Consider the following 72,089-nt stretch of genomic DNA (forward strand, 5'->3'; position numbering starts at 1 on the left):
ATATAAAGACAGAGCTAGTCCTCATATTATCAGACTTCCTTGCTTTTAACATCATTTTCGCAATAAGGAGCAATATAGAAACCCAAAGCCTCAAGCCTCACCAATGAGAATAATCATCATAGGTTTGGTTTTGTTTCTACATGTCCTTAACAAAACATTTGACCACTTTTATTGAATTGAAAAACGTGATTACATCTATATCAACAGGAATGTAAATTGCAACTGAATTGAAATTGCAAATGAAATCACAAGAAATTTGAAATGTTAATCAACAAAATGCAATGGAAAAAGCTAGTAACAAAAGTTCAAGAGAATCTTCCTACTCCAGTGCGTAAGTATCTTCTGCCTCAGTTATGATAACGTTGATGGTATTCTCTTCGAATAAACCTGGCAGAATAGATTCTTCCTCTGCATGTAAGTCTTCTTTTTGAAGTAGATTGGAAGGTCCAGGAAAAGTTTTCTTGATGTGAATCTGATGATAAGGAAGCTCTTTAGCTTTACCCTTCCACATGGATGGATTAATGATGCGATCACCTCGGCTTCTACAGCCTCCAAGGTTCTTTCGACCTCGGCCTTGGCCTCCATGGTGATCATTGGAGTTATCTGGAATATAACCTACTCCATGTTTCATTCTTGTAACAAGCGGAGTGATAAGTTCTTTGATTCCTTAGGATTTCGATCCAAGACCATTATCGGGAGTAAATCCATACTGGCATAACACCCTTCCTGACATAATGGATGATGTTGAGAACTCCGGGGATTTTATGATGCAACCGGCAGGAATTTGCACCATTGAGATCATTTCGAAGGAATGATAACTTGGTTCTTCTTTCACTTCGGGTTCGACATACGGTATTGCACTTTCTTTGTAAGTTGTGAAATCTGTCTCCCCGTGTACGATGATCATCTTACCATTAATGATGAACCTGACTTTCTGATGGAGACTTGAAGGAATAACACCAGCCATATGAATCCAAGGTCTTCCGAGTAACAAGTTGAAAGTCCTCGGAATATCCACTACTTGGAAGTCAATCAGGAAAGGCACAGAGCCTATGTTCACCTCGAGTTCGATATCGCCAATAACATCTTTCTTCATTCCATCAAACGAATGCACAGTTACTTTAGAAGGTTTAATGAGCTCTTCCCTAATCCCCAAGCGATGCAGTGTGCTTAGCAGACACAAATTAAGTGCGGAACCATTATCGATCAGCACTCGTAACACCTCCTTGCCTCGGCATCTGACGGCAATATACGTAGCCTTTTTATGGGAACACCCGTCAATTGGGAAATCTTCATCGGAGAAAGCAATTTGGTCTTTCAAAAGAATAATGCCAACAAAGTCTTCCAATTGTACTTCATTAATTGTCTCCGGGATGTGCACTTCATTGAGAAGCTTCATAAGCACCATTTTGTGGTTTTCTGAAGTATTGAATAGATCTAGCAGAGAAATCTGTGCTGGCATCTTTCTTAGCTGTTCAATTACCTCAAATTTGCTCGTCTTCATGATCAAAAGCAACTGTTTGACATCTTCTTCGGTTATTTCTTTCTTTTCGTGCTCACCTTCCTTCGGGACATTGCATCTCCCTGATTGGGTTATGGTATTGACTTCTTTGGGAGAGTAATCCCAAGGTACACACTTAGTATCAAACTTTTCTTTTGGAGGGAGAATGATAATTACAGTCTGTGTTTCTTCTCCTTCAATCCTTAGTTGATCAATGAGAAGTTAGATAGTGATTGGTTTGACAAGACCTTCCTTCTCCTTATATTTATCTACCTCATCAAGCTTGATTAGAAATGGTATAATCATAGATACCATGCTTCTATTGGCTTCGTTAGCATCCATTCCACCCTAGCCATCAGGTGTGATCATCTCCTCCTTAAATGCCCATGGAGGGGGTATATATTTGACACGGTAATTATACCGGCCACTATCTTGACCCAGAAAATCGACAACTTCACCTTGTTTTCGTGCTTTTCGAGCAAACCGCCTATCACCTCGGCGAATCTTTTTCTTCTTTTTCTCTTCTCGATTTTCATTCTCTTCGACATTTAGTTGGCAGATCGGGACCTCATCCATGCCACCCCATTCGTCTGGTATAATGTCTTCATTTTTGAATGCCCATGGTGGTGGAGTATATTTGACACGGTAATTGTATTTATCGCTATCTTGACCGAGTAAGTCTACGGTTTCGCCTTCCCTGGATGATTTGTGAGTGAAACGCCTTTCACCCTGTCGGACTTCTTCTTTCTCCTTTTCATACATATCTGTTTCATCTTGGAGCATTTCCTTCTTAGGCAAGGCTTTCTCCTCAGGACTGATTTCATTATCCATACCACCCCAGCCATCAGGTACAATTACTTCATCTTTGAATGCCTATGGCGGTGGGGTATATTTCACTTGGAAGTTATATTTTTCGGAGTCTTCTCCCAAGTTGTGTACAATCTCGCCTTTTAGGAGTGCTTCTTGATGAAAGCAGGCATCTCCTAAACGATAAGCTTTAATCTTGACCTCATATTCATCTTCATCTTCATCGTCAGACTTGATCACTGTTTCTTCCTCTTTGATCATGTTTACTGTATTGTGCTCAGGAAGAGGATTCTGATGTACATTTGGCTCGGGCTCTTGGAAGTTCAATATCTTCTTGTCGATGAGCTGTTGAATCTTGTACTTCAGAGTGGGACAATTATCTACATCATGTTCCCTTTCTCCCATGTGATATGTGCAAGTTTTTGATTCATCGTACCAAGAAAATCTTGCAGGATTGTCTCTCGGTACTTCTTTGGCCACCAAATGCCTTTCTAGAAGCATTGGTAGTAGTTTTGACAGGGGTCGGGGCAACGGTGTGTATTGCCTCACGAGTCTTTTCTTTGGCTCGAATTGCCTTGGGTTTTTCCAAGCGACATTTGATTGTTTTGGAAATGATGCTTGATGAGTATTTGGGCTAGACACCATAGCCATTTCTCAGATAGGCTCTTTGTCTTTTCACCTGGGGTAAGGTCTTCGTGCTGCTGTTTCCTGAGCCTTCTTTTCTTTCAATCCCCATTTAATTTTTTCACCCATTTTTACCAACATGGTGAATGTTTGACAGCATGATACATGAAGCTTGTCATAATACTCAATCGACAATGATTTTAGAAAGAGCTCAATGAGCTCATCTTCACTTATGGCGGGCTTTACTTGTGAGGCAACAGCTTTCCATCTCCGAGCATAGGCTCTGAACCCTTCATTTTTCCGTTTCTCGGTTTTGACAAGATCCTCTCTAGTTGGGAGTACTTCAACATTAAACTTGTACTGGCGAAGAAATTCTCCCGACAAATGATCCCATTCAGTGAAGTCTTCTATGTCGAGGGCGGTGTACCATGCGAGGGCCGCTCCTCTCAAACTATCTTGAAATGTACTAATAAGAAGTGGCGTGTTATCTGAATATCTTGCCATCTTACGGAGATAATACTTCAAATGGCTTTTGGGACAACCGGTGCCATCATACTTGCTCACGAACTCTAGTTCCTTATAGTTTTCTGGAACAACCACCTTTGCGTACGGCGAGAACTTGTCAAACCTTTAAAGCTCATAGCCTTGACTTGCTAAACATTCTTTAATTTTGGCCAATCTCTTGGCCTCTTCTTCATCCTTTGTTTTGGATGTCTTCTTGATTTGATCATCCTCTTCCAAATTTATCACCTCAGGCGTAGTCTTTGGAGGATTTTCTTGAACCGGTTCTTTGTTTCTGACTGGGTCTTCAATCGGTGTTTCGGTTGCATTTGAAGTTCCCACATTTGGAATAGTAGGATAAAATCCTCGAGATGCGAGAATAAAAGCCTTCATTTTTGCCATCATTGCAACCATTTGGGTCATTTGATTCTCGACTTCAACTAGTCGAGCACGGGTTTCTTCTTCCGCCATTCTAACTTGTAAGCGAGTTCGAGGTCTTTTACCTTCCGTTGCTAAACAACCTGCTTTGTAAAAAAAACCTGATATTAGCATAGCAAAACGATCACGAAACCCTACATTCTTTTAATTGTATGGTTTTATGAGATTGCCAAAGATAAAAAATTTTCATACAAGCCTTAGCCTTGTATAAAATTTTTCATCAATCATACAATTCAAAGAATTGCAATCCATGATGATTCCTTTATGTTTTGAAATCATGTTCTGAAATTATCCATGCATGTTTAGAAAGTAATCAACCCATCATTGCATATAAAATTTGAAATTATTTGACATTATGATTTTAAACTCAAATGGGAATCTAAATCATCCAATCCTAGGCTTCTTGCTAGCTAAGACAGCTTTCGCCTTTTGGTATTCTTCCCATTCCTTGGCTCGAGATTCCCATTCTTCTACATAGATCACGACCTCTTCAGGGACATAGGGTTCCACTCCAGGCATGCTTGGAACAATGTATTCAGGGACATATTCATCTACAGGATCCGGTACAATGCTCAATGGGACATATGGCTCGACATCAATTGGACGCTTATTTTCTATCCATTTGATGTATTCTTTGGAGGCCATGCAAATCTTTATATCTTCTTCCAAGCTTTTTGGCTACTCGATTATTTGTTCAAATGGGTTATCCAAGGATAGGATGATCTTGTGAATTTTGGCTTGAAGGCTATTCTTCTCCTCTTTGGGTATAGTTTCACTTGGGATGTTAAAGGTGAACTCTTCGGGATTCCATACCAGTGGTACTTGCTGAAGTATCCCGAATTGTCTAATAACCCTTAGAGGGCAATAAGCTGCTCCTCTACTCAAACCAAGCAATGGTACTGCATTCCTCTCGGCTTGTGATCTTTGCCTTGTTAATCTTTGGCCAATTGATCCGCCATTGGATTTGATCAGGAGTTAGGGCTCTAATGAAATTGGCTCAATCTAAGAAAGATTGTTTGGGCAATTTGCTTTGGAGACGAATATATCGTTCAATTGGATTTATGGCCGAACAAATTTCGCGAATGTTCATGAAACGACACCATGGTCGAATGTGTGAGATGAACCATAATGACAAAAGACCAGTAGAAGTTTGAAAGATACCCCTTCCACGATTTTGGTATGTGTTTAAGAAATGACGGTTTAGGCAAGAAGCATATTAGAGAAGTCCCACTTAAGACATGCTTGTCTTGCGATCACAACGACTAAAGGGTCTAATCCCGTTCTGGACACGAAGAATAGAATAAAGCCGAAAAAAGCTAGAATGAATACCTGGACTGAAGTGTTTCCCATTTCCCTAGGAAGTTTTGAAAAATTGTCTACTAGGAAGGATAGTGAAAATTTACCCGTGTTTGATTTGATTAACATTTCGATTTTGGAAGTTTTGAGGTTAAGGAATTCAGTTAAAAGGCTTACAGGATTAAGTCCGACGGGTGGCTCTACGACCCTAGGTTTAGAATTAATTCCAATGGCGGCTTGATATTCTTCTAATGTTGGTACCAATTCATGTTCTCCAAGTTGGAATGTGGCGGTGGAAACTTCCCAAAAATGCGCCAAAGCTTAGACTAAGCTGACTTGATGTTCTACATGCATAAGCTCGAGAAGATATCCAAGCCTTTCTTGGACATAAGTTTGGTTGTCCTTCGACATGCCTTTCCACCAAGCAACGAGTTCCTTTTGAGGAATGGGAATTACTTGAATGTCTAGTTTTCCCATTGAGCCTAATCATGCAAAAAGATTTGTTATTAATTACCATGGATTACGAATCAATTTTAATGCCGCCATTTTAATCATATGTCCTTTTGAGGTAAACGGAGGTAAAGTACACTTGCATGCCTCGAAAGTAATGCAAATGTCATTTTGAGTCCGTTTAAACCTTAAAAGAGCATATAGTTGAGATTATGGACAAATTCAATGTGTGATGTAAATGCCCATTCTGTCATACTCCATTTAGACCATAAAGTCATAAACTATAGTTTACAACTTCGAATACATTGAAATGAATGAATAAGTACTTGAATTACACGAAAAATCCGCTATGGACCTATACATTTCATCTAAAAATGAAAGAATGGTCAAATGGAGTATGACGCCCTAATCATGCATTCTAAAATGAAATGGCATTTAGACTAAGCATTCAATGTCATTTAGGCATTTTTTTGAAAATGTGCCAACTAATATGCATAATTGTATCACCCGCCTGGGTGGCGTCGCTGGAGCGGGCGCTCTTCCTCTAGCAAAAGATTGAGCGTTCGAATCCCGGGCGCCGCAGGGTGACTTAACCGGTGGCACGTGTGTGGTGGCCAGCACGTGTCGCCCCCAGGGTTTACCTCCCGGCTGTCAGCCGTGCGGGGGTTCCCTGGGTTACCAAAAAAAAAACATGCATAATTGTAAAAGAATGTAATGGAACGATACTTGCTTACCATGATATTTTTGTTTGGTTTTAGGTATACCAACCACAAAGACAAACGAATGCAACCAGTGAAACTTTGATGCCTAAAAGGGTAGGATATGCTAAAGGCTCAAGGTCATTACCTTAATGGACAAGGGATTCCATTCCAATAGGCAATCGGCCCAAAGTAATGAAATATTATTCCACCTCGGTGATCGGTATTGCATTTAAACGATCCCATGAGCAATTGGCTCATAGTTTCACCTAAACACATACCTCCTAAGGGGTAATCCTAAATGTAGCTGGGGTTGAACCACGGGTGATGTGTGCTAATGGTGTAGTGCTAAAGCAATTTAAAGGCATGCATAGCAATTAATAACCAAGCATCACTTCTAAAATTCATTCAAAACACATTCAATTCCAACACCATCCTGCAAAACAAGGGTTAGCAAAGACTACACCCCTTACACTACCTGCCTGCAAAACCATTTAACACTATCGTTAGCGGGACGTACCTGGGATCCTTGCAAGCACAAAATACAAGCATATCGTTCTATCTAGGCCTAAGTCCACTTAGAAAAGGTAAATCCCCAATGGAGTCACCAAGCTTGTCGCGCCGCGCTTTTTTGGGGCTTTCGGGATTTGCGCGCTAAGGAGGTATTTCCGTGTAAAGGTCTCTCCCAGAACATACCTTACGTGATAGCGGATGGTAATTTCCTATTTAATCTAAGTTTGTAATTTTGGAGTTGCCATTAGTCATTAATGGTAGGTAGACTAGAAACCTAATCGAGGTACGGGAGAAATACCACGATTCTACGAACTAGAGATTCTGAGTATGGGGACTTGGTTACGTTATTGATCCCATATCGAGATCCCTAACACCTTTTCGGTACCTAAGAACGATACGATGTCTAACGTGTCATGTAAATTTCTGAGGCTTACCTACTAATTCTATCCATTTTTATCGCGGGAAAAACCCATCAAGTATTAAATGCACAATCGATGTCAATCAAATCAATCAATCCTAAATGGTCTTTAAAAAATGAAAATCAATCAAAACATCCAAACTCTAATGAAGCTCTAAAAGCTTATTTATTTCATGATTTACATCTTTTAGGGTTTTAGGGTTATTCAGGGGTTATAACCCCTGAATTTGAGATTTTCTAAAAATGCCACTTGGGCACTTTCAAAAATTCAAATTTCACTTTCTAAGGTTGGCCACAGTATTTTTGGACCATTCTGTGAATTTTTAAAATTTTTGAATTTTTTATTTTTATTATTATTATATTTTTTTTGGAAATTTCATTAACCGAGAATTAATTTTTATGATTTTCTGAAGATTTTTATGAATATTCCAATTTTTCAATTTTTTTAAATTTTTCTAAATTTCTCACATTTTTTATTTGTATTTTCTGAATTTTTATGAATTTTCTGAAAATTTTTGAATTTTTATGAATTTTCTAATTTTTCTTGTTTTTTTCTGTGAATTTCATATTTTTCTAAAATTTTCTGATTTTCCAAAAAAAATTGAATTTTTTATTTTTATGAATTTTTTAATTTTTATGAATTTTTTAATTTTTATGAATTTTTTTTTTTAAAATTTCCCGCCGGGAAACGAACCGGACCAGCCCGGTTCAACCTGGTTCGGCCTGACTGAACCGGACGTCGCCGGCGCCGGTCGCCGGTCGTCTTCTCTGGCGAGCCCAAAGCAAAAAAGGCGCCGTTTTGACCATTTTTCTCTTAGGCATTTTGTCAAACACTTGGTATGCACAATTTCCAGTTTAATGTTTTCGAGGCCGTGACTTCGGATCGGGATCCGACGACCTTCCGGTGTGATTCTGGCCATGATTTTGGATTCTACATTGAGACTATATCATCTACTATCAAACTAAACCAACTGCTTGGCCGTCGGACTGTCACCGACCTGCGAAAACCTTGCCGGAAAATGCTAATTTGTTGCCAGCCTAAATCATCCTCATGAAGACTCAAAATCCTTATTCTACTCGCCTTAACCGTCTAGTTCGGTTCAAATCAAGGACAAAAACATCAAACAAGGTCAAGGAAGCTAACTTGAATGGCCCTACGGCCACGGCAATGCTCCAACGAGGGTATCCAAGTTCCGGCGAGGAGGTTTCAATGGTTGACCGACTCGGTTTATGTGTTTTTAATGTCTGAAATGCAATCAAATAATACCAAAAATGATTAGAAACTAGTTCTGAACATAAAAATGCCAAAATTAATCGACGAAATCACATAAACATTCATATTGGGATTGGAACTGAATTCTGGAAAATTTTAAAAAAAATGACTATGAGCCAACTTTACCTTCTTCATTCGATGATCAAGAGGAATTGCCGAACTGATCCGTGCCTCTAGAGTTGTTCATTGACACTTGATCTTCACCCTAGTAGCTTCAGATTCGCGGGAGTATCTCTCAACACGCCGGATGAAGCTCGTTTTCAGGGCTTCGCGATCAGTTTGTCTGACTGAAACGACCAGGGGAGAGTCGCGGCCTATCCACGATTCACCGGTGCTCTGCCGTCCATGGTGGCGCCGAACACTCGTGAAGGGACTCTCGACCCTCTCTCTCTAGATCCTTCTCTTTGATTTCGCTCCTTTTTTCTCTCTCTCTCTCTCTCTCTCTCTTTCTGGCATTTCACCGAACACCTCCCCCCCTCAATCTTCAATTTTTTTTTTCAGCTTTTTGTTGATAAAAAATCCCACCCAAATTCGGTTAGAACCGACCTTGAATCGGTTAGACCGAATAACCGATGACAGCTGGTGATTATCTAGCTATTAAATCGGTATTTCGCACGTTTTTGTGATGGGATTAAGGCTGGTGAAGTCGCGGGCTTGACATGGAATTTTCTGGGTTTTGAACGTTCTGGGGCGAACCGGGCGAAGAAGACGGGTCACTGGGTCGGGTCGGGTTGACCCAGTCAACCCGGCAGGTTCGATTTTGATTAAAAACTCAAATTGAGCTCAATTTCGATCGATTTTTTCAAATTAAACCCCAAAATTGAACTCCCCATCACATTTTGAATCCAAATATGTGTTTTTCCCCAATTTTTGTGATAATCATGTCCAAGATTTTCACATTTTTGTGTTCGAGTTAATAGGGTTTTATTCAATTTGATGTCCTAATGACCTGATTAGGAAAATTGATGCCAAAATTGAATTACCCACATCTGATTAACCCTAGAAATGATGGTCTCATGATTCGACAATTTCATATTGGGCACAATTCCCAATTTGGGTTCAAAATTCTTCATTTTCAATTGAATTTTGGGGTTTTCTTATTTCTTTGACAAATTGTATAATTGGACCGACCATTATGTAATTCAAGGTCCCAGAATAATTTATTGTGAAGACACTATGACTTAAAAATGACTAGAAAAGATTTAATTGCATTTTTTGTTCAATTCGCGTTTGATTTTGCCCAATTTTGAGAAAAAAACATGTACCCGATTGAGATTTTTCAAAATTGTTGATGAATGAATGAAATTGGATTTAAAAGAAGACTAATGACTATTTTTTATGGAATTTTATGATTCCATTTGCTATTTTTCTTGATTTTCTCACTTATTTTGACTAAAAGAAATTAAGAAAAAATGTAGAAAAATGCCAAAAAATTATTTTCTGGTTTAGAAATAGGTTTCTAGGCTTGGCCAAGATTCCTAGTCCTAATTTTGATATTTTTGAAAATATGAAAAAAAGGCTAAAGATTAGGTGTCAATAGCGACCTGTAATTTTTTACCAACAGTTTTGGTCATTTACTTTTGTTTCAAAAATTTACCTACATGGAAAAAATTGATTTTATTAATAGATTATCAAAATTGTCCTGTATCATCTAAATGAAGCATAGGAAGTATGTTGCGTGAAAATTGCTCTAGATCGGGTTCCTGCACAAGTTAAAAGTTTAGATCATGGCTTGTGAGGTGTCTAATGAGCCATTAGGTAGCCAAGTCTCCACCTACAAGCCCCAAGATCAAAGAAAACAAAAAGAAAGTGTGTGCCATATATCATTGATTGTATCTTATATTTATTTACTTCCCAAAGCTATGGCTCTACAATCTGCCAAATCATTCTTAGTGACTTTTTCAAGTTATTTTTTTTAAATTGTATTCATTGCTAAAAAATATACATTAGAAGTACATAGACTTTATAAAAAGCGAATCGAAACAAAGCAAAGCCCAGAATACTGCAATACAAACCCATATTCAGAAAGCAAAGAGAATTATCAGAGCACTGACAAGGTCAAGTGCAAGATCATTCCTAATGAATATGCTAAGCAAAATAATTGGCGGCCGATCATTAGATCTCATATCTTTGTTAGTGATGAGCACACGTTGGAAATTCATCCTCCAGTAACTACGACATTGCCAGTTGGCACTGCGTGCCTAGGTTTGGCTTCCTCTACACCATCGCCATACGAAGACAATCAAAATAGATTGAATGAATACAAATCCAACATTTGGAAGAGCAAATCTTCATAGTTCAACAAAACACTAGAGCTCTTACGATCACCATTGAAATTGTAAGTAGATGATTTGTACACGGATAGAGTATGAGAGCATCGAACCCTCAAAGCATATTTATTATATTGCTAGATCTAGATCGGGAGAGAATAGCTCTCAGTATTAGGAGATTTCAACTCTCAGATCTAGATCGGAAAGGATGAAGAAACAAGAAAAGAATAAACAGAAACAATGGAAAAAAATCAACAAGAGTGGGATGGGTAACCCTTTCTGTGTAGATGAAGGTTGAAAAGGAGGAGGGAGAGAATAGGGAGGAAGAGAATGGAAAGGTCAGAGAGACGTCATTGACTTTTCCAAGTTAAGGAGGCAGAAAAAAAAAGGTTATTGTTTTTGCTTGTTCTTCTTAGGGTCTGCATAGCAACGTTTCTGTTCCCAGAAACAATTTTTGATCAGAAATAGTTTTTTCTATTTCTATTTCTATTTCTTGGAACAGTTTCTGAGCAAAAAATAGCGTTTAGTAACTGCACAAAATTTCTATTCCTGGAATAGAAAAAGAATAGAAACGCGTTTAGGGCGCGAATGATCCATTTCTATTCCATGGACGAGTTTCTCCCTTCAGGGCTACCGACGGAGGACGGCGGGTGGCGGTGGGGGGCGGAGGACGGTGGTCGGCGGCGGTAGAGGATGGCGGCCGGCGGTGGGAGGCAGTGGAGCACGGCGGTCAGCGGCGGAGCACGGTGGCGTCGGGCGGCGGTGACGGCAGCGGGGGGCGGCGGCGGGAGGTGGCTGGCGGTGGAGGGTAGCCATCGTCGATCGATGGAGCACGGTGGCTGGTGGCGAAGGATGGCGGCCGATGGTGGGTGACCGCTAGCGTCGGGTGGCCAGAGGCAGGAGGTGGTCGGCGGCCGAGGGCAGCCAGCACCGGGTGGTGGCCGGCGTCGGGTGGTTGAGCACAATGGCCGGCGGTGGAGGATGGCGGCCGGTGGTGGGTGGCCGGCGGCGGCGGAGGACGGCGACCCGGTGGTGGGTGATCGCCGGCGTCGGGTGGTTGGCGGGGGAGCGGCCAGGCGGGTGGCGGCCGGCGTTGGGCGATGGAGCACGGAGGGCCGCGGTGGAGGAGGCTGCGGCCGGTGGCGGGTGGCGACAAGCGTCGAGCGGTGGAGAACAAAGTGGTCGACGATAAGAGGCGGCCAGCGGGCGAGAGGCGGCCGGCGAGCGTTGGCCGGCGGGCGTCGGCGGCGGAAGGCGGGCGGTAGGTGGTGGCGAAGGACGGCGAGAGGCGGCGGTGGGCGGGTTGCGGCCGATGGATTGTTTCTTATTTTTGGAGAATTCTAGAAAAAAAATCGTTTCTTTTTGTCTTGTTCCAGAAACAAGAAGCAGATTTTTTTTGCTTCTTGTTTCTGTTCCAAATCTATTTCTGGAGCACTTTTTTGTTCCTGAAATAAAAAAAATAGATTTTTTTACTAAACGGATTTCTGTTCTTTTTCTGTTCCGGGGAACAAAAGAACAGAAAAACAAAGAAACAGAAACGTTGCTAAACAGACCCTTACTGTTCTGAAAACGAAACCCAACTTTATCAACCACGGTACAATCTCTAAAGCATGTGAAATCAAAATAGTTTTAATACTCTAGAGAAAGAAGCATTGCATCTATTCACCGTCCGTAATTCTCTGGACCAAACTATCATATGGCTCCTCTCAACTTTACACTTGTAGCTTTTCCGAACCAGGGCCACATAAAAAAGGCCCTCTGATTCGCTAAGAGTCTTCCACACAACCGTGCGCATGTTGCCTTCGCCACGCCATGTCGGCTCGGCTTTGCCCCCGCATGATTAAGTCCGACGAGCCTCCCGAAGGTTTATCCTATGTAACCTTCTCCGTGGCTCCGAGATGGGCTCAATCCGGCCGTCGACTTCGAATGCTACATGCTCAAGATAAAGCGAGGTTCAGTATATATGACGGTTGTTCCTTGGTGGCTTATGCGGCCTATTCTCTTCACATTCCCACCATCAATAAGCCATCAATAACAATTCTTTTGCCGGGATTGGCTCGCTAATCCCTTCGATAAGCTAGAATCATCAAAGAAGAGAAGAATCCGAAAGTGCTCGTGAACCCATTCAATGAACTAGATCCTGGGTCCTTGAAAGCCATAGGTCATAACACCAAGCCGGAGGGCTACTTGATTTCGTGTCGTTCAGGAGCATCTCCATGCTATCGAGCCTACAAATGGAAGAGATGGCACAAAGGGCGCTTGGCCCTGGCCAGCTATTCTCGTGGTTGCTCCACAGGGACAAAGAAGAGGAAGGAGAGGAAATGGTAGTCCCATGGTGCTCCCAAGTGGAGGTTCCATCACACCCTTCAATAGGGTGTTTTGTGACTCACTGTGGTTGGAACTCAACCTCTGAGAGCTTGGCTCGTGGGTTCCGAATGGAGGCATTCCCACAATGGACTGACCAACAAACCAATGCCATGCTTATTGAGAATGAATGGAAGGTTGGGGTGAGAGTGAAAAGGGATGGTGAGAGAGGCATAGTGGAAGGAGATGAGATCAAGAGGGGCTTGGAATTGGTGGTGGGTTATGGAGAGGAGAGAGAGGAAATTTAGGAGGAATGCCAAGAAGTGGAAGGGATTGGCAAGAGAAGCTGCCAAAGAAGGTGGGTCATCAATAGGGGTGAGCATCGGTCCAAGATTGACCCTGGACTAACCTTGGACCAGCCCAACCTGGCCGGTCCTGAGACCCCTGGACCTTGCACTATGCGGATTGATCCTCAGTCCTAAGACTTTAGGGTTGGTCCAACCCGGACCAACCCTATATATATTATATATCATATAATATATAATATATTTTTGTTTATTTTAAACCCTACCTTAGCAATTGTGCCTCTATTATTTATGTTTCTTATGCGGTTATGTTGTGTAGAATTGTAAATTAGAAAGTAGAAACCCACTTTTTTTTCGGTCAAAAGAAACCCACTTAACTGGTTAACCCAGCCCTAATTTGATCAAAAAAATAGAAACCCTCCTCTTCCTCGCCTGTCGCCTCGCTTTGTTCACTTGCCCGGGAAACCCTATTCCTCACCTCATGCCGTTCACCTAGCTCTCAGCTCTGTTCACTTGCGTTGATCACCGCTCGCCTCTTCGCTTGCCTTGGCCTCACTTTCACGTGTTTATTTTTTATGATTTGTTGCTTTTAGCAAATGGAGATTTTTATTGTTATCTTATCTTAGATTTATGTTTGATATGTACCGGTATTCATAGTTTGGTTGCTCAATGTTGCCTTGTTGATAGATATGAAATTTGAAAAATATATTTGTACTTTCAAGGAATACAAAAAATTAAACAAAAAAATAATCGATTGGTCCTAAGTTAACCCTAGAACCGGACCAAACCTATAGGGTTGGTCTAGTCCACGGTCCTAGGCTCAACAGGGTCAGTCACCGGTCCCAAAAATTGGGGACCAACACCATGCGGGTTGGTCCTAGGGTTAGGTGCAAGATTGGCCCAACCCGGACCATACTCACCCCTAGTCATCGGATGGGAACCTTAAGGAATTCTTGGAGGAGATCCAAATGGAAGCATATGTGGTCATTAGACTTGATCATCAATCTTCAAAATTCTAGGTACATAAGCACGAGATAGTGCTTGTAGGTAAATAAATTTGGATGCCTAACTCTGTATGGTATATGAAAAGTTTCCATCATGATTTAGGTGCCTAATTTCCGGAATATGAACTCTCTTAGTTCCATATGTCACAGAAATTTTATAATTTTAGGCTCCATTCGTTTCGCGGAAAATGTGACGTCTTTGGAAAATATTTTTCAAGAAGCCATTTTCCAAGAAAATGACAACATTTTCTGGTGTTTGGCTGAAACCTGAAAATGAACAAAAAAATACTTTTCGCCGTTTGGTATCTGATTTGATTTTCTGAGGAAAATTACCGAAAAAATTAAAAAAATTTAATTCTTTTTTCTTTTCTTTCTTTTTTTTTTGCTTCTTCCTTGGCTTAAAAATAATTTGAAAATAAAAATTAAAAATAATTAAAAACATGAGTTTTTTTAAAAAATAAAAGAAAACTAAAAGGAAAAGGTGTTTGGTGGAAGAAAGTGCTTGGTCTAAAGGTGAAACAAAGACGAGGGAAAATCTTTTTCACTTTTTGAAAAACGGAAAACATTTTCCCCACTTTTGAAGATGTTTTTTTTCATTAGTGGAAAATGTTTTTCTTGATTGGTTTATTTTTCGAGAACCAAATGCCAGAAATTCTAGAAAAAATTTTCTCGAAAATTGTTTTCCGTGAAATGAATGGAGCCCTCTGTTTGTTTTGCGGAAAATGAATAATTTGAAAAATATTTTCTTAAAAATAATAACTTATATTGCTTGAAATAATTAGTCAATGAAATTTTTTTCATTATCAACAGAAATTTATGTCTAAACATTTTCGTGAGTGATTAAAGCATAGTAATTTCATTTGTTTTTATAAGCAATAGAAGCGATTTTTTTTATGAAAACGTTTTCCAAATTGTTCATTTTCCATGAAACAAATAAAACCTGAGAATAATTTTTTTTTCCACTTATTATCGGTAGCATAGTGACGAATCTAGAAGTGTTGTAAGTTTGATATTTTATCAAGAAATTTTTTCGAATTATGAACCATTATTCAACTCTTGTTATTTCAAGTTCACTATAATATAGGCATATATATAAATAAATAAAAAGAAAACTGTGAATAGCAAGTTAACAAGAACTTGTTTAAGTAAACAAGCTGGACAAATTTATTTTTGTAGGATTTCATCTGATGAAAAAGTTCTTCTAGAAACTCTCACCATCTAGAAAAATGACTAATAAACAAGAAAATAGAAGCGTGAGCAACAACTTGTGCTATCTTAGGAAAAGAACGTACGATGGATCCAGCCTATGGAAGAACTACCATCCATTTCAACCGCAAAGTTCGAATCCAGACTCCATATAAAAACGCATCACGCCAAGCACAACAAGAAGAAGTTAAAACACTTCTCAACTTGAACAAGCTATGGCAAACCCCAACTTCCTCATAGTGGCTTTTCCCAGCCAAAGCCACATAAATCCCGCCCTCCAACTTGCGAGGCGTCTCCTCCGAACCGGCGCTTCCGTCACGTTCACCATCACAACGTCCGCCCACCGCCGCATGCGTGGGTTCCAAGCCTCTGACCGTCTTACATTCGCCACCTACTCCGATGGCGTCAAAGAAGGATCGAAACCGAGTAGCAATAGCCTGGAGCACCAAATGGCTGAGATGGCCCGAGGGTGTTCGGAAGCCCTTAGACAACTCATTGAGGCGAGCCGTGATAAGTGTTGGTTTTCTACGGAACATGCATAGTTAAAAAAATAAAAGTAGCGGAAAGATATAACCGCACATGTATCTCCAAAGGCGTTGTTCGTGCGTTTCAATCAAAAATCGAAAGACCATAAGGGGTTAAAACGGATTACTTCTCGTAGCGTGCCCAAAACAATTTTGGTTCGGATTTTCTTCAATTCGAGCCCCGCAACCGTCGGACCTCTAGTTCAGACACACCACCAATCGCACGACGAACAGAAGGAAGAACTTGCGGATAATCACTAATAGAATTGTGCTAGCAATCTTGTGGTGACAATTCTTCGCACTCTCGATATTTCAGTCACAGAGAGAAAACGTATTTTCTTTACTCTAATGAACCCATGATAATTCCCTTATTTGTACTCTATCTTCGTCACCCTCCAGCAACCGTTGCTGATCTCCACCCTTCACACGATCAGCAACCGTTGCTGATCGTGTGTGCATAGAGCACACGACCAAAAACGGTTGCTGGTCGTGGATGATGCCCACGGTCAGCAACAGTTGCTGACCGTGGGTGAAGAAACACGGTCAACTGCTGACCGTGTGCATGCACCACCATCATCATCATTTTCATTTTTTTCAATTTTAAATTAAAACACACACGATCAGCAAGGAGCTGATCGTGTGCTGCACACGGTCAACATTTGTTGACCGCGTACACTTTTAATTAATTTAATTTTATAAAATTAAGAGTGCAAGATCATATGGCACATTAACATGTGTCCACTTTAGGTTTGCGTGTGCATCATATGCACGCACGCTCATGACTGAAATAAAATAAAATAAAATCATATTTAATTTAATCTCAATCTGACTAATCGATTGCTATAATTGTAAACATATTTGCAATATTGCATCTTCCGTACAACCTCATCTTAAATTGGTTATGGTGTGTGACATTCCTAGGTTCATCACTGAGTTGGTAGTAGGACTTGCACTAACACGTTAGTACACCCAAGAGAATTGATTGTCCCGATCAACCTCTAGGTCCTGCAAGCCATGATTGACATCTAGCAATATGTTATGGCTACCCAGACAGTGTGAATATTTTAAGAATATATTGAACCTGTCAGCTTTGGCTACAGTGTAATTCAATCCCTCTGCCTTATTATGTCCCGATCGAACAAAGACCATGAAATATTTGTCAAGTCACCAATTCGATCATATGCACAAATCTAATTGACATACATTTTATATGAGACATGAACAGTTCATTCTCGGTTACAACCCCGGCCGAGGATTTCAATGCAGTGTCAAGATTAGATTGCATAGGACATCATTATTTTACCTTGCATATAACAAGGAGACAGATTCCATTTTGCGCACACGTGTAACTTCGTATGTGAACGAACTATGGCCATCAAGTACAGAGACGAATCAACGAAGCGGCAATATGCGCACCTATGAACCATAGCCATCCAACATACAAGTCAACACTGTACCTCAGGTCTAAGGATTATTTACACAAGACCAGAGCACGAACGATTAGACATTGACCACGTTAAAAGCTTCCATGTTGCTAATCATTCTATGCATGTCACGTTTAGTGAACTTGTCTGATACAAGCACCTGTGTTCTAACTCGGATATCGCAATATCCAATGACTCGTGACTCATCATTCCCTTAAGTATCCAATACTTATTAGTGAAGTTACAAACACACCGGTCTCAACAGGATCATTAATATCCACTCAATGATCCATCGACCGAGAACGATTTAAAGATTCAGTCTAACTGTGAACCTATCACACATATTCTTAACGTCTCAAAAATAGGTCCAGTCACAACTGATCTTATGGAATCATTCATGTATTTAAATAATTGGACAAATGAATGAATGCGTCCTTGCCATTAAATAAATAATGTAATTGAAAGTACAACTTAAATCCCTAACATGTAACTATTACATGGTAACTTTAGGGCATACATCTAATAATCTCCCACTTGCACTAAAGCCAATTTGTTTGGTACCTCAAACCCATCTTGTCAATGTGTCTTCCAAAAGAAGACTGAGGTAAGGCCTTCGTGAAGGGATTTGCCACGTTTTCCGCTGAGGCAATTTTCTGCAAGGCGATATCACCTCTCCCAACAATTTCTCTAATAAGATGGAAGCGTCTCTCAATGTGCTTGGACTTCTGGTGAGACCTTGGTTCCTTCGCTTGAGCTATTGCCCCATTGTTATCACAAAACAATGTTATTGGTTGTTCAATGGAAGGAACGACTCCAAGTTCAGAAATGAACTTCTTCATCCAAGTGGCTTCCTTTGCTGCTTCTGAAGCTGCTACATACTCTGCCTCAGTGGTGGAATCAGCAGTTATGCTCTGTTTGGAACTCTTCCAACTAACTGCACCACCATTAAGTGTAAAGACAAACCCAGATGTAGACTTATAATCATTAGGATCCGATTGAAAATCGAAATCAGTATAAGCTTCAACTTTAAACTCTCTTTCTCCATAAACCAAGAATAAATCCTTAGTCCTTCGCAAGTACTTAAGGATATTCTTGACTGCCATCTAGTGCTCTTCTCCTGGATCAGACTGATATCTACTAGTAATACTTATAGCATGTGCAATATCAGGTCTCGTATATAGCATATCATACATTATGCTTCCAATAGCAGATGCGTAAGGTATCTTTGCCATCCGCTCTCTTTCTTCAGGAGTGTTGGGACACATCTCCTTGGAAAGATGGATTCCATGCCTAAAAGGCAATAATCCTCTTTTAGAACATTGCATGTTAAAACGTGTTAACACTTTGTCTATGTACGTAGACTATGAGAGGCCAATCAATCGTCTCGATCTATCTCTATAGATCTTGATATCTAAAATATAGGTTGCCTCTCCTAAATCTTTCATGGAGAATTTCTGTGACAAGAATAGTTTGATCGATGATATCATCGGTACATCATTCCCGATCAAAAGTATATCATCGACGTACAAAACTAGAAATGCAATTGCACTTCCACTGACCTTCTTGTATACACAAGGTTCATCCGGGTTTTTGATGAAACCAAACGATTTGACTACTTCATCAAAACGGATGTTCCAACTTTTGGAGGCTTGTTTGAGTCCATAAATGGATCTCTTAAGCCTACACACCTTCCGACGTTCGCCATTGGATTCAAAACCCCGTGGTTGTTCCATATAGATGTCCTCCTCAAGAAACCCATTTAGAAAAGTCGTTTTGACATCCATTTGGAATATCTCATAATCTAGGTGTGCAGCTATAGCCAACATAATCCGAATGGATTTTAGCATGGCTACAGGTGAGAAAGTTTCGTCATAATCGATTCCTTCTTTTTGACGATATCCTTTCGCCACCAGTCGTGCTTTGTAAGTTCCAACTTGACCCTCAGCATTCATCTTCCTCTTGAAAATCCATTTACAGCCAATTTGTACAATACCATCAGGTAGGTCAACTAAGGTCCAAACTTCGTTGGAATACATTGAATCCATTTCGGATTTCACGGCTTCTAGCCATTTACCAGAATCGATGTCTAACATCGCCTCCTCATAGGTGTTTGGATCACCAGGTTGATCACCATCATTCACAATGAATAATGGTTCAATATGCTCAACCAAGTGTCTATAACGAGCAGGTGGACGAGACGTTCTCGCACTCCTCTTAAGAGGTTGTGTATCAGAAGCTCCCACTGAATCAGAGATCGGTGTTTGAACTTGGTTAATTGGTACTTCATTGTTCTCTTCTTGTAAGACTATTTTCCACCCAGCACCACCTTCCTAGACGAACTGATTCTCCAGAAAAGAAGCATGCCTGCTGACCGAAATTCTTAGGTCAGAGTGAAAATAGAAATAGTATCCAAGAGACTCCTTTGGATATCCAATGAAGCGACCTTGTTCAGACCTAGCCTCTAATTTTTCCATTTTCAGCTTCTTGACGAAAGCTGGACAACCCAAAATCGTAATATGATTAAGACTTGGTTTCCTACTATGCCATATCTCATAAGGCGTAGTTGGAACAGATTTGGATGGCACTCTGTTCAGTACATATGCGGCTGTCTCGAGGGCATATCCCCAAAGGGATATAGGCAAATCAGTGTAACTCATCATAGATCGCACCATATCTAATAAAGTGCGATTTCTTCTTTCAGATACACCATTGTGTTCTGGAGTTCCAGGAGGTGTCCACTGTGAAACAATGCCATTATCCTTAAGATAGTCCAGGAATTCAGTACTAAGATATTCACCTCCTCGATCAGATCGAAGAGCCTTAATACATTTTCCTGTTTGTTTCTCAACTTCAGCCCTGAATTCCTTGAACTTTTCAAAAGATTCGGATTTATACTTTATTAAGTACAAATAACCATACCGTGACTGATCATTGATGAATGTAATGAAGTAAGAATAACCACCTCTAGCATTTTCATTTATTGGTCCACATACATCTGTATGTATCAATCCCAGTATGTCAGCAGCTCACCCACTATGTCCCACAAAGGGCGCTTTGGTTATTTTTCCTAGAAGACATGCCTCACACGCCGAGTATGGCTCAAACATTGATGAATCAATATGCCCATCATTACTCAACTTGTTGATTCTGTCTTCTCCAATATGACCTAACCGAAGATGCCAAACATACTTTGGGTTTGGACTATCTTTAGGGCGTTTATTAGTTATGGCATTTATATCATTATTGTATTGCTTATTGGCATTGGTAATCGCATTACCGGACATTGTAATGGTATAAAGATTATTGGTTAATAAGCCAGAACCAACACATCTCCCATTATGATAAATAGAACATACATCATCAGCAAAAGAAAATTCATAATTCTCTTTACTCAAACGAGGTATAGAGATGACATTCTCATAATGCAAGCAATTTTTCAATACCAATACATGTCCAGAAGGCAAACATAAACGAAAAGTCCCTACAACTAACGCAGCAACTCTTGCTCCATTTGCAAATGTTAGGACAATTTCATTTCGCCCCAGCATCCTGCTTATTTCCAGATTCTGCAAAGACATACAAATATGTGAGGTTGCAGCAGAATCTAGAACCCATAAGTTGGATTCAGCACTAACCATAAGATTAGTTTCAATAAGCATAGACACCATACCTTCGCAAGGTTGGTCCTTAGGCTTGACCTTCAAGCTGGCGAGGTACTTCTTGCAGTTCCTCCTTCAGTGCCCTTTGACACCACAGTAGTGACAATTCCCTTTTTCAACCTTGGGCTTTGATTGCACAGCATGTTTCATAGGCCTCTTCCATTTCTTTTTCTTCAAAACAGTCTTACTCTTTGAAGAAGAAGCCTTAGCCATAGCCACCACATTGGGCCCCGTGTTGTGCATTTCCTTCTCATAAACTACCAGCATGCTACGTAACTCAGCAAGAGTTTTCTCCATCTTATGCATGTGGAAGTTTTGGACAAAATCAGAGAAGGAATCGGGCAAAGATTGGAGAATCAAATCCACAACTAACTCATTATCCATAACAAGATTAAGCCTAACCAACTCTTCTATGTGCCAGATCATCTTCAAAGCATGATCATTAACCGATGATCCTTCAGCCATTCTCATACTGTACAATACCTTAGATATCTCATATCTAGAGGTTCGACCATTCTTATCAAAATATTCTTTTAAGTGCAAGATGATCGATCTAGCATCTTCCATAGTTTCATACTTCTTCTGCAATTTATTGTTCTTTGAAGCAAGCATGTATGACCTAACTTTTAAGTCATCATCATGCCACTCATCATAAGTAACGCGCTCCTCTTGGGTCCCACCCTCAGGAAAGGAGTTTGGCATCTTTTGATCAAGCACATACCCGATTTTCTCCGAATTGAGAACAATTCTCAAATTCCTCACCCAGTCAGTGAAATTGGGTCCAGTCAAACAATTCTTGTCAAGTATAGAAGCGAGTGGGTTTGTAGTCACCATTTTCAGAGTAATAATATATATGTGCAGAAAATAAATTGTTAGCCGTTGTCTTTCAAAATAACCATTTCATTTTAGCCTTTAAATGAAATAGTGCCTCCCACTAAATTTTTCGAATCCCATACTTCTTAAAATGGGAAAACGGTAATTTTTGTTGGGTAAAGATTACTAGTGGGGATTGGAGTCCCACTAGCCCATAGCCCGCCTCACCTGACAGTTATTGGTGTTCTATGAACTTAGTGAGTGAACCAACTTGTTCAACGCATCATATGCGAGTCCCAATCATAACTTCGGCCTCTAGACCATGAAAGTCTCATCTGACAATTATTGACATCATGATCATAGTTAAGTCTAGCCCATCATCTCATGCAAGTATTGAAAGCACAAATGATCCCCTCACCTGACAGTTATTGGAAATCGTTCAGCTCCAACCCCACAACATCATATGCATAATGGAATGATCCAATATTATAAATGGCAATTGACCCCTATGTATCCATAGCCGGTCAATCAACTACTATAATGTTGGACCAAACCACGATGATGGCAGGCCACGAGTCCGAAACCCGTTTCGACTTAATATAATTAATAAGGAGGTTTGGGTCATTATTAATGGTCTCACTTTGCACATTAACCGGTTTAACATGCATAACAATTGAATAAATAAATAGATATCAAATGCATAAAAATCTATCCTACGTGGTGATCACGGAATTATGGCTCAATGGGTCTCGAGCCAATGAGCCCCATTTAGCCATTTTAATGTTTTAATAATAGAGACCTGCTCTTCACTTCTTCTTGGATCCTTGAACTCTTCATGGACTGGGCTCATAGAGCTCTCCGGCTTAATGGCTCCTCTCTTGCAACGTTTACATCAACAATTGATTATACTAAACTATACTAAAAATACATTACAAGAAAAATAAAAAAAAAGAAGGACGCAGCCTCCATTTAATAATTACAACCCCAAAAATACCTGTAATCATCATACATTCATCCATACATCAATCATATTGATTAGGGGTTTTTCCATGATCACCACCCTTCCTCGCGAGCTATAAATTCTAAATTTAAAACTTTGGAAGGCACAAATAAAATTCTGCACCGAATCAAATTCTTGGTCGAGCAACGTAAGCCGCGTCAAGAAATCAAGCTGGTGAAACAAATTTCACCAGCGTGATTCCAAGCAACGGTAGCGTTGTCGCCTCTAGATTCATAATCGTGAATCATTTTGCAGAAGACAAACGTAAAAGAAAACAAGCCACAGATTCTTGATTCAAAATTGATTTCGTTCCAATTTTTGCTCAGTTGATCAAATTTATCATATAAATTAATCAACTTCTATAGGCCACTTAAGAGCAAGCAATTCTCTCAACAAACGTAAATTGGCTATTGGATCGCAAAAATATATATGAACCAAAATCAATTAAACGCACGAGAACGCCTAAGGATTGGCTCTGATGCCACTGTTGGTTTTCTACGGAACATGCATAGTTAAAAATATAAACGCAGCGGAAAGATATAACCACACATGTATCTCCAAAGACGTTGTTCGTGCGTTTCAATCAAAAATCGAAAGACCATAGGGGGTTAAAACGGATTACCTCTCGTAGCGTGCCCAAAACAATTTTGGTTCGGATTTTCTTCAGTTCGAGCCCCGCAACCGTCGGACCTCTAGTTCAGACACACCACCAATCGCACGACGAACGGAAGGAAGAACTTGCGGATAATCACCAATAGAATTGTGCTAGTAATCTTGTGGTGACAATTCTTCGCACTCTCGATATTTCAGTCACGGCGTCGGAAGAGAGAAAACGTATTTTCTTTACTCTAATGAACCCATGGTAATTCCCTTATTTGCACTCTATCTTCGTCACCCTCCAGCAACCGTTGCTGATCTCCACCCTTCACACGGTCAGCAACCGTTGCTGACCGTGGGTGAAGAAACACGGTCAACTGCTGACCGTGTGCATGCACCACCATCATCATCATTTTCATTTTTTTCAATTTTAAATTAAAACACACACGATCAGCAAGGAGCTGATCGTGTGCTGCACACGGTCAACATTTGTTGACCGCGTACACTTTTAATTAATTTAATTTTATAAAATTAAGAATGCAAGATCATATGGCACATTAACATGTGTCCACTTTAGGTTTGCGTGTGCATCATATTCACGCACGCTCATGACTGAAATAAAATAAAATTAAATCATATTTAATTTAATCTCAATCTGACTAATCGATTGCTATAATTGCAAACATATTTGCAATATTGCATCTTCCGTACAACCTCATCTTAAATTTGTTATGGTGTGTGGCATTCCTAGGTTCATCACTGAGCTGGTAGTAGGACTTGCACTAACACATTAGTACTCCCAAGAGAATTGATTGTCCCGGTCAACCTCTAGGTCCTGCAAGCCATGATTGACATCTAGCAATATGTCATGGCTACCCAGACAGTGTGAATATTTTAAGAACATATTGAACCTGTCAGCTTTGGCTACAGTGTAATTCAATCCCTCTACCTTACTATGTCCCGATCGAACAAAGACCATGGAATATTTGTCAAGTCACCAATTCGATCATATGCACAAATCTAATTGACATACATTTTATATGAGACATGAACAATTCATTCTCGGTTACAACCCCGGCCGAGGATTTCAATGCAGTGTCAAGATTAGATTGCATAGGACATCATTATTGTACCTTGCATATAACAAGGAGACAGATTCCATTTTGCGCACACGTGTAACTTCGTATGTGAACGAACTATGGCCATCAAGTACAGAGACGAATCAACGAAGCGGCAATATGTGCACCTATGAACCATAGCCATCCAACATACAAGTCAACACTGTACCTCAGGTTTAAGGATTATTTACACAAGACCAGAGCACGAACGATTAGACATTGACCACGCTAAAAGCTTCCATGTTGCTAATCGTTCTATGCATGTCACGTTTAGTGAACTTGTCTGATACAAGCACCTGTGTTCTAACTCGGCTATCGCAATATCCAATGACTCGTGACTCATCATTCCCTTAAGTATCCAATACTTATTAGTGAAGTTAACAACACACCGGTCTCAACAGGATCATTAATATCCACTCAATGATCCATCGACCGAGAACGATTTAAAGATTCAGTCTAACTGTGAACCTATCACACATATTCTTAACGTCTCAAGAATAGGTCCAGTCACAACTGATCTTATGGAATCATTCATGTAGTTAAATAATTGGACAAATGAATGGATGCGTCCTTGCCATTAAATAGATAATGTAATTGAAAGTACAACTTAAATCCCTAACATGTAACTATTACATGGTAACTTTAGGGCATACATCTAACAATAAGGGCTAGAGCTTCACCTGCATAATTTACACAGCAGTCGCACCTTGGTTGACCGACGTTGTGCATTGTTATGACATCCCATCCGTTGTACTTTGGATTCAACCAGCTACATTGTTCGAGATATATTACTATTATTCCAATGGCTACGGTGACAATATCACAAATGAGAGCAATGGTCCTTCATCGCCGACTCAATTACCGGGACTGCCGCTGCTCGCGGACCGCGACGTTCCTTCTTTTTTGTCCCATGGAAGTCCATTTGGTTTCCTTTATACTTTAATTGAAAAGCAAATCCAAGTGCTCAAGGAGGTTAGAAGACCAAGAGTGCTTGTGAATACTTTTGATGCATTGGAATCAGAGCAATTGAAGGCTATTGATGAGCTCGAATTAGTGGCTGTTGGGCAGCTATTGCCTTCCTTGGAGGGACAAGACTCTTCCGACACATCGCTAGGAGGCGATCTCTTTCAAGGCTCGAGGGATTACATCGAGTGGTTAGACACGAAGCCTGAGGCCTCGGTGATTTATGTATCATTCGGAAGTATTTCCACACTATCGAAGCCACAAAAGGAAGAAATGGCACGCGGGTTGTTAAGCACTGGCCGGCCATTCCTGTGGGTGATCCGGAAAGCCGGAGAAGAAAAGCAAGAGGAATCAGAGGATCGATTGAGCTGTGAAGAGGAGCTACTGAAACAAGGGATGATAGTACCATGGTGCTCCCAAGTCGAGGTCTTGTCGCATCCGTCGATCGGGTGCTTCGTCACGCATTGCGGCTGGAACTCGACGCTGGAGAGCCTCCTCTGCGGGGTGCTGATGGTGGCGTTCCCGCTGTGGGCCGACCAGCTAACCAACGCCATGCTCATCGAAGATGTCTGGAGGGTTGGGGTGAGGGTCAATGGGAATGAACAAGGCGTTGTGGAAGGAGGTGAGCTCGAGAGGTGCTTGGAATTGGTCATGGGAGGTGGCGAGAGGAGCGAGGGAATGAGAGGGAACGCCAGAAACCTGAAGGATTCGGCAATAGAGGCTGCCAAAGAAGGTGGGTCTGCGGACAAGAATCTCAAGGCATTTTTGGAAGAGATTGCTTCTAGCTGAAGAATAGAGTTCAATTTGGAATTGAACCAAAGGCTTTTTTGACATACCGCGTAGAATTATGATGTGATTAAGGACGGACTTTGGTCCTCCTTTGTTACCAAAAGAAATTAACGTGGTTGAAATGTAGTGCCTATGAAAGAAGCACATTAGCAAAAACACTTGGCAACTATATTGTGGCCTGAAATATCATTCCATTGTATTGCATTGCATAAAAGGCCACAGCCAAGAGATGTAATAGTATCAACTGAATCAGTAACAGGCTAAGCTAATAGCAAACAAAATAAGGCCAAATGACAATAACAATCCTCACATTTTCTCTTTTCATTTTAGTTTTATCGCCAACTTTTTAGGTTATTCAAATAATTTTTTCGCCATTTGAACTCGTATAAAATCAATCCCAAGATTATACTCCTCGAAAACTATATCTTAGTTACCCTTTTGCCTTTTTCTGAGTTATTATCTACAATATCGCCATTAAGGCCATATTTTCTTGAGAAAAAAATCAAATTCTTTGTGTTTATTTCATAAAAAAAATTAATTTGATAAAAAATGACTGATATAACGCTAGACACGTGCTCTCTGATTTAAAAATATAAACCAAAAAAGAGTGGGAAAAAATTCGCACAGACAAACAAAAAATAAAATTAGGTGTAAAATGGGGATTTGGAAAGAAATTTAACGAAATATTTCCTCTTAAGAATGGTGTTGAAGGAACTAGGACTGATATAAAACATATTTAAAAGGTTGGATATTTTTCTACCAGAATTAAAAGGTCAGGAAAAAATTGATTTTCTTTAAACGTAGGGATTTATTTTGCCATGTGACCTAGGATCTTGTTAGAAAGTGCCCATGGGCACTAGCTAAAGATAGTAACATTAATGAAAATAAATATGGACACATTTATAAAAAAAAACTTATTTCAAAAAGTGGCACATGCTTCAAACAGAAATATTCATATTCCCAATGACCCTTAACAAGTGCCGTAAAAAACTCTTTAACATTTTTTAAATAAAAAAGAAAGATCACTAAGGAGCCATCTACATACGAAAATCAGAAAAATTATCAAAAAAGTCATAAACCTATTATACTAATGCCAATTAAGTTTTAAACCATTTGATTTGATCAATTTATTCATACACCTTTCGATAATTTGTCAATATAATTCTTTCAGCCAGAAATTGCTAACATGGACGTCAGACGCCCTATGTGACATGATTACTAGCCAATTCTGATGTAAATAATTTTTGCAATTTTTTTCTTTTTTTTTTCTTATTTGCCTTTGCCTTCCAAATAGGACGCCCCTCGCTAGGCCCAAATCTGGCGAGGGAGTCGCGGCTTTGCGCAAGCGTCGTGACGCTCTCACCCAGTGTCGGCAAGGGTCAAAAGGCAACTTTGGTTGACCCCCGGTTTAAAAAAGAAAGAAAAGAAAAAATGGAAAAAATAAAAAAAATTCAGAAAAATTATTTAAAAATTGTTCACATCAGCATTGATCGTTGTCCACATCAACAATATCCAGCCAATTTTTGGCCGGAAAGACTACATTCGCAAATTGTCAAAAGATTTAAAACTAAATTATTCAAATTGAAAAATTTAGAATTGGATTGGCATCTATAAAATAGGATTAGGATTTTTTTTTTTGGGTAATTATCCCTACTAAATCCTTTGAAAGAGAGAATCGTATTAAAAAGAATTTGGTCCAATAAAATCTTTGTATATGACAAAGTAATCCATGATACATAAACACTTTAAGGGAGTAATAAGTATCTCGAGTTGATAAGACTTTTCTCTCAACATATTTTTTAGACTAAATCAAGCACTTTAACAAGAGAGTCCTTGACTACTTATATTGATACGATTTACTAATTTAGGGTACTCTAAATGCAATTAATAGTTTTTTCCTAGTAGAGTTACCTCGTTTGACCAAAGTACCTCTAAGCTTTGAGAAGATTTATCCCAAATAACCAAAGGCAGAAAAATTCTAATAGACACCAATCTAACAAGGGTTAATATCACCAAAAATCTCAAACTGATACACATATGATAAATTTACCCTAAACTAATTTTTTGACCACGAAAAATCTCAAACTTGTATACTCGTGATAATTTTATCCCGAACTAGTTTTTTGACCACTAAAAATCCCAAACTAGTACACTCGTGACAATTTTACTCCGAACTAATTTTTTAACCACAAAAAACCCAAAAGTAGTACACCTATGACAATTTTACCCTCTGCTAGTTTTCGTTAAATTTTACTGTCAAATTGCTGAGTTTAATGATATGTAGTAGTTGATGGATATACCAGTTTGGGGTTTTAGCCCTCTATTTGTCACAAGTTGATTTTTCATGATATTAATCCAATTTAATGAAGGGTAAATTTGTTACAAATGTACCGCTTTGGGGTTTTTGGTCGTCAAAAAATTAGTTTGGGGTAAAATTGTCATAGGTGTACCAGTTTAGGGTTTTTATAGTCCAAAAATTAGTTCGAGGTAAAATTGTCACGGATGTACCAGTTTGGAGCTTTTCGTGGTCAAAAAATTAGTTCGGGATAAAATTGTCATAGGTGTACCATTTTGGGATTTTTGGTGATAAAAAAATTAGTTTTGGGTAAAATTATTATGAGTGTACCAATTTGAAATTTTTTGTGATATTAACTCTTCTAACAAAGAGCCGATAACCCATTTCCCACATCGCGCTGCCGCCATCCCCGTACATAGCTGTCGCTTAGACCCCGCCGCAATCACCTCCCTATATCCGTCGCCCTCCCCGTCACCGTCATCAACCAATGTCTCTGTTTCTCTTCCTCTCTATCCATGAAGAAATAGGGGCCTCGCCCGAGGGCTATGGCTGACACTGTGGTCGAGGCCTGTGGAGCCATGCTCGATCGAGCTGATGAGTAGAGACTGTGAGTTTGTCGGATAGACGAGAAGGGGCTGTGACGAGATTGGACATGGCCGGTGAAGCATGAGGAGGCTCGTGCTAGGCCAATGACAATGATACGGCCGAGAGGATGCGGGCTCGCATGAAAAAAAAAAATCTCTACCATGTGAACAGTTCGGTCATGCATGGGCAGGGGCAGATCGGGAAAATGGGAAAATGGGGAAAAAGAAGGGAAAAAAAAGAGAAAATGAGGGAGATTCAATCTCAACCGTTCAAATAGTGTCATGGAACTTATTTGGTGCGCATTCTTGGGGCATCATAGCATTGAAGACCTAAAATGAGGGGTTTGGCACATAATGTTTGACTAATCTACTCGCCATGTGACAATCAATTGATTAGTTAACATCGTCACAATCCAAATCCCATGGCAGATCTCGCTTAAATTGATGAATTGAAAAGACAATCAAATCAAATTTGGCTAAAACGTTGAACTACGAAGGTCTGTCAATCCTTTAATTCAAACGCCCCATATTTCGTGCCACACGGAGCGTGGCATTTCCCTTTTTATGAAGTCTATATAATTTCTAACCAAAAGATTCATTCTTTACAAGTTGATAGGGTTTGAACCCTCTTTCTTTTCTTTGCTGATTCCTCTCAATTAAATTTGCCATGTTGCACTAAGTTACCTACGGATCGAGCGATTGGGGTCCATTACGAGAGAGAAAGGGTACCACTAGAGCAACTCATATTGAAACTCGAGAGTAGCCGAACTAATCCTCAATCTTTGATTGCGCGTCTGAAGTTGGAGGTCTATATGAAATTACAATTATTTAAATGATTTCGAGACATCACATGATTATTACCGGTACGATTAGTTCGTGAGCTCCGACGGGGAGTTAAAGACTAAATGAAAGGCTAACAATCATTTGACCTCAAACGACCCCTTGTAGATGATGCTTAGCAATATGATAACTACAATCAAATAAAAAAAAACAAAAGGAATAATGACAAATGTTAATTTCTTCAATGTGGATTGTGAATTTTTGCTCCACGTAGAATGTCATTTCTAAATTTTTAATTTATTAAATGTAGTTCCTAAACTTTTGATATATGTTCAACTTAATCTCTTGACTATATGAAAATGTTTAATTTTGTCCTTCAATTAATTCAAGTTTAGGGACAATATCGAATATTTTCATATAGTCTCGTGGATCACATCAAATGAATTATAAAGTTCATTATCCACGTTATATATTGAATTAAAGTGCATAAATCATTTGTGTTAGACAGAGATGTTTTGGTCCATCACCATCACAACTCATTAATTTTATCATATCAACATTCAACAACTCCCGATTCTCTTCGACACCTGTCCACATCAAACTCTGTCAATCAAGCTTTTATAGACTTTATTTAACAGCAGAGATATCCATAAATTCAAATTTGTTTTCCTAACTCCTCCAACGTGATACAAATTTAAAAGTATTTATTTCGTGAAAAATTAACCACTCAAATAATATTTTCTTAAAAATTGACTACACGGACATATACATGAATCCGCGATTTAGACGTAATTGTTGTTGATCAAGAAATATTTTCCGTCAGCGTCGCAAATGATCAATAATAAACGCATCGAGTACATATGATGTAACAAAAGGACAAAAGCACTAGCCATTCATTTCCCGCGTTTTGCCAGCTCAGCAGGTTGCAAAGGTTCTTTAGATTATGCTTCACACCCCCTCGAAAAGAAGTCTCCACCCACAGTCCAAACAAAACAGGTTGGAAGTTCGATTCTACACAAACAAAACATTATCAATAGAGAAAAAAAAAGAGAAATAAATAAAAATAAATAAATAAAATTGTCATTTGAGACTATCAATAATGCAAACCTTTCTTTTTCATTTTCCACCAATTAACATGATTTTGTCTTTATTCTTATCCGACACTTGACTCCCATCTATTTTCCTAATAGATAATGATCCAAAAATTTCTGATTAAAAGGTTATGAAAGATTTCGAAAATTCGTAGGATATAGCTTGTAAGAATAAAATCTTTTTTTGAACTTTGTTTTCTCGGTGAATTATTTTGTCAGATCCGTGTCCGGCACCTCCTTTTTTACGCGAGTTATATATTATCGATTTTAAGGAATTAATTAACAATTCACATAAATATAAGGTCCAAAATAAAATTAGGAGGCGCGAGAAGCGCAAAATAGGGGAATTACTTTACTTAAGCTAGTCTTAATTTTTTTTTCCTTAATTAAGGCAAATTGTTTTTATAAAATTAGAAGCAACAAATTAGATAATTCCCGTTATCTCCCTCAAAATCCCGATAAAAATCATACTCTCTCTCTCTCTTCGCTGTCCGTCAACCCAACCAAATCATCAACCATACAACGCAACAACGTAGCACCATAACACGTCTCCCTCCCTCTCCCTCCCTCTACGATGGGCGACATGGCAACCCTCCTCCTCCTCCTCCTCCTCCTCCTCTCTGCCGTGGCCGCGGCATCCGGCGACGAATCCTCCGCCATGTCCGAGCTCCGGGCCGCCGTGTCCCCTACCCCGTCCGGCTGGTCCTCCGCCACCTCCTACTGCAAATGGGACGGTGTCAACTGTGACTCATCCTCCCGCGTCAGCGCCATCAACCTTGCCTCCCGGTCCCTCACCGGGACCCTGCCCGCCGACCTCTCCTCCCTCTCCCGCCTCAGGACCCTGTCCCTCCAGAAGAACGCCTTCTCCGGCCCTGTCCCCAACCTTGCCAACCTCGCCTCCCTGCAGGAAATCTACCTCGACGGCAACAATTTCACCAGCGTGCCCTCTGGGGCCTTCGCCGGGCTCACGAGCCTGCAGACGTTGAGCCTGAGCAACAATTTCGACCTCGACCCGTGGCCGATCCCGTCCGAGTTGAATCAGTCCACGAGCCTCGTCACCTTCTACGCCGGCAACGCCAACGTGATGGGGCCTCTGCCCGATTTCTTCGGCTCCTTCCCGAGCCTCCAGAGCCTGCGGCTGTCGTACAACAACCTCACCGGGCTGCTCCCGCCGTCTTTCGCTGGGTCCGGGATTCAGAACCTGTGGCTCAACAATCAGGCGCAGGGCTTGTCAGGTACTATTGGTGTTTTGTCTGGCATGCCCCAGTTGTCTCAAGTCTGGTTGCACAAGAATAGGTTCACTGGTCCGATCCCGGACCTGTCGAAATGCGAGAGGTTGTTCGACCTTCAGCTTCGCGACAACCAGCTCACCGGGGTCGTGCCTGCTAATCTGATGTCGTTGCCTAGTTTAAAGAATGTGTCGTTGGACAACAATAAGTTGCAGGGCCCTGTGCCCGATAACCCCAACAACATCCAGTTTACTTATGATGGTACTAATAGCTTTTGTAACACTGCACCGGGTCCTTGCGCTCCGCAAGTCACTACGTTGCTGGAGATCGCAGGGGCGCTGGGTTATCCGATGACGCTGGCCGATTCTTGGGAAGGGAATGATGCTTGTCAAGGGTGGAGTTTCATTGCTTGTCAGGGGAAGAATGTAACGTCCGTGACTTTCTCCAAGCAGCATTTCTCGGGGACGATCTCACCCGCGTTTGCCAATCTCACGTCCTTGAGGAGTTTGCTGTTGAATGATAATGATTTGACTGGTTCTATACCGAATAGTTTGGCCTCGTTGCCTCAGCTTCAGGTCCTTGATGTTTCGAACAACAATCTCTCTGGGGCAGTGCCAGTCTTCCCAGCTTCAGTAAAATTGACTACCACGGGCAATCCTTTGCTCGGAAAATCAAGCTCTGGGAGTGGGGGAACTTCTGAGCCGGGTTCAAATTCGAGTTCTGGAAGTTCATCGAGTGCAAGGAAGGGCTCTTCTGTCTCAGCTGGTTTGATCGTGGCTCTTGTTTTGGCTGTTTTAGTATTTTTAGTGGTGGTGCTGTTTGTATTATACAAATTCTGTTATGCCAAAAGGAAAAATACAGGGATTGGGAAGGGTGAAAATTTAGAAAAGGGAAAAGAAGTAGCTAAGATAAATGGGATGAATGGGAATGGTGGTGTTCAAAGTGAGATGCATAGTCAGAGTAGTGGCGACCTTCCTGTCTTCGATGGTGGAAATGTCGCCATTTCAATTGATGTTCTCAGACAAGTAACGGATGATTTCAGCGAAAGCAATGTATTAGGCAGGGGAGGTTTTGGTGTTGTCTACAAAGGGGAACTGCATGACGGGACCATGATTGCCGTTAAGAGGATGGAATCTTCAGCTCTAGGAAATAAAGGATTGTATGAGTTCCAAGCTGAACTTGCAGTACTTACTAAAGTCAGGCATAGGCATCTGGTTGCTCTCCTTGGATATTGTATCAACGGTAATGAACGGCTGTTGGTATATGAGCATATGGCACAGGGCACACTGGCTCGGCATTTGTTTGAGTGGGAAGAGATGGGCTGCTCACCCCTTACATGGAAGCAGAGAGTTACGATAGCTCTGGATGTTGCAAGAGGGGTAGAATACTTACACAGCTTGGCTCAACAGAGTTTTATCCACAGGGACTTGAAACCATCTAACATACTTCTTGGGGATGACATGAGGGCGAAAGTTGCAGATTTTGGTTTGGTTAAAAATGCTCCCGATGGCAAGTACTCTCTCGAGACTCGTTTGGCTGGAACATTTGGCTATCTAGCTCCCGAATATGCTGGTAATAGAGCTTCGATGCTTCTTGTTTCAGTTTGTCTTTTGTAATTTGCTTATAATACGGCTGCACTTTCTTGAACTCCAGCAATCTTGGTAGCCCTGAAGAGTAGGATTGAATTGTCTGAGAGATATAGTCACTCAAAAGTTTTTGATAGCGGGACAATTAAAGAATATGAGAATGGGTGACATTAGGACTTTTTGAAACTTGTTATGATATATTGTTGCGCTTACGAAGAGAGGAGAGAAATAGAGGAAGATACACCAAAAAGCACAAAATGGTCTTTGTAATCTTGAACTCTTTGGAAGTCCTCTTTCCTTGATTGGGGTACTCATGAGCATTCACGCATTTCCTTGGCTGGAGATTGATGTATGACCATGATCTCCAACTTATTGTTCTGTTTCGTCGTATATGTGGATAGAAAGCCTGGTTCTAGTTTATTAGCCTGGTTCTAGTTTATTGTGTTGGTATTATAGATTTTACTGGCTGCAATATCCAAAAATGTGCAAATGCTAACACTGAAGAAAAATTTCTTCTCCAGTTAAGATGTACAATTTCGATTATATTCTCCAGTACTCTGCTTTGGGCGTTCTCTGGGCACCCATTTGTTCGATTGCTTGGATTGTATGCCTCAGAAGTTGAATTTGATATGCTTTCTCTATAACAGCGACTGGCAGGGTAACCACTAAGGTGGACATTTATGCATTTGGAGTTATTCTAATGGAGATACTCACCGGCAGAAAAGCATTAGATGATTCTCTGCCAGATGAGAGGGCTCATTTGGTGACATGGTTCCGCAGAGTCTTAATCAACAAGGAAAGCATCCCAAAAGCCATAGACCAAACTCTTAACCCTGACGACGAAACCTTGGAGAGCATCTGCAAAGTGGCCGAGCTGGCAGGTCACTGCACTGCCCGCGAACCCTTCCAAAGACCCGATTTGGGCCACGCAGTGAACATTTTGAGCCCTCTTGTAGAACAGTGGAAGCCTTCTCGCCAGGAGGACGAGGACAACTTTGGCATTGACCTACACATGAGCCTCCCTCAGGCTCTAGAAAGATGGCAAGCAGATGAAGGAATTTCCACAATGTTTAATGGTGCGTCCATCTCCCAAACCCAGGCAAGCATCCCTCCAGAACCTGCACATTTTGTGGACACATTTGATTCCATGGATTGCCGGTGAGGGGGACTAAAATATATGCCTCCCACCTTCTTAGTCCAGTGTCTTACCGAGGAGGAACTGCGCTTCTATCATATATTCTTTCACTTAATTGATCTTCTTGCAGCCTCCTGATGATTTATACTGCTCGAGCTGAGTTAATAGGAGCTACTTACTTAGGTTTTCATTCTTTGATCTGTTATTCTTTTTCCACTCGTTCTTTCTTTTCTATCTTCGCTTGTTCAGAAAACCGAGTTAAGAAGAGGAGCGTAGATATGTGTATGATATTTCTTTTACACTGCAAAGAAAAGAAAGCGAATGCTTTCACTTGAATGTAGTAATTGGGTTTAGAAAACTTTCCATTTCTTCCTTTTCCTTATGAATGATCAAATTAATTTTCCTTCTCTCGTGTACTCATTGAGCTTTCCTCTGTGAAAAGCATCATGCCCCTGGTCCCTTTTGAGATGATTCTCCAATCCAGCCTGTGCAACATGCATTAGGTGGGTCATATGCCAGCAGATAAGTTGGCCTACTTTGTATATGTTAGAAAAGAAGACAGACCAAAAGCTTGATGAGAGAGACGCAGAGACAGAGATTGGTTGGGGTTGGGTTAGAATCTGCGACTGAAATCACATGTTAGGAAGATGCATGTGTTGGGGGGCCATGTTAGAGGAACGTTAAAAAGAGTGGACCCTTTCATTGAACATGATACAGCAGTTGCTGTGCACATGCTGCGGGACCCCTGTCCCAGTTCTTTCATTTTTTCTATGTGTGGTTGTGGGGAAGAAATTATTCGCGAGATGAGTTGATGTTTTCACTTATTAAATTACTAAAGTCGACTAATTTCATTCTATTTTTTTTTTCTTTTTTTTCTTTTTGATTGTAGTGTGAAAAGGACTGGAGTGAAGTTGAACCAAATACAATGATTGGTTTGCCTGAATGTACCCAAAGGAATATATTTGTCACTGTTCTGAAACATGACAATGACATATAACAAAAAAACCAAACCCCACGAAAAGCATATCTGGTAAGGATATCATAGGAGAGGTGTTTACTAAGGTCGTGCATGTATGATTTAAATTTACAACTCATTTGTTCTGGGGCCAATAACCTTCCACTGTAAAGGTATTTTCTGTTGGTGTGGAACAAAATATGAGTGAAAGTTTTTTCTATCCTACAAATGAAGACGACGGGCTTAGTGGGCTGCAGTCTACAATACCGTGTGCGGGTGTGCAATTAGCGCTTGTGCGCCCGTGGACCACATTTGGCATTAACCAACAATTATCATTTTTTATTTATTATAATTCGAATTTATTATTATTTGTAGGGGCAGGATAATATTTGTTACTGTAGATTACATTACTTGTCTCTAATACTAATCCAACATCATGGCCAAAAGATAAATTATCAAAATTAACACATTTTCCCTCTAAACGTTGCTTATAAGTCAGGTCACACGACGTTAACACCCAGAAAGATATGTATTATCGCTTTTAGTATTTTTCTCTCAAGCTATTTGTTCCTTAGCAGTGGTGATTATCTCTTTTAAGTTTACAATAGCTAAAAAATTATTACTCTTATACTTATCTTTATTATCATGCACAATTCGATTTTTATTACGTTACTTAAACCAGACTTTGATTAGACCAGGAATTAGATTTCGTTGAATAACAAATCCTACATGCCGGATAAGATAGAACGAAAAACTTCGACTCCATCCGTCATCCATAGTCTTTCCATCCTTGTAGAAATATTTCATATTCTAAATTCAAAGTTTAACATATCTCGTTGTATAGCGATTTGTTCAAATTATATTTCCTTGGTTCATGCACAAGTGATTATTATGGACCTTATTTATTCACATAAAGCCAATGATCTGCTGTTAATAGAAGCTGGTTAAGCCCACGGAGTGTCAGCATATTTCGAAACTGGTTCAGCAACTGCAATTTTACTCCATCGGGATCTTCTTCTTCAATTTTGAGAGCGAGAGTCGACGTTAGTTTGCGAAAAGAGGGAAAAACGCCGCATGTAGGAGCGAATTAAAAGCAAGAAGAGCGACATTTCAATAGGGGAAATGATAACAGATCATGCCTTAATTTTTTTAACATGAGACCTCGTTTTGGGATTAGTAGTCTTATGATGTGGCCCCCCGAGACTCGATTTCTTGATCCGTTCATGTCAACAATATCTTCATCGCAAGAAACAAGAGAGGAAAAAATTAGGGTATCATCAGAAGGCGTTGAACAGCAGAATAATAGGAATAGGAATGGCTTCTGCTGCTTCCCACATGCATCGTGAAGGATCATGTCGAAAGCATCAAGCAGCGAGCGGGTGTACAGCTCGGAATCTATGAAGCCTTGCTCAGCTCGCACTGCTACTCTCAGATTTCCCGCATAGCTGAAGATCGTTATGCCTTACTCTGCAAAAGTTAATCGCAAGAATAGATTTCATGTGTTCATCACATTATTGTTTATGGAGAAGAAGGCCGCTCACAATTCAGTCTAGTGATTATGTGTTATGGTAAATAAGACATCGATTCTTGAATTCGACATCCTGTCGACTTCTTGCGGATGGCATAGGAGAGTAACTGTTGCATAAAATGTATTACGATATCATGTAGAAAAGTTTGTGCTTAGATCTGTAGATGTCTCAAAAGTTGCAATCTATATCAATATTTCGGAAGAAGATGCATATAACGACTCGGAAAATGAGGCTCAGTGCCAAAACTTTAGACCCACCAATCAAGCGTTGGTAATTTTATGCTCTTGGGTCGAAATCAAAATTAATTACTAGAAATATACCCCAGGTGTGCCTTCGACTGTGAAGTGCAAGCCTTTAACATGATGATTACCCAGAGACAATTTCTCCATTGGCCCCATAACGTTGGAGATGACCATGCTCGAGTTTCTCAATGTCCTGCTGATGTGCTTTGCTACTGCCTGCAAGTTCAAGCAAACAAGAGTGCATTCATATCAATTTTGTGAATCAGACTAAGCATATTTAGCATTTCTGATTAATTAATTGTCACGGCATGCACCTACCTCTGCGTTTCTGCATTTTTTCATGATCTCAAGTAGCTTCCCTGTGAGGACTACACCGAAGGAGCTCCGTTTCCTCTTGATCACCTCACGAGCTCTGTGGACAAACTTCAAAGGATCAGAGAACTGAGAATCGCCCGGTTTCATCTTCGGTATCGGCACATGCAAGAATGCAAAATTGTTTCCCCACGGTGACTTGGAATTAGGTCTAACCATGTCACTTAGGGACTTGTAATCTCGCAAATTCATCGTATTCAGCAACACCAGCGCTGTGGAGTTGGTGCTCAGGTTTGAGTTTGGGCATGCTCTTTGCATGTACAATCGAGTTGCCAAGAAGATTACTCCCGTTATCACGTCTTTGATGGTCTGTTTTATTATAGAGAAAATTCAATCGAAAACGACTGATGATATGTTATTTTTTTTGCCCTCGAAGTCGTTACAAAAGTTTTGATTGATTCGAAGCCTTAATAGATTTCTGTATAGTAAAAGAGTAAATATGCCTATGTTCCAATTTGACCCTAGTTCAAGAAATAATGTTGCATTTGTATCGTCGAATGCTACTAAAGATATTAATTATCTTTGGAAGAAGCAATCAACTAGTTTTCTAGAACTTATTTTCTATATGAAAAGAAACCAGTTTCTAGCTCAACTGTCTTTTTTGTTTTCAAGGATGTCATGATGTGCTCTTGTGGCTAAAAAAATCGTTACACAGTAAAAAAAAAACATTATGCGCATTAAATGCGTAAATCCATGTTATTTTCCTTGATTAACCCTTGTTCACTCTGAATACTAGCCGTATACTAATTTTCAGACTGGGTATAGTAAACGTCTAAAGTAAATATCACCTAAACTACGTATATTTTGTGAATACTTAAAAAATAAATATTTTTGAGCTAGTTATGTGAAGGCAACCATTATTATGCAAAAGATTAGAGACGAAAAGTGCACCATAAAACCCACATGCGCATGGCCGAGTTGGTGGGCACTTTCCTTCCCTCCTCAGAGGTTCTGGGTTCGAATCCCCGCTCGGTTCCGTAATTTAAGTGGGGGGCCCTGGCGGTGGGTTGCTGGGCTAGTCTCCCCCGAGGTATAGGCGCCCCGATTACCTGTGCGGGCTCGTCCCCGGGGAATGGTGGCGGATCCTCGGTTACAAAAAAAAAAAAAAGTGTACCATAAAAAGTAAAATGCTAAAAGATCGAGTAATGCACGTGTGATACAAGAAGCTAGAATTAGTATAGTCTTCAAAATGATGTTTGTTACCACTCGAACGCAAGACTTGATGTCTTTGATGCGATCCAATGAGAACGTGATTGTCGACAATGGAAAAGGCCGGAATCTTTCCGAGCCACACCGAATCGGTGACAAATCATCCGCGACACAAGTGCTTTTCAAGACGCTCCTACCAAAATCTCTTACTGTGTCAACGAGCGGCCAAAAACATTTGCTAACCACCTTCCGAAGTCCAATGTTTCTGTCATCCTTATTCATTGAGCTTAATTTCTTGACTGAGGGAAAGGTTACTGGAAGAGAAGGATCGTCAGCTCTTTGAAGGCAAGACAAGAGAGCACCCACAAGAGAATAGCCATCCCCGAGGGCATGGTGAAGCTTGAAAATTATGGTTCCTTGTGCTTCACTAGTTGGACACTAGATAATATGTATTTCCCACAATGGCTGGCCTTCTGGATATGATTGCATAGCTATTTGCGAAATGTAACTTTTGAGGAGACTGTCATTCTCGGATAGAGATGATGAGCCCTTTGGAGTGGAAAAACAGGGGAAGTGTACATGGTTTTCCACATTCACTTCCACCTTCTTCCATTTTCTTTCTCCCTTCTTTCCCACCACCTATCCAAGACAAAAGAAAACCAAAATAATATCCAAGTATGTGCAGTGAATTAGGTTTTATTCATTCAAGATATGTGACCATGCATGCAATCACCTGATATACACTAATTACTCATATGTCAATCCCACCACTGGTGAATATCTATGCATAGGGTACATACATACATGCATACATACACACATACATACATACCATGATAGAAGCGTGGGTTGATTGGGAGGAAAACATCTTTGATGAGCGACGTAGTTTGCAAGTCATCGATTGGAATTTCGAATTCCAACATGGCAAGAACAAAAACCGACATTACTTTACTGTTGAAGTACTGTCCAGCAAGGCTCACTGGCTCAAGACCTTCAGCATCTTTTATCAACTCCATTGGATAGGACTTGTAATAATTTCAATCTAAGAGCAACAGGTTGAGAATTTATAAAGAAGTCTTTGAAAGAATTGGATATCATTGACATAAAAAAGAGGGAAAAGGACAAACGGAGTTATCTCCCGTAACATTAAAGAACAAAATTACCTACAATTATTTGGTGAACAGTGCTTTATTTGTTTTTTGTTATAGTAGGTCGTCCTTTGCTAGTACTATCTAACAAGTCTATTTTTTTTTGGCGATATCTATCTTACAAGTATGCAAGGTCACTTTTAGAGGAGAAAATATTCAGTGGTTTACTATCACCACATCACATGCCCACGTGGTGTATATTTGCTCACGTGGATCCATTAAAAAATTGGCACGTGGCATCTGACGCGGAGAGATGCGGAGAAAGAGAAAACCCTATTATGGGAGGCTCTCTCTCCTCTGCACACCTATTCCCGCTCAAAGAAGACCTGGGGAAGGCACGAGCATTAATTGCCATCCTCTCTCTTCGTTCTTTTTCACGTTTGAATGAAATGTCTCTCCCTCACTTTCCGAAACTCTTCTCCTTCCCAGATTGTTTCCCTTCCCTCCTTCATCTTCACTTGTGTTCTTTGCTTCCTCCTTCCGGTGAAAAGCGGACGGCCTGTCCCCTCGTGGCCGTCGCTTCCACCTCATGGTCGTTGGCTCCGCCTCGTGGCCGTCGCTTCCGTCTTGTGGTTGTCGGCTCCGCCTCGTGGCCGTGGGCTCCGCTCATTGCCGTGGGCTCCACCTCGTCACCTCCGCCACGTGGCTGTCGGCTCCGCCTCGTGGCCGTCGCTTCCGCCTCGTGGCTGTCGCTTCTGCCTTATGGTCGTTGGCTCTGCCTCGTGGCCGTGGGCTCCGCTCGTCGCCGTCACCTCCGCCCCGTCACCTTTGCCACATGGCCGTTGGCTCCGCCTTATGGCCGTCGGCTCCGCTTGACTCGTTCTGCCTTATGACCATCGGCCTCGTGACCGTCGGCTTCGGCTCGTCGCCTCCGCCTTGTGGCATGGGCTCCGCTTGTCGCCGTCGTCTCCACCTCGTGGCCGTTGGCTCTGCCTCGTGGCGTGGGCTCTACTTGTGACCATCGGCTCCGCCTAGTTGGAGGAAGTAATGTTCATGTTGGTTGCATAACGAAGAGCGAGGACAAAAACAAAATTGGCTTGCAAAGAAGTGAGTATGTCTTTTTCTATTATGATTGAAATATGCACACTCCCATGAATTGAGTAAGGATCGTAAGCACCAATAAGGCACAAAAAGAAAAGTCCAAATTTTGTTGTTTCTTAGAATAGGTCAGGTATCACTCTTAGAAGTACTTTCTCATTGGAAACTAAAAAGCAAATACTCAACAGTAGGATTCATCAACAACTGCACTAAGTAATTAAAGTTTATATAGAATAGACATATGGACAAAAGTTTAAAGTGCAGTAGCGCCCACTATAATCAGTATGAATGAAACCGGCCAAGCTATGATAATTTCGCAATCTTTTATACTTGAAGTGAGTATGTCGTTTTCTATTATGATTGAAATATGCACACTTCGCAATCTTTTATACCCACTTACTTACATTTGCATGAATTTTCGACGGGTTATTCCGAGTACTTCGCTGCTAGCTAGATTTATTCTCGGGACAAATGGGTATAACTCATCTTTTTATAATTAAAGTTTGTTTTCTCTTTATATGCCTTATTTAAATGACTAGATTTTTTCTTTTAATAATTTGTAGAGGTTGCTGAGGATAATATCATCGTGCATAATGTTGATAAAGAATTTGAATTTAGAATTGGCATGATATTTGCTAATGAGGATGAAGCATATAAGACATATAATGCGTATGCAATTTCCAAGGGATTTGGAGTGAGAAGAGGACAAAAGGCAAACACTAGTAAAGGAATATTATGAACATGCACATTTCTTTGTAATTGTGAAGGATACTCTCCACCAATCTCACCTCATGAACAAAGAGATGTTTATAGGACAGTGAAGAGAACTGGATGTCAAGCTTGCATAAAATTCAAAATTGAAAATGGAGTTTGGATAGTCGACAAGTTTAAAGATATTCATAATTATCCTTTCATCGACAATAAACAGAAACATTTGATACGATCATACTGGCATATGACAGATACTAATAAAAGTCTTTTGACTTCAATGGCTGGAGCTGGTATAAAGGCTACGAAAGCATATTCTTACTTGAGTGGTGAAGCGGGAGTACAGGAGAATATTGGTTTTACTTTATGTGATTATCAAAATTTCTTACAATCGGAGAGAAGGGACTTGATTAGTGCGGGTGATTGTCAAAGTTTCATTAATCATTTTAATTTCTTACAATCAAATGGAAGCAATTTTTCTTATACATTTCAACTGGATGAGGAACAAAGACTAACCAACTTTTTTTGGTCTGATGGTGTATCCAAGCTGGACTATGAAAGTTTTGGAGATGTGGTGGTATTTGATACAATTTATCGTACAAATAAGTACAATATGATATGTGCACCTTTCGTTGGCTTGAATCATCATTGGAAGAATGTTTTCTTTGGTTGTGCATTTTTATTGGATGAAACTATTGCTTCTTTTGTTTGGGCATTTCAATCCTTTTTAGAGGCAATGGGTAATAAAGCACCCAAGACTATTTTCACCGATCAAGATCATGCCATGGCGAATGTCATTAAGACTGTTCTTCCAACTAGTAATCATCGTTTATGTGTATGGCACATTGCGAAAAATGCTACGCATCATATTGGGCATCTTCTTGGAAAATCGGGTTTTCGCGATAACTATTGACATAAGCTTTTATATCATTGTGAATCCGAATTGGAAATGGAGAATGTTTGGAAAGCTATGTGTCAAGAATGGAGCTTGGGGGACCGCAAATGGTTGGATAACTTGTACCGGCTGCGTCATAAATGGTGTCTTGCATTTGGTCGAGATATTTTTTCTGCAGGAATTAGATCCACACAAAGAAGTGAGAGCACAAATAATGTCTTCCAAGATATGGCGTGTAAGACCATGACTTTTGTCGCGACCGAACTCCCGAGCCCTTTTTTTTCGGTCATGCAAAAAAGGGGGGCTCGCCTGGTACGTGCTAAGTCTAGGTTTGGGACTTAACTCGGGCTCTCCCAAGCCCATACTATATCGCGACTTAGGTTTAAGTTTCTTAACATGCAAGTGATTTATATCAAGGAGTCGCCACTAATCGATTTGGGGTGGGCCGATTAGAAACCCAAATAGGGTGATGGGAGAATCACCCTATTCCTGCGAACCAGAGATTAACCGAGTTCGGGGACTTGGTTACACTAGTTAGATAACTAATGCCCTTTCGGTACCATTTTACCCTGTTCATTTTTTTTAAAACATTTATCAAGCAGTTTGGATTGATTTTAGGACCTTTTTCCTAACATGTGAGGTGATCAAGGGAGTGCATAATCAGAAACGATTAGCAGTCAGGAACATAACAATTCATGCAGCCTAAGGTTCTAACCTTAACTAAGTCCGATGACATTAAAAAACACAACAGCTCATGCAATTGTATTAAAAACATGCATAACAATACAACGGTAATAAAAACTAACATGCAAAATACTACCGCGCAACCTCAGGCTTGTCTAATTTAAACAAGACAAAAACTTACAAAATAATATCACATTAACTTAAAACAACAAATATATCACATAATAAAAAAAATTAATAAAATAAAACAAATACGAAACTTTTTTTTTAATAAATAAAATAAATATAAAAAATATAAAAAAACAGGGAAGGTAAAAAATAAATAAATAAAAATAAAAAAGGTAATCGGATCCGGACCGGGTCGGAACCGACCCGGGTCAATGGACCCGACCCGGGGCGTTGACCCGGGTTGGATCAGCTGAACCGGGTCGGCTGGACTGACCCGGGTCAACGGATCTGACCCGGGGCGTTGACCCGGGTCGGATCGGCTGAACCGGGTCGGTCGGACCGACCCGAGTCAACAGATTCGACCCGGGGCGTTGACCGGGTCGGGTCAACTGAATCGGGTCAGGCCGATCCGACGGTCGCGGACGCCGGAGAAACCAAAAATCGGTCGCTCGTCGGCCGACCCAAACCAACACCGCCCTCAAATCGGCTTCTAGGAACTTCACCGAGCCTCACCAGCTGCCTGGGGTCGCCGTCCGACCGCCGCGCTCGCGGCCAAGAACCGGATAAAAAGGGCCTCTTTGAGGCATTTTATCAAACAGGATGGGAACACAAAAAAACAAAGGGAATCCGACCTGTTTCGAGGCCCCGCCGTCCTCGGGAGATCTGTACCTACCTTTGGCGACGACGCACGAACGACGGGGGACGGCGGTATGGGCCGAGACTCGCGCGAGACGGCCGGCGCGGGTCCCGGCCAGACCTGGAGCAAAAACAAGGGAAGACAGAGTAGTTCGGGCCGGGGGACGACTCACCGATCAAGGCTGCTCCGGGATGGCTTTCCGGCGGCTTTGCGGGCGAAGGCGCGGCTACGGGGATCTGCAAAAGCTCGGGTTTCTTCTCTTTCTCTCTCTTTTCCCTCTGTTTTCTCTCGATTTCTCTCAGACTCTCTCTGTTTCTCTCTATTTCTCTTTTTGCTTCAAAATGGCCGACCCCTCTCTCTCTTTCTCCCTGGCTTTTTATAGCCGGACGACGGACCCCCTCTGCTCCTCTACGTCGGCGTGACGACGGCCTGCACCGGCCTACGCCACCCCACAACTTTCGTGGCCATTTGCAGGTCGGTGCAGAGCAGAGCAAGGGAAGTCTGAGACGGGCAGGGAGGAATAGGGAACCGAGAGGGAGGAGGAGATAAGGGAGCCGGGAAATGGGGAAGACGGGACTGGCCATTAATGCCAGTCCCGCTGGCTCATTCGGCCCTGCTCTGGCCGGATAGCGACGCCGAGAAGCGATGCCGCCGTGCGTCACGTTGCCGTCGGTGAGCAGAGGCGAACAGGGTAGCGAGAGCGACGGGGGAAGAAGGAAGGAGAAGGGCTGAGCCGGGCTAGGCCCAACTCGCGCGGGGAAAAGAAGAGAAGGAGAGAAAGGCGAGCTGGGCCCGCGTGAGGGAAAAAAGAAAAAGAAAAGGGGGGGAGAAAAGAAAAGAAGAAGAGGGCTTGGGCCCGTGGAGGGAAAAAAAGAGGAGGAAAAGGGCCGGGTCGGCCTAGCCCCGACCCGGCCCGACTCGAAATTCTCCTTTTTTTTTTTAATATAAATTTTATGCTTCTCTAATAGACCCTATTAATGCAAATGTGCCTAAATTCTATATGCAATGCATTTAAATAGAAATATTTTTTTGTTTTAGGAATTAAAGAAAATTAACTCCTAAATTTTGTGCAATTAATTTTGGGCATATTAAAAATAGGTGTCAACAGCTGCCCCTCTTTGAAGGTGAGCTCGCAGAGGTTACGTTCAAAGATAAAATGACACCTCAATTTGGCCCATGCATGCTCAATGAATATTATTTTTGGCGAGACTGGAGTCTCATTTTTATGATGCGATATAAGATGATGCATGCTAAAGCAAATAAAAACATACCTGGGGCTACTTACCTTGCCGAAGGGTAGAGCAATTCCAGATAGTTGATATTGTGTGTCGAGGACCCGAACCTGTCTTCGGTCGCCTTGACGGGGGGAAATGGTTTGTCTAGGACCCGAACCTTTCTTCGGTCGCCTTGACGGGGATTGTTTTTGTCTAGGACCCGAACCTTTCTTCGGTCGCCTTGACTGGGGATCGTTTGTCCAGGACCCGAACCTTTCTTCGGTCGCCTTGACTGGGGAAATCACTCGCTTAGGACCCGAACCTATCTTCGGTCGCCTCGACTGGATTTCGTTTGTCTCGGACCCGAATCTACCTTCGGTTGCCTCAACTGGGGAAATCGCTTGCACAGAACCCGAACCTATCTTCGGTCGCCTTGACTGGATTTCATTTGTCTAGGACCCAAACCTTTCTTCGGTCGCCTTGACTGGATTTTGCTTTACCAAAGTACCTGCATCATAAGGGGTACCTGAAAAGACTTGATGTGAACAGAGGAGGTTAGTCCTGTGCTCAGGAGGGGGTACCATAACAATCATAGGTACCTGATGAACAAAGGGGTCAATCCAATGTTCAGTTGGTGAACAAAGGGGTCAATCCGATGTTCAGAGGGTGAACAAAGGGGTCAATCCGATGTTCAAAGGGTGAACAACGGGGTCAATCCGATGTTCAAAGGGTACCATAACAATTATAGGTACATGATTTTTGGAACCAGGCATGGGTAGAATATACTTACCTGGGCACGTTCCTACCTCTTAAGGGCGTGTCTCCTGTCAGACAAGTTTTTTTTATGCAAAGACATACGTATTCATAGGAGAAATAGACAACTGAGGCTATTCTTGAATATCGTATGAAATATCTTGACCAGCTAGTCAAGATGCTTTTCTTTTTCAAAACACCCTGTTTACCTTCTGGGTAGTTTGAAAAGAATTCTGATGAAATACCTGGGATTTCTTACTCGGAGGTTTGATGTATCATCTGCTGAATACCCGTCCTTTTTCAGGGCATCTCTTTTGTGATGATAATGAGGGTTTTTCCAGTGCCTCAATTTTCATGTTCTATCACTGGGGATTAGAACTTTGAGCTGCAAAAGCATGCTGTGTCAATTCCACTTGGGGAACAGAAGAAATTTTTTGTGACATCTTTGGAGACACTCCAAAGGTCATATGTTCTTTGAGTCTTTGAGGATATTTTACCTGTCAAAGAGGGTTAGCGCAAACATGCATGCATTCATCAAGGATAGACAAGCTGGGCTATTCCAGAATGTGTATTTGAAAGTTCATGCATAATGATTTTGCCATGTTTACATCACCAAACATCCACCGAGGGTAATTATCAATCAAGACAATTTTCGCTCGCAAGGTGGACTTCTCGAGATGCTGAACGAGGGATGTTCAGTCAGAAAGGACTTTCCACTCACTCTCATTGAAAAGGGTTGTTTGTCCCGTTCATTAATGTGGGAACATCGAAAACACTCAGTCTGACCGCTATCACATCAACAAGGGTCTGAGTTTTCTCGCAAGCGGTACGACACTGCCAATCTGAGAGGTCTTCTTCAGGGTCGTAATGTTGGCTTGGTCAATGGCTTAACAAAGGTGACTGTCCAAGTCAAGGCCATGAAAGAAAATATTCTGCGATCATCTCCAGGTTTACAAGTCAAGAACCCTGCAAAAGAGATAGAAGTAGTCTTGCTCGCACTTCCTCGAGCGTTGTTTATAAACATTTGAAATCCCACGTTAATTCAAGTGCCCTAGTCAGAAGAGACTTCATGAGGGACATAACGTGGGCTCAGTTCACAGGTTGAGAAACGAAAGGATCGTTAGGCTAAAAAATGTGTGTAAGGGTGAAAGTTGGTGATCATCTTGGCGTTGTCACCTGTTTTTTTCTTCACTATCAGGATCCTCTTGGACAATTTCCTGGAGTAATTTGGCGCCTTGGCTTCTTGGACTTTTGTCCAATAATTGCAAATTTGCTTGGAGATACAAATTCTTTCGCCTTTTTTATCGTTTTTTGTCTGCGGGCATTGGCCTTGCTTTTACCAGGCATACTGCTTTTTCATGCCCCTAGTTTCCAGCTTTTTTTTTTGCTGTTCTTTTGGTGTTGTCAGGACTAGCCTAAACAAGTTTGAACAGAACAATATTGTTTGGCTCTTGAAGTCTTCATCTTCATTCAGTATTCTGGGCCCGCTGGGGCTCGCCAGCGTTGTCACCTATTTTTTTGCATGTGGTGACTTTTGCCTTGCCCAGGTGTGGGGGATGATCACCAACTGGGTTCATACGAAATGAAATCGCTGGCTCAATTGGGCTAGCAAGGGGTATAAGTGTATGGGATAGAAGAAGAACTGCTCTTCATCATCCTAGGGCATTTAAATTATCGTGAGAGTTCATCTGCAATAAAAACACTCAAAGATTAATGCAAGTGAGAGCAAGAAAATTTCTATTCATCTTTTTCACCTTGTGAGAGCTGTTGCAGCTGATGATCATAGAAAATTTTAGATATTACAAACTCCTCATCCTTCTTGTCTTGCTCAGTTCCTAGGTGAAAACATCACTGTTATCAATAAGATGTTGGCATTTTGAACAGGCTTTAGTTTGCTGCTTCTCTCTTGACAAAGCCCTCTTAACCTCGACTGTTCAGCCGTCGATAGTGTGCTTGTCTTGGAGGATCCTATCGAGGACCACCGGATTCGTAAAGACGACGAGGCCGAAGCCAAGGGGGCGGTGATCGAAAGGGAGGGACGCTCTTCTTGCTCCCTCTGAATTTGAATTCTCCTGTGATGCTAGTTTACCTCAAGCTGCCCCAATGTGGGGTGGTTCTTGACAGGGGTGATTTAAAGAAACCTCTGAGTGTATGGGCTCAAATGGTCAAGCAAAGGATTAATGGTAGTGTATAGGGCAGAGAAATGAACTGCCTCTCGTCATTTTGGCTACCATACCTTATGCGAGAAATCTCTTTACCTTGTAGAAGTGAAACTTTTTCGCTCATCTTGCAAGAGTTTGGTATGTGAGAATGTGTATAGACTAAGGATTGCCTCTCATCATCCTGACACACCTCATTCAATACATCGGAGCAGTTCGACACCAATCGTCGAATTGTCAAAATTTTCACACGGAATTGATGAATTAAACAGGTAAAATTACCATGCAAAATTCTTTCAAAAGACATGTGATGTATTTTGAGGAAGGGTAAGCATTCATTTGCTTTAACATGTTTCCTCTTTCTTTTGATTCTTTCAACTCTTAAAAAAAAGTTTTAAGGGAAAGAAATACTTACCTGTGCTGTAATAGTGAGGCAAACCTGCAAGGTAATAAGAAAGGCCATGTTAATGAACAGTTCTTTGAGGAACAGGAATTGGGAACGATACAACATTACCCTTCGTGATTCCCTTCATTTGAAATTAAATTGACAACTCCTTGAGTTTTCTCGGATGCTGATAATTCCCTTCTGACACAAGCAGGAGTTTATGTTAGAAATGAGAGGATTGAGGGTAAACTGAGAACGATACAAATTACCCTTCTTCCATTTTGCCTTCAAAGCTAGCAAAGTCTTTTCTCCTCTTTACTTTATTCAGCCTTCTTTGTCTCAGTCTGCTCCTCCATACTCTTGGTCACGAAGTTTGAATGAAATCCTCTATAATTAGGGGTGTTTCCAAATAGAGGGTTTTATTGTCAGCGCATGCTGTGTCAATGCGGTTCCAGCATGTTGAGGAGTTTCTCGTGAATGCTCCGATTCCTGACTGCACAGGCATGTGCAATTGCTTGCATGGGGATCTTCGCAGCAAAGCTAATTTCTGCTTTAAAGGTCTTTGACGGATATGGGCGTGACTGCCATCGAGACTTCCATGGTTGTTAGGATCGGCCTTGAAGTCACTTTGCCATGTGCGAAATCCTTTCCGGTTAGATTTGCCACCAAGAATGTCCTTATCAATAAATTTTCTGCCAATTCCCTTGCAAGTTATTTCAAGGATAGTACTTCTTCACAGTATCAGAGTTGACTGGGTTGGAGAATTGGCGTCCATCCATTTCAGTCAGAATCAAAGCCCTCCAAGGAGTGTCTTTTTCACGACATAGGGATCCTTATAGTTTGGAGCGAACTTACCTCCAAGCTCAGGGGGTAGTGGTAGCACCTTTCTTAGGATAAGATCACCGGCTTCGAAGTGTCTTGGGCGCACCTTCCGATTGAATGATCTAGCTACCCTCTGTTGATAACATTGCCCATGACAAAGAGCTTTCAGGCGCTTTTCATCAATCATATTCAGCTCCTCCAATCTTTGCTGCTTCCACTCTGCATCAGACAGTTTCACTTGGGATAATACCCGCAATGAGGGGATTTCTACCTCAACAGGCAAGACTGCTTCCATGCCATACACCAAGGAAAAAGGGATTGCCCCGGTAGATGTCCGAATTGATGTTCGGTAAGCCATTAATGCGAAAGGCAATCTTTCATGCCAATTTCGGTAGTTCTCAGCAGTTTTGGCTAAGATCTTCTTGATGTTTTTGTTGGCAGCCTCAACAGCTCCGTTCATTTAGGGACGGTAAGGAGACGAATTCAGATGGCGGATTTTGAATTCACTGAGTAAATCATTAACAATCTTGTTGTTCAGATTCGTCCCATTATCTGTAACTATGGCTTCAGGGACGCCATAACGGGCGATTATATCTCGCCTGATGAATTTCATCACATTCCGAGCAGCGACATTGGCATATGACGTAGCCTCGATCCACTTGGAAAAATAATCAATTGCGACCAAGATAAAGCGATGTCCATTTGATGCTTTCAGATTAATTGAGTCGATCACATCGATGCCCCACATTGAAAATGGCCATGGCTCAGATAACTGATGTAATTCAGTTGGTGGGGCATTTATCTTGTTTCCATGGATCTGACAACGGTAACAATTTCGAACGTGTCGGATGCAATCGCTTTCTAAGGAAAGCTAGTAATAACCTAGTCTTGTTATTTTCCTAGCCAACATGTGTCCATTCATGTGTGGACCACATACTCCTTCATGCAATTCCTGCATAATTCGTGTTGCTTCGGTTGCATCAACGCATCTTAGCAAAATAGAATCATAGGACTTCTTGTACAAGCTTTCACCACTGACGAAGAACTTCGTTGCCATCTTCATTATATACCTTCTGTCTGTAGAGCTAATCCCTTCAGGGAACTGCTGCTCCTTGATGTAGTTCATGATATCGTAGTACCATGGTTTACCATCGGGTTCTTCAGTCAAGGTCATGCAATGGGCCGGTCTGGTTAGGACTTCAATCTTCAGAGGTTCTATTTCCAAACCACTGGTAACCTACAACATGGATGATAGTGTAGCCAGTGCATCGGCGAATTGGTTATGAGATCTAGATAGGTAGTCAAACGAGATCTCGTTGAATTCTGAAACCAATTCCTCCAGATAGTCACGATAGGGTACTAGTTTAGTATCCCTAGTCTTCCATTCACCCACAGTCTGGAGTATAATTAAGGCAGAATCGCCGAACACTTTTAGTTTGGATATTTTCATATCAATTGCTGCTTGTAAACCGAGAATACATGCTTCATACTCGAAACATCCGTAAAGCATCAGAAAGCTCTGATGAAGGTACTCAGCGAAGTAAACGTACCAGAAACAATCGAGCATGACAAGCTAGAAGCATTTGTGGGGTCTATTCTTTTGAAGGATCAGATAACGTTCTCGGAAGATGAATTTCCCGCTGAAGGAAGGGGACATACCAAAGGCCTCTACATTTCCGTCAAATGTAGAAACTCCCACGTAGCTCGAGTTCTGATAGACAATGGGTCTGCACTGAATATCTGCCCGCTGGCAACCTTGCGCCGTCTTAATGTGGACACATCTAAGCTCCGTGCCTCTAAAACATCCGTCCGAGCTTTCGACGGAACGAAAAAAGACACTGTGGGTGAGATCGACCTCGATATCCAAATTGGCCCAACAGTATTCAGCATCCTGTTTCAAGTGATGGACATCCCCATTGCCTTTAGCTTTCAGTTGGGCCGTCCCTGGATTCACTCTGCCAGAGCTATACCTTCAAGCCTTCACCAAAGCGTAAAGTTTATGGCCCAAGGGAAGCTGATCACGGTCCTTGAAGAGGAAGACCATCGGATCTACCAAGAAACCGCCATCCCTTATGTCGAACCAAGCGGCAAAGTCGAATCTAGCTATCAGTCCATCGAGCTCGTTTCAACTGTGCATGGATATCGAGGAACTGCTCCTCTCATCCCCGATATGTCAAAAGCCTCGGTCATGGTAGGGAAAGTTATGGTTGGGAATGGCTTCACCCCAGGTCAAGGACTCGGCAGAGGAGACCGGGGCATTCGAGAGCCTATTCAGGCTGCCAAGAATCACTGTACTGCTGGTCTAGGGTATCGCGGAGGAAACCCATCAGCCAACAAGGGGCATATAGTGGGTCAAGTCGGTTTGCCACTTCATCATATCCGGGAAACTTTCCCGCCACCTGCTAAATTACTGCAGGATGAAAAAATTTATCTTAACCTCTCAGGACAATCAGGAGAGGGGTTCAAGCATCCTGCCGAATCTTCAAGTTAGCCGAGCTCCTTGATGCTTCCCGTAAATGTTGCTGTTGACCGACATCGGAACCCAGACAAGCTACCGATTGAGGAAGATTGTGGACGAGAAGAAACGCTGGATAATGTGGTCACCCTATTTGACGACATCTGTATAGGAGCCATACAAGAAGACTCGACCTCTCAGACAAGTACGAACCCGCCTGATTTGCTTGCACGTTTGTAGTGTCGGTTAGGCGAGCTACGAGATTTGCTTGCGTCGTTAATGGATACTATTGGCCAAATCTCGGATGTGTTACTGCCATTTCCCGATCAGGAGCAAGTGACCCAAGTAAATCGCCCCGAAGAAAACCCGCCATCGAGAGCCTTTCCTGACATGACTTGGCGAGATGTCCAACTCCTACAGTGGCAGGGCAATGTACGACGATACTCGCCGGTCCCCAAATCCATGGATGTGATATTCTCTATCCTTTTGCAAAAGGGGCTGATCACAAGGAAGCCAAAACACCCTACTCCTGAATGCTTCATTAACTATGATCCCTCCAGATCTTGTGACTTTCACTAGGGAGAGGTCGGGCACTCGCTGGATGATTGTGACGCTCTGAAGAATAGAATTCAAGATCTACTGGATGCTAGGGCATTCACTTTTCGTGCCCCATGGTTGTGTCATGGTGAAGATGACCTCTTGGTGGTACCTAGCCTTCGTGACGCTGCCCCTGAGCTTTCTGATAAGGCACGCAAGGGAAAGAAAATTATGGATACCCTGGGCCAGCACAGTGGTAAGTTCGATTATTACGTTGACTACCAGATGCCATCAAGTTTTTATGAAGACCAGCAGAACAGCATTCCTAGCGGATGGGACGACATAGAAAAGCTGACACTAGTGAAGAGAAGAGCCGATGAGCTAGATTCCTGGAACGATGATTTCGAAGACTTCTTCGTCGGCGCAATAGACGAAGGACCGATGGAGGGGATGGGCACAAGCCCGCTTGAGTAGAATTCCTCTTCTCCTTTCTGCATGAATCCCTAGAAAAGGGGCTATCCTTGTGTTCTGTTTTTTTTTTTTTAGTCATTTCTGCTGGAAGAAATGTCTTTTTGAACTCTCCCTCTTTTGAGGTTGTAAATCCGTGTATTGTAAATAAATAATGTTTTGAGGGCATGAGGTAGTATACCAAACCGGCCCGTTGATGATATCCAGCCACGAAAAGGAAGGTATTCTAAGGCTCGGGCTATCTCATGTTTCCTCGTTTAAAAAAAAAAAAACTTTCTGAAAATCAAAGACGTTCCACAATTTCTTCAAAAGATGTCTTAAGTGGAAGAGGATAATGAAAAAAAATCCATATCCCCATTTGTTTTTTTGATCAATTTACCCTATGTTTCAGGCAAAATCTTGTGACTTGCGAGGGAGTTAGTACGGTCCAGCCTGATGATATAGATATTGACAGCAGCGATTCTGACGATTCAAGCGATGACCCCGCTGAAATCCAAAGAAATTGAGAGCAATATGAACAAATCAAGCCCCTTACAACCGAAGATACTGTTACCATCAATTTGGGTGGTACTCAGGAGCCAAAAGAAGTGAAGATTGGGGCCAACCTTCCTGAAGAGAAAGCCACACGTTTGATCGCTCTCCTCAAAGAGTATCAAGACGTCTTCGCATGGTCTTATTCTGATATGCCAGGACTGGACCCTTGGATTGTCGAGCACAGTTTGCCTACCAATCCTGACATGCCTCCCAAAAAGCAAAGGTTACGAAGGACCAAACCCGAACTGTCGAAAAAGATCGAAGAAGAAGTGATGAAGCTATTGAAAGTAGGGTTCATCGAGGTTTCGCAATACCCTGATTGGGTAGCGAACATCGTACCAGTAAAGAAGAAAGACGGTCGAATTCGAGTTTGTGTAGATTACCGCGACTTGAACAAGGCCAGTCCAAAAGACGACTTCCCGCTCCCTCACATAGATGTCCTTCTGGATAGCACTGCTGGTTTCGAATTGTTTTCTTTCACGGATGGATTCTCTGGGTACAACCAGATAAGGATGAACGATGAAGATAAGGAGAAGATGGCGTTTATCACTCCATGGGGGACCTTTCACTACAGGGTTATGCCTTTTGGTTTGAAGAATGCTGGGGCAATATACCAACGTGCTATGGTCACTCTATTTCATGACCTGATGCACAAAGAAATTGAAGTCTATGTCAACGACATGATTGCCAAAACCAGGTGCGGAGAGGACCACATTGAACCTTTGAAGAAGCTATTCAGCTGGTTGCGTGAGTTCAAATTACGCCTGAACCCTGCAAAGTGCATATTCGGGGCGACCTCTGGTAAGTTACTCGGATTCATCGTGAGTAGCAAGGGGATTAAGGTCGACCCCTCGAAAGTCAAAGCAATATGTGAGTTGCAACCCCCGTTCACAGTTAAGGAGGTCAGAAGCCTTTTGGGAAGGTTGAACTACATTGCTCGATTCATCTCCCAACTATCTGAGACTACGCGGCCTTTCTTCAAACTCCTCAGGAAAGGCGCTCAAATCAACTGGGATGAAGATTGTCGGGAAGCATTTGAAAAGCTGAAGCAGTATTTGATGAGTCCCCCCGATACTAGTCCCACCAGTCCCATGGCATCCTTTAACTCTCTATTTAACGATTCACAGTGAATCATTAGGAACCCTATTAGCCCAGAGCCACCCCGACGATGGAAAAGAACGAGCCATCTATTATCTGAGTAGGAAGTTCACCGTTTCGGAGAAGAATTATTCCGAATCAGAAAAAACATGCGTCGCATTGGTGTGGGTGTTGCATAGACTCCGACAATATACTTTGCACCACCAGACATTCCTCGTAACTGAAAACGACCCTATCCGGTATTTGCTTAACCGACCAGCATTAGTGGGAAAATTAGCTAAATGGCAGATTCTAATTTCAGAATTTGACATCCAAACGTTATCGTAGAAGTCAGTGAAAGGCTGGGTGATCGCTGATATGCTGGCTGAATGCCCTGGGGAAACGCATGAGAATGGTCTTCCAGATGATCGCATTTTATCAACGGAGGAACACACATGGACCATGTTTTTCGATGGAGCAGTAAACCTATCTGGCTCTGGCACTGGGGCAGTCTTGATATCCCCAGATGGGCAGCATTATCCTGTGGCTGCGAAATAAGGAAATCTGAGTGGGCAACTTACGTAGCTGATCCACCACATTATATTCACTGGCTTTAACAATGGCCAGGAATTCTTTGGCTTCTTCGTCGGTAATAGGCTTCGGAGGCTGAGCGTCAGCTTGGGCATATGCTCGTCCTGACCTGGTGATTAGGTCCACATCCAATTCGTAGGACCATGGGATCGCTTTGTCATTCTCGTATCGGTAGGGCTGAGGTATTTCGATCACTATATGCTCCGCGGGTAAGGGTACCTCAATCGTCAGCTCCTCCTCCTCGTCTGGGCTGTCAGACAAAGGTTCGTTCACAAGCGTGGGGATGGATTCACTTGTTTCGGCATTCAATGCTGAAAATTCTTTGTCCCAGTCGATGATAACCTCAGAGATGGTGGCCACTATATCGGTACGGTCGGCGTACACAATCAAACCTGCTTTCGCCATGCTGGCAACCTTTTCATTCATTAAGGACAAGGGCAATACTTCACCAGTAGGATAATACCCTGCTCTCACTAGAGCATTATAAATATCAACAGTGTGTACCCTATCACTCTTGATTCGACTGGCGTTGAAGGTGGATATGGCATTGATTCTGTTTTCATGTTCGGGTAGCGGGTTGTTCTGTACGTTTGGCTTGGATGTCTGAAATGAAAAGGCTTTGGTGTCGAGCAAGTTTTGGATTTGGTGTTTGAGGGTATAGCAGTCGTCAGTCGAATTCCCTACCTTGTCCATGTGATAGTCATATTTTTTGGACGGATCATAATTCGAAAAGCTTTTTGAGTTGGGTCGTTTTGGTTCGGTAGAAAGCAGGTTTTTCTTCCGGAGTATGGCCAGGACATGAGAAGGGGATCCAGGCAGTGGAGTGAATTGTCTTTTCTTATATCGCCTCTGAGGCTGGCGACTTGAGGTGGGCTGCTGCTCACTATTCACCTGGACTGTCCGAGAAGGATGGACAGTCTGGGTATATGCAATGTTTCCATCCGTCAGGGGCTCCTTCTCTTTTTGTGTGTGGAGTCTCTTACTTGTGGAAGCGGGATCTGTAAACCATCCGTCACGCAGTCCCATTTCAATTCGTTCACCCACGGGGACGAGACGATTAAGGGATTCAGCAGTGGCGCCAACCAGGCGGTGTCTGTATTCATACGGAAGCGACTTTATGAACAACTTCACTTGTTCATGATCAATGAGTTGTGGGGTAACCTGGGCGGCCAAGTTACTCCATCTGGTGGCATACTCCTTGAATGACTCACTCTTTTTCTTTTCAGTGCGTTCCAGATCGTCACGAGTGAAGGTGACGTCAAGGTTGAACTGATATTGCTTGAGGAATGCATCAGCGGCATCATCCCAAGACTTAAAAGCATCCACATCTTTCGACATATACCATGTCAAGGCTGGCCCCGTCAAACTCGCTTGAAAGGTCTGAATCATGAGGGGTTCATTATCAACGTACTGAGTCATCTGCACATGGTACATGTGCAAATGGTGTCTAGGGCACGAGGTACCATCATACTTCTCGAAATCCGACATCTTGAACTTTTCTGGTACTTTGACCCGTTTGTATATAGACAGGTCAAGTGGTACAGCATTCTGCAGGCCTTGTAGCTGTTTCAGCATTTCCTCGACCTTTACAAGGCGTTTGTCCTGTTTCGTCATTGGTACAGCTTCGAATTCAGGCTTCCTAACAGCAAGGGGAAGCGGATTGTCCTCTAGCGAGGGCATTTTATTGTCGCTGGCAGAGGCTTTGTCTTTTCCGGTAGACGGTGGTGATAACACCACCTCAACTACTGTAGGCGTAGGTGTGAGCTTGCCATGAATGGATTCCACCTGCTTTGTGAGATTTTGGATGGCATTGAGGACCATTTTCATCTCATCTTCCATGTTATTGAGGCGGACGTTTTCTTCGGTCATTTTTTGTAACTACCTGCGAAAACGCTGATATGAATGAGTATAATGCCCAATAAAGAATCATTCCATGACTTAGTCATATTATTATTGCATAATTTACTTATTTGCAAAGAAAAAAAGAGAAAAAAAGGTTTTTATTTATATATCCATTACAGGCGGCGTCCCCGGGATTCGAACCCCGGTCGCCTCGGACCCTAAGGCTACATCCCCAGATACCACTGGGCCGAAGGCCGCGGTGGTGTCATCAAGGGGCAAAAATTTTTATTTAAAGCATAAAGAACGGCCCGAGTTATATTAACATTTGTACAACCCATAAACATTTTTACAGGAGACAACCAAAACCCCTAAACATAAATACAGGGAAATATAAAAGACAGGGCTTTTAACAAAAAGGTGCCCTTTCCCGGATGCTCATTCTATAAACGATGGAGAAGCTACAGTCTCTCGGAGCCGTTTATTTTCACGGACAAGCTTCGCAATAAGCGTATCCTTCATCCCCACGGTCCTTTCGAGCTGGTCGATCTGTGTTTGGCGACTGGGCTTGTTGGGTACATCCGGGACTTTTGGCTGTAGCTCTGCCGGGATTTTGTGATGTATGATGTAGAATAAAGAGGCATGGTGGACTTTTTCTTGCCCTTTCAATAGTCTAGGCACAAGGATGTTCTCAGGCTGACATTCAGTCCATCTTCCTTGGGTGGCACAAATTTCGCCAGCATAATTGTAATTCGAACGAGTGAATCGAGCTCGCCTCAAATCTGTCGTGAGAGGTGGCGGGATCTCCTGGAGGGCCCTGTACTGGCGAGCTACCCGGTAGGGGTAGTATGAAGTGATGCCAGATAATTCGAGTAGTGGGACAGGATTGTAAAACTGGTGAGCATACCGAACCTGACCCTCATGGAACCATTTAGCATGCCATAAGAAAGCCTTGGGATCGGGGTCTTTCAGAAAATCTATCCAGGTAGAGTAATTCTTATGAGGGGAATTATTTTTTAAAACCTCGAACCTTTGAATCGGGTGCATGAAGTCATCGACTTCAAAAAGCTGCATAAGATGCCCAAATCTTCTCAAATGAGATAAAAACCAGATTTGCAAAATCTCTGGGGCGGCCCGCATGATTTTATCATCATTTTGTTTAAAACGGTTTAGAGACAAAAATGTTTCTGCTAGAACCGAATTAACATAACCCAAGCCGGTGCAAATTTGTTTGGCCACATACGCAATCGAAGAGTTTATTGAATTTCTGCGATGGGGGAAAATGACACACCCAACAAAAGCAAGGATAAAAATTTTAGCTTTTTGGCTCATGGGTTGACTTTCAAAACGCTCATTTAAGAAAAACCAGGGGCAGGCATTGCAATGAACTTTAACGACTCTTTTCACGGTATTGCTATCGGTTCGCAAAAACTGGGATAATTCGGGTAGAGGGGACACACCCAAAAGTGGTTTGATGAGTTCAGATCCCAAAGGCTTTCCCATGAGAACACTGTACTCTTCCAGAGTCGGGGTCATCTCAAACTTACCGAATATGAAAGTGGATGTTTGTGGACACCAGAAATGTGCTAATGCTTGCATCATGCCAGAATGGATGTTGATTTTGAGCAAGGGGAGTAGGCGACCAATTCTCGCTTTAACATACTGTTGGCCATTTTGATCGAGTCCGTCCCACCATGCCAGAAGCTCTTTTTTAGGAGTGGGGACAAATTGGACATCAGCTCTTCCTATTGTGTATAGAATGCAATCAACGGGTGGCCTAAAAAAAAACAAATCAAATGAATAAGTAGGCTGGATAATAAAATGAAAAGGGACAGAATATATACCTTTCCTTGAACCATGGCAATCACAACGACATGCACATAAGGAGTGAGGTTCAATTTCTATCTAGACTGGCTTAGCAAAATGAAATTAAAAGGGTGCCTGACCGTCGCAGCCTCGCGTTGGTGTCAAGTCCTTTTAACCTCGGCCAAATCAAAAGGAATATCTTAAAGTCACGCGAATAGCGGCTAAAGATATTTCTTTACGATTTTTTAGAAATAAATTTCGGAGAAAAGAAAGGCAACCTCTACATCGCGGGCTCGCGTTCGAGGTCGTATCTTTCTTAACACCATCCTAAAGTGCCCTATTACGGCCCAGGTCCGGCAGCGTGATTGTGTGTGCAACAGTGTAGTGCTAAATCAGTAAAGCATGCACAACAATTTATAAACAATCAATTTGAACCTGCAAGAACAAATAACACCTTAATGTTAGGGTCATACCTGGAATCCTCGCTGCCAAACAAAAATTATTGTTGAACAGGATAAATTTTTTGGCTTAAGTCCATTTTTTAAAAAAATACAAGTCCCCAGCGGAGTCGCCAGTCTGTTGCGACCGAACACCCGAGTCCTTTTTTTTCGGTCATGCAAAAAAGGGGGGCTCGCCTAGTATGTGCTAAGTCTAGGTTTGGGACTTAACTCGGGCTCTCCCAAGCCCATACCATATCGCGACTTAGGGTTTAAGTTTCTTAACATGCAGGTGATTTATATCAAGGAGTCGCCACTAATCGATTTGGGGTGGGCCGATTAGAAACCTAAATAGGGTGATGGGAAAATCACCCTATTCCTGCGAACCAGAGATTAACCGAGTTCGGGGACTTGGTTACACTAGTTAAATAACTGATGCCCTTTCGGTACCATTTTACCTTGTTCATTTTTTTTAAAACATTTATCAGGCAGTTTGGATTGATTTTAGGACCTTTCTCCTAACATGTGAGGTGATCAAGCGAGTGCATAATCAGAAACGATTAGCAGTCAGGAACATAACAATTCATGCAGCCTAACGTTCTAACCTTAACTAAGTCAGATGACATTAAAAAACACAACAGCTCATGCAATTGTATTAAAAACATGCATAACAATACAACGGTAATAAAAACTAACATGCAAAATACTACAGCGCAACCTCAGGCTTGTCTAATTTAAACAAGACAAAAACTTACAAAATAATATCACATTAAATTAAAACAACAAATATATCACATAATAAAAAAAATTTAATAAAATAAAACAAATACGAAACTTTTTTTTTAAAATAAATATAAAAAAAATAAAAAAAACAGGGAAGGAAAAAAATTATTTTAAAAAAAAATTTAAATTTTTTTTTAAAATAAAATAAAAATGAAAAAGGTAATCAGATCCGGACCGGGTCGGAACCGACCCGGGTCAATGGACCCGACCCGGGGCGTTGACCCGGGGCGTTGACCCGGGTCGGATCGGCTGAACCGGGTCGGCTGGACTGACCCGGGTCAACGGATCCGACCCGGGGCGGTCAGACCGACCCGAGTCAACAGATCCGACCCGGGGCATTGACTGGGTCGGGTCAACTGAAACGGGTTAGGCCGATCCGACGATCGCGGACGCCGGAGAAACCAGAAATCGGCCGCTCGTCGGCCGACCCAAACCAACACCACCCCCAAATCGGCTTCTAGGAACTTCACTGAGCCTCACCGGCTGCCTGGGGTCGCCGTCCGACCGCCGCTCGCCGGCCAGCAACCGGATAAAAAAGGGCCTCTTTGAGGCATTTTATCAAACAGATGGGGAACACAGCAAAAACAAAGGGAATCCGACCTGTTTCGAGGCCCCGCCGTCCTCGGGAGATCTGTACCTACCTTTTGCGACGACGTACGAACGGCGGGGGACGGCGGTATTGGCCGGGACTCGCGCGAGACGGCCAGCGCGGGTCCCGGCCAGACCCGGAGCAAAAACAGGGGAAGACAGAGCAGTTCGGGCCGGGGGACGACTCACCGATCAAGGCTGCTCCGGGATGGCTTTCCGACGGCTTTGCGGGCGAAGGCGCGGTTACGGGGACCTGCAAAAGCTCGGGTTTCTTCTCTTTCTCTCTCTTTTCCCTCTGTTTTCTCTCGATTTCTCTCGGACTCTCTCTGTTTCTCTCTATTTCTCTTTTTGCTTCAAAATGGCCGACCCCTCTCTCTCTTTCTCCCTGGCTTTTTATAGCCGGACGACGGACCCCCTCTGCTCCTCTACGTCGGCGTGACGACAGCCTGCACCGGCCTATGCCACCCCACGACTTTCGTGGCCATTTGCAGGCCGGTGCAGAGCAGGGGAAGTCTGAGACGGGCAGGGAGGAATAGGGAACCGAGAGGGATGAGGAGATAAGGGAGCCGGGAAATGGGGAAGACGGGACTGGCCATTAATGCCAGTCCCGCTGGCGTGCTCATCCAGCCCTGCTCTGGCCGGATAGCGACGCTGAGGAGCGGTGCCGCCGTGCGTCACGCTGCCGTCGGTGAGCAGAGGCGAACAGGGCAGCGAGAGCGACGGGGGGAGAAGGAAGGAGAAGGGCTGGGCCGGGCCAGGCCCAGCTCGCGCGGGGAAAAAAAGAGAAGGAGAGAAAGGCGAGCTGGGCCTGCGTGAGGGAAAAAAGAAAAGGAAAAGGGGGGGGGGGGGGGAGAAAAGAAAAGAAGAAGAGGGCTTGAGCCCGCGGAGGGAAAAAAAGAAGAGGAAAAGGGCCGGGTCGGCCTAGCCCCGACCCGGCCCGACTCGAAATTCTCCTTTTTTTTTAAATATAAATTTTATGTTTCTCTAATAGACCCTATTAATGCAAATGTGCCTAAATTCTATATGCAATGCATTTAAATAGAAATATTTTTTGTTTTAGGAATTAAAGAAAATTAACTCCTAAATTTTGTGTAATTAATTTTGGGCAAATTAAAAATAGGTGTCAACAACTTTGTCTGAATTTGTTAATCATTATGAGAAGCAAGCAAAAAAAAGGCACAACTCCGAATTTGTTGATGATTTTGAGTGTGCTCGAGGAAAGCCTCAGATTATAGTTCAAAATAGTGGAATTTTGAAACATGTTGCAAATGTATACACTTATGTCATTTATAGGAAATTCCAAGATGAGTTCTTGCATGCTTTGTCTGTGTTTATTTGTAGATCAGAAACTGATGGGCCAGTGCATACTTATATCGTGGCAACTGAAAGTAGTGAAAGGAGGCATGTTGTTTGTTTTAGTCCAAGTGATTTAACCATTACATGTAGCTGCAAGTTATTTGAAATGCAAGGATGGTTGTGTAGGCATACTTTATGCATCTTGAAACATGTTGTAAATGTTACAAGCATTCCTTTACAATACATTCTGAAGAGGTGGACAAAAGCTACAAAACAAGGGACTTATTGTGATGTTGGACAAACCTCTCATGCTGCGGTAGAGTCAAAAACATTGCGCTTGAAGAGATTGATGCAATTGGCTTTCAGTGTTATGAATGTTAGTGCAAACCATGATGTTACGGAGGAGCTTGCAACTACAACTTTGCTGCGTCTTCGCTCCCATATCACAAACAAAATGCATTCTTTGATAGGTAATGATCGTATCAATTTCTTGGTGGAAAGTGATGAAGCTGAAGTTGAAGAAAACGGTGAAATTCAAATACTTGATCCCCTTCGGAGAAGACCAAAAGGTGTACCAAACACTCGGTTGAAGGGCGCTAGTGAAAAGCGAAAGAGAAAAGCGTCTTCATGCGCAGGAGGCACCTCACACAAGGTATGATGCTTGTTTAATTTGATATAATGATTTTATCAATGAAACGCATGAAGTTATTCTTATACAAAGTATTTAATCAATTAAATGCATGAAGTTATTATGATACTCTTACTTTTGTGCAGGATTGACCCTTGGTTATATTGCTAGCAACTTGACAATGTCAATTTTTGTGAATACTGAGCTTACATATTGTTGGAAGAGTTTGCATATTGAATGAGTTAGGTGGACGATGTTCATGGCCAAGTTATTCTGGCTTTGAAGCTCTTGAATCAAGTCAGATGTTAGTGATCTTGCCTAATGGTTGTGACTTGCGAAAGCTCAATTTTTGTGGAAATAGCTTGCAGTGATGGCACAATTTTTGTGGAAAAAGCTTGCAGTGATGGCATCAGCTTTGCACCTCTCACAATGTTAGTGTTATTTAGTTCCTCCTATAATGGTGTTTTGAGTAAATAGCATGAGGAGCAGTAAGAGTCACCTAAATAACAGAGACTGTGTTTCCATGATGGTAACTGAATTGCAAATGTTCCTTGGCAGAAAGCCAATTTTGCCTAACTGCAATTGGAGTTGCAAATTTCTGATAAGTTCCTAGTTGGTCTTGCAGGAAATAAGCATTTGGGTGGGAAGGTAGAAGTACCAGGAGCCTACGGTCTGTATCATCATGCGGAAGACTTTGGCATGAGCGGATGATGCTGATTGGTGCCGCAGATCTCTCTCTCTCTCCTACATATAACATAACTTGCCTGCCATGCTAATGCTGATGTTTAGCTTTTGCGGCTCATGGTGTCATAGCTAAGTCGGAGCCTAATCTTGCAGAGTCGAGTGTTCAGTTTGCTTTTTGTGAAGATACTGATTTTTACTGAAGTATTGATTTCGACAAGTAGACTGTAAGGTATATGACGATGCATCAACGTGTAAGGCACAATAAATCCGTAAACATCTGATGTGTTTTTTCCATCATTTCCAGTCATCTATTTTTTGAGGAAGACCTTCTGTCAATTAAATTTTCTTGACAGAGCGTGATAAGTGCAACGATAGTAGCATGAATAGGTATGAATGTCGGGGGTAGATGGAGCTGGAAATTGCTGAATTACTCGGATAAAGCGGATCTGCCACTAAACAACACGTTTATGTTATTTGAACGTTGATCAAGCACAGTCCATCAATCAATTTTAAACAAGTGGGATTAGGCATGTTTGCTAGTTTTTGCAGAATCACCCACCATTTCATTTATTATTTGACAAGTAAAGTACTTACCGGTAACATCATGCCATGCAACCTTTCCACTTATGTCAATTTTCCATATCTGATCTCCTGCACGGCATCAATTAATGACAGAGTGGTCTATGAGACGCTACCTTAGAATGCATATTGGTTTCTTTCATGTAACTTAGAACTTGTATCATCTGAGCATTCTGCGTTTAGCGTGAATGGCAAGTTAGATAGATTTGCTGATAGGAAAATGGTTTGCTCTCGACTTACGTCTGTACACTGTCAACCTCCTAGTCCTATGAGGTAAGACATGCTTTTAAAAGTCCCTAAGAAACAAAACAAGGGGATGCATTCGAATTCTCTCCATCTCCATCCAACACTAAATTGTCCGAAGCAATAGTCCTATCCGAACCATTGTTCGCCGTGCGCAAGAGCCAATCACCTAATGTACTTACCAGTCAATTTTGAACTGATTTTTACTGAAGATCCAAATTACCTTATAGTCTAATAGTAATAAGGTAATCAAATCGACCCGACATAGTACCAATTTTGAACTTGAGTTCGATTCGATTAATTATGGAATAAAAATCGGACGAGCCAATGCCGAATAATCATAAATCACCTCTACATAATCGTCTCAAGAAAGACAAATTCATTGTACTCCAGGTAAAACAAGTTCTACATAACCATCAAGATTGACTCCTATAATTACCTATATAGTAACATAGATATCACAATTCCAAGAAGGAAAGATATGATGACTCCATATAATATTATCATTGACATAATAAAGCCTATTTTTCTTCTAATCAACTTCAAATCTCCTTTAATGATTGCCAATTCTTCATTTTCGCTTGATGCCTATCCAGAATTGACTACGTCCACACTTTTAGGTGAATAGATCCTGCATTCCTCCATATAATCTTCAACCCATTGCACAAAGCCCCGACAATTATCTGTCTGAAAAAAAAATTAGTGTAAAGCAATATCAAGTATTACAAATGTCACTACATGCATAATATGTTAAATTGATACACTTACATTACAAGTCGAAGCATAATATAACCTTCCTCGATTAATAGGAATCTTTTGCACTTTTTTTACCATGCATAAGTTCCCTTGAGGACTTGGACATATCTTGGACGGCAAATCAATCGACCAATTCGAAGATCCTCGAGATGTCATACTAAAGTAATAATATCATATAATCAAATTTAGATTAGATTTAATCAACAAAAAGTAATTCAAACAACAGTTTGTGTATAACAAATCAATGTAATAGATAAGTAAAAAGCTTCATAATAAAACCTATAACAACCTTTTTAGTTCATTTAACAAAATCATTTAACAAAACCACTTATCATGTCTTTACATAAGATAAACATGTACTCTAAACTTCACCCCAGTGACCTACAGTGACAAAACTAACAGAGGAACAAAAACGAAAATCAAGAATTGCTTTTGATCCACATATAGTGAAATTCAGCCACCAATTGCAGAGAGCTTCAACATCAAACAGAGTTTTTTGGCACTCTAATATAACATCAATTGTCGAAAATATAATAGTGTGAAGAAACCGAAGATAGTTATACTTACTTGAGAGCCCTCCCAATTAACAATTAACAATTAGTTCCATGAAAACAGCACAAACAACACATCCATTCCTAAATCGTGGTCACCCAAAATTTCACTAAAGTCGCAAACTTTAGTTTCCAATTCAATCACCGAGAACCCAGAAAAACCTGAAAACTTTGGAGCCGATGGGGCTTCGAAGGCAGAGGTGATGAGCTTGAGGCGGAGCAGACAAGGCAGAGGTAAATTAAAGTTTATAGCAGGACCTGAAATGGACGAGGCAAATTACCATGCTTTAATATGGACTCAAATTCCATTACTTGCGGTGGATTAAAGTTCATAGAACCTAACCTAACGGGCTCCGCAGGCGGAGCCGATGGCCACAGGCGGAGCCGACGGCCATGAGGCGGAGCCGATGAAGAGACGAATTAAAGTTTATAGCACCTAACCTGATATGGACGAAGCGGATTACCATGGCTCTAAACAACTTTAATATGAACTCAAATTTCATTACTTGTGGTGGATTAAAATTTATAGCACCTAACTTGATCGGCTCTAGAGACGGACGCGGAGGCGGAGGCGACGGCGACGAGCGAAGCCAACGGCCACGAGGTAGAGAGGTGGAGCCAACAGCCACGAGGTAGAGAGGCGGAGCCAACAGCCACGAGGCGGAGGCGATGAGGAGGAGGTGACAGCCACGAGGCGGAGGCAGAGCCGACGGCCACGAGGCAAAGCGCACGGCCATGAGTAGAGCCCACACCACGAGGCGGAGGCGATGAGGCGAAGCCGATGGCCACGAGGCGGAGGTCACGAGGCGGAGGCCACGAGGCAAAGCCCACGGCCACGAGCGGAGCCCACGCCACGAGGCGGAGGTGACGAGGCAAAGCCCACGGCCACGAGGCAAAACGAGGCGGAGGCCACGAGGCAAAGCCCACGGCCACGAGCGGAGCCCACACCACGAGGCGGAGGCGACGAGGCGAAGCCGACGGCCACGAGGCAGAGGTCACGAGGTGGAGGCGACGGCGACGTAGCGGAGCCAACGGCCACGAGGGGATAGGCCGTCCGCTTTTCGCCGGAAGGAGGAAGCAAAGAACACAAGTGAAGATGAAGGAGGAGGAAAGAGAAACAATCTGGGAAGGAGAAGAGTTTCAGAAAGTGAGGGAGAGACATTTCATTCAAATGTGAAAAAGAACGAGGAGAGAGGATGGCAATTAATGCTCGTGCCTTCCCCAGGTCTTCTTTGAGCGGGAATAGGTGTGCAGAGAAGAGAGAGCCTCCCATAATAGAGCTTTCTCTTTCTCCACGTCGCTCCACGTTAGATGTCACGTGCCAATTTTTTAATGGATTCAAGCGAGCAAATATACATCACGTGGACATGTGACATGGTGATAGTAAATCACTGAATATTTTCTCCTTTAAGAGACTTTACTATCTGATAAAGTGATCTCTTCAGCATTACTCTCTTGGATGAACATAGAACACCTAGCCTTTTTTATCCAAGGCTAGTTGGACTCGTTCAAAGTTGTCAGGGGTCACTTCTATCATTTTCCTACTAGGTCTTGAAGTACTGCTAGAAGAGCAAAGACCGGGATCATTGAATCTTGCATTGGGTTCTGTTGGAGTTTCTGTTGGCTGGGGCCAGGTAGATGTGTCGGGCATTCCACATGGTGATACATTAATTATCATTTCGTCTGGAAGACCAAAATCCCATGGAACCAGTGCAAGTGGTCCACCCAAGGGTCTCATTTTTTAGGTGAATGGACCGGAAGTGGAGGCTGTTGTCTTGCATTGAAATCTGCAAGAGCTTGTCTGACAGCATCCCTGGTTGGTTCGAATGCCTGTGAGTAATCCCATGGGACTTCTTCATCGTAAGCACTTGGCCAAATAAAGTGTTGCAATGCCTGTGAGCTTGTCTGGCCATCCTTATGACTTTGTGCACTATGACTCACGGTGGACTATAGGGATTAGGTGGACAATGAAGTGTTGGCAGTAAAAAGTAGCTATATATAGGACGTCATCTGCAGGAAAAATTCGACGGAGTTTTTCTAACAATCCAGTTTGATCTACGTTGGCTAAACTTAATATTCAAAAGGGTAGCCATTTAGAGATGAATCATTTTTTACGAGTAAGTGGATCGATATTACATCTCCTATCAAATGTGAGACTTGGGGGTGTTCCACTTTTTTCCATGTGCTTGAGGCTCTTCAAGCGTCCGATTGCACCCCCTTGTGCCTAAGGGCGCGCATGGAATCCATTCTGGAGCAGAATTTCTGCTCCAGAATGCATTCCGGAACAGAAATGCGTTTGTTAAAATAATTTTGGAATGCATTCTGGAGCAATTTTTGCATTCTGGAATAAAAATGCGTTTGGTAAAACTTCATTCTTTTTTTTGCTCTAGAATGAATTTTTGCTTCCAGAATGAGTTTTGGCCCAAAAAAGAGAAGCTACTTTTTGTAACTTCTCTCTTCCAGAATGCATTCTAGCCCAAATTTCCTTTTTTACAAGAAATAAAAAATTTCAAAAAATGAAAAAATCAAAAATTTCAAAATTTCACAAAATGGCTTAGAATACCCGTGGACATCCACTTTGAGTGAAATTTAAATTTTTTGAGGTGCCCAAAAAAATAAAAAAATAAAAAAACTTCAAAACTTCACAAAATAGCTTAGAATACCTATGGCCATCCACTTTGAGTGAAATTTAATTTTTTTGAGGTGCCAAAAAAAAATCAAAAATTTCAAAACTTCACAAAATGGCTTAAAATACCTGTGACCACCTACTTTGAGTGAAATTTAAATTTTTTGAGGTGCCCAAAAAAAATAAAAAAATAAAAAATTTCAAAACTTCACAAAATGGCTTAAAATACCTGTGGCCACCTACTTTGAGTGAAATTTAAATTTTTTGAGGTGCCCCAAAAAAAGAAAAATAATAAAAAAATAAAAATTTTCAAAACTTCACAAAATGGCTTAAAATACCTGTGGCCACCCACTTTGAGTGAAATTTAAATTTTTTAAAGTGCCCAAAAAAATAAAAAAAAATAAAAAATTTCAAAACTTCACAGAATGGCTTAGAATATCTGTAGCCACCCACTTTGAGTAAAATTTAAATTTTTTGAGGAACCCAAAAAAATAAAAAAATTTAAAACTTCACAAAATGGCTTAGAATACCTATGGCCACCCACTTTGAGTGAAATTTAAAAATTTTTAGGTGCCAAAAAAAATTAAAAAAAAATCAAAAATTTCAAAACTTTACAGAATGGCTTATAATACATGTGGCCACCCACTTTGAGTAAAATTTAAATTTTTTTAGGTGCAAAAAAAATCAACAAATCAAAATAGATTTCTGTTCCAGAAATCAATTTCTGGAGCAGAATTAGTCATGTTTTACCAAACAGATTTCTCCTCCAGAAATCAATTTCTAGCAAGAATTCCAGAAATCAATTTCTGGCAAGAATTTGATTTCTGGAGCAGAATGGTTACCATTCGTACCCTAAGACACACGGCACGTTGCCAAGGTGCGCACGTTCGTGCTCAAGACAAGTATGTGTTAAGATTGATGGGAACACTTGCCAAACTTCCTCTTTGAATTATAAAAGAGGGTTTTGTTGGTGAGTGGTCTTGTAGCACTTATTACACATGAAAAAGGAGGTATTTGATTTTTAGAGTAGCGATAGTACATATCACGAGAACGGTCAGTGCATTAAAGATTACAATATTTTCTTATTCAGTTGTTTACTAAGTGTTATGGAAGCACTCTTCAACAAAATCTTTACGCTAATATGCTGATTCTCTTCCACTATGCTCCCATAAAGTTCCTACCAAAGCACGGATAAGTTGTTGTCCTCTGCCTTTTTTTTTACAGCTCGCCCGCACTACAAGAATAGTGATTGACCATGATTATATGATCATCAAGATGTAGTCACATGATCACATAATGTAATCTTACCATAAAACAGCAAGAGAACCACCTCATCAGAGCAAAAATCTCAGAGGATCAAAGTAAATGGAGAAAATATAAAGACAACCATAAGATTTTTTCCCTTCAACACATGAAGAAAAAGAAAAGGTTGACTGAAACCTAATTCTTATTATCTCTCTTCTTCTTTTTCTTGCAATTAGGGATTCAGTAAGAGTACCAAGGCTTGTGCCAAGTCCGGAGAAAGGTCCGGATACTAAATAGGCCACTCATCATCAATTGCTATGTCAAGCGACTGGAGAAAGGTTCGGGTACTAGGCAGGTAATCTTTACAATTATGTCAAGCGATCGGAGATAGGTCTGGGTCCTAAACAAACAACTTATTGCTCCGATAGGTGACTGAAAAAAGGTTTGGGTCCTAAACAAGCAATTTCCCTATCAAGGCAACCGAAGAAAGGTTCAGGTCTAAGATAAACAATTTGTTCCTTTGATAGGTGATCGGAGATAGGTTCGCATCATGAACAGGCACTTTCTCCTGTCAAAGCAATCGAAGAAAGGTTTGGGTCCTAGACAAATAATTTGTTGCTTCGACAGGCAACCTGAGATAGGTATAGGTCCTGGAAAGGCAATATTCGCCGTCAAGGCGACCGGAGATAGATCTGAGGCCCAAACAAACAATTCATTGCTCTGACAGACAATTGGAGATAGGTTTGGGTCCTGAATAAGTAATTTTTAATGTCAAGGCAGCCGAACATAGGTTCGGGTGCCAGTTCATGCCTCGAATTATTCTACCAATTCCGCAATGTAAGTGATCCAAGATATGTTTTATTTGCTTAAACATGCATCATCCAAAAAAGTTCCATGTTCCCCACAAAAAATCATTCATTGCATTTACATGATCAAAATTTAGGTATCAGTTTGTCTTTGAATGTAACTCACCTTCCAAGAGGGAAAGCTGTTGACATCTAAATTTTAACTACCCATTTTGTGATAAATTACATAGAAAATTAGGAGTTAAACTTTAGCTCCCTAAACATAAAAATAGTATAATTTATTTGCACAACGTGTAGACATTAGAAGCATTTGCATTAATAGCAATAGAATTTATTAAAATATATTTTCCTTAAAAAAGAATAAGAAGAAGAAAATAATTATTAAAAATTTCTTTAAAAAAAAAACGGATCTGTTTGACCCAGTTCCTTCTTCTCCTCTTGCTCTTTCTCTTTTTCCACGGCCCAGCCCTTTCTGCCCTCACTTTTTTCCTTCTCAACCCAGCCCTCCCACACGCCTGCTTCTCTCGTCTTCTCTCCCTCGCGAGAACGACAAATAAGAGGAAGGGGCTACGACAAAGGAGATGACAGCTGCGATTCAGAGAAGTGGAAGCAATGACACATTGCTGCGGAAAACTTACAACCATTTTAGCCGAAAACAGACCTAACTCAGCTCCAAGAAATAGACCGGCTGCAGGCGTGTACAGAGGCAGGGATGGTGCGTTGATCGGTGGCATTTTCGAGCTGAAAATGGAAGGGAGAGGTAGCTGGCTTCGTTGACCATCTAGAACCGTTCTGGAGGATGCTAGAGAGAGGACTAGTGACAATTTTTAAAGAGAGGGGAGGGGGGGCCAAGGAGGGGGGGAGTGGTGAGAGAGAGAGAGAGAGAGAGAGAGAGAGAGAGAGAGAGAGGGAGTGAGAGTAAAACTAGAGAGTGAAATACGTAGCTCAGTGTTACTGGAGTACCGGAGCCTCATCCGACGAACACCGGCGCCGCAGCTCCCTTGTCCCGGGGTTCACACCTTCGGTAAGCCATGTTCGCTTCGTTTGAGACTCGATTGCGTTTTAGGTGTGGGCTCAGCTTTGTTTTAGTATTGGGTTTTATTGATTTTGGGTTGGGCCGGCTCGAGGTCCGGCCCAAGTCCGTTTATTTTATATATTATATTATTATTTTAATATAAAAATATTTTAAAATTAAAAAATTGAAAATTAAAGAAGAATTCCGAAAAAAATTTATTTTTCTAAAATTAGAAAACTGCGAAGAAATTAGGTTTTGGGTAGATTTCCTTAAAAACATGCGAAAATCTATGATTGAAAAAATTGTGCTCAAATTGAACAAGCTCTTAGGGTTTTACAATAGGATTTTGGGTGTTCTTAGGAACGAATGATAAATTGTTGTTTGCGCATTTCTATTCTAATTATTGCTTGGCTACGCACTTTCGATATATTGATTGTTGTTTCCCTTTAGCCTGGTTAGGAATAGGACTTTAAGATTCACAACTAGTAACA

The 72,089-nt window shown here is 41.7% G+C and overlaps 2 protein-coding genes and 2 pseudogenes across 2 annotated transcripts; 3 read left to right on the top strand and 1 right to left on the bottom strand.

Annotated features, from left to right (window-relative positions):
• The first annotated feature begins 11,889 nt into the window (after positions 1 to 11,889).
• On the top strand, positions 11,890 to 14,417 carry LOC115683453 (phloretin 4'-O-glucosyltransferase-like; annotated as a pseudogene).
• Positions 14,418 to 23,887: 9,470 nt separating this feature from the next.
• Positions 23,888 to 26,623, top strand: LOC115683452 (crocetin glucosyltransferase, chloroplastic-like). Its single transcript, XM_056304082.1, has 2 exons — positions 23,888 to 23,960; positions 25,441 to 26,623. The coding sequence occupies exons 1-2, from the start codon at positions 23,888 to 23,890 to the stop codon at positions 26,493 to 26,495; spliced, it is 1,128 nt and encodes a 375-aa protein (XP_056160057.1). The 3' UTR covers positions 26,496 to 26,623.
• A 5,137-nt stretch (positions 26,624 to 31,760) lies between these two features.
• On the top strand, positions 31,761 to 35,598 carry LOC115683473 (receptor-like kinase TMK4). The gene is made up of 2 exons (XM_030608002.2): positions 31,761 to 34,047; positions 34,709 to 35,598. Exons 1-2 carry the CDS (start codon positions 31,821 to 31,823, stop codon positions 35,221 to 35,223), a joined length of 2,742 nt encoding a protein of 913 aa, XP_030463862.1. The 5' UTR covers positions 31,761 to 31,820; the 3' UTR covers positions 35,224 to 35,598.
• Positions 35,599 to 37,973: 2,375 nt separating this feature from the next.
• LOC115683441 (wax ester synthase/diacylglycerol acyltransferase 7-like) lies at positions 37,974 to 40,532 on the bottom strand (annotated as a pseudogene).
• Positions 40,533 to 72,089: the final 31,557 nt, after the last annotated feature.

Source organism: Syzygium oleosum, unplaced genomic scaffold, assembly GCF_021117445.2.
Source record: "Syzygium oleosum isolate NSW1041296 unplaced genomic scaffold, Sole_v2.1 Sole_v2.01, whole genome shotgun sequence".
NCBI classification, from domain to species: domain Eukaryota; kingdom Viridiplantae; phylum Streptophyta; class Magnoliopsida; order Myrtales; family Myrtaceae; genus Syzygium; species Syzygium oleosum.

Excerpts from the sequence above, each read along its gene's own strand:
- LOC115683452 (XM_056304082.1), top strand. The coding sequence starts at position 23,888 with ATGGTAATTCCCTTATTTGCACTCTATCTTCGTCACCCTCCAGCAACC. Across the intron at positions 23,961-25,440 it reads TGATCTCCACCCTTCACACG|CAGTCGCACCTTGGTTGACC; the intron begins GTCAGCAACCGT and ends TAATTTACACAG.
- LOC115683473 (XM_030608002.2), top strand. The coding sequence starts at position 31,821 with ATGGGCGACATGGCAACCCTCCTCCTCCTCCTCCTCCTCCTCCTCTCT. Across the intron at positions 34,048-34,708 it reads TCTAGCTCCCGAATATGCTG|CGACTGGCAGGGTAACCACT; the intron begins GTAATAGAGCTT and ends TCTCTATAACAG.